Source organism: Natrix helvetica (genome assembly GCF_964273705.1).
Source record: "Natrix helvetica genome assembly, chromosome: Z".
Classification (NCBI taxonomy): Eukaryota; Metazoa; Chordata; class Lepidosauria; order Squamata; family Natricidae; genus Natrix; species Natrix helvetica.
Window position 1 is genome coordinate 65742855 of NC_138554.1, and position 72089 is coordinate 65814943.

General features: G+C 40.8%; 1 long non-coding RNA gene across 1 annotated transcript; it reads right to left on the reverse strand.

Moving 5' to 3' along the window:
* Positions 1-51559: 51559 nt before the first annotated feature.
* Positions 51560-52105, reverse strand: LOC309381864. Its single transcript, XR_014173584.1, has 3 exons — positions 51907-52105; positions 51756-51807; positions 51560-51661 (listed from the first exon to the last, which is right to left on the reverse strand). It is a non-coding gene; the product is annotated as an uncharacterized lncRNA (long non-coding RNA).
* Positions 52106-72089: the final 19984 nt, after the last annotated feature.

Here is a 72089-nt window from a genome sequence, read left to right on the forward strand (position 1 = left end):
TTCCGACCGAGGTCAGTGATACTCCCTTCTGATTATGCATGCTCCCAAATATCTCTCAGAGATTATGCAACGCTCGATGCTTGGCCAAAATTTTCGCCGGCACAGCAAATTCACTCCCAAGCAGAAAGAGAAACTTATGAATCTCCCCAGACTTCTGAGCAAGATATGGAAAGCTATTGTAATAAAACAGATTTTTTTGAAAATGAGCTTCTGCAAGCCAAAAGAGCTTTTTCCATGCTCAAGTCAGAGAAGAGAGACTCCCATGTTTTTCAAATTTCTGAAAATGCCATATTGCCTTCTTCTCCAAAGCCTAAAACACCCCCCCTGGTGGATACTGTGTCAGGCAAACAAGATGTTCAAATGTATATTCCTCAACAGGCATTTTCTCCTTTGAATGGTGAGTCAAAATTAAAAATGTCAGGACAGAATTATAAAGCCTGGGTCAGTGAGGTTGCACTCTTGCTTCGCAGAGAAGGTACCCATTGTATGGTGTTTAATCCTCCTGCCCAACCATGGACTCCTGCAATAAGAGACCTAGAAACTTGGGCTTGCACAACATTATTGATGTCCATGGATACTGAATTGCAGGTTACTTTCCCGCCTGATGCAACAGCCCAACAAATTTGGGCCATTTTGGAAGATTGCTACAGGCCCATTTCAATTGAATCTTCATGTTTGCTCATGTCTGAGTTCCATGTGAACAAATTGGTGGACATTTGACCAAACTGAAATGAGAAGTGAATTGAGAGAAAGAGGATATGTTATTGATGATATCCAAATGATCAGCATTATCATTAACTCATTGAATTATGAATGGAAAGATGCCATTGCAAAGATTAACCATGTGCCTATTGCTCAACGCACTGTTAATAATGTATGCAGACTTTTAATTGAGGAGGAAGCTATTAAATTAGCCACACCACATTTGCAATGGCCGTCAGCGTCAAGAACTCCAGCTAGATGTCCCTTCCGAGGAAGAGTCTATGCTTCAAGGATGCCAAGATGCTACATCTGCAACCGTATGGGACATGACACCCGGGATTGTCCCCAACGAGTTCCAGTTCCTGTCACATACTAGCCTAGAGGAACAGACTCCAGAGGCAGAGGTAGAGGCGGAAGACAAGGTCGTCGTGGTCCAAGGCGTGATCCACAAGCTCCACTCGCAACATTGGCCATAACCAACGTTCCACAACCTGATCCAGAGTACGACAGAAGTCTTTTGTGGACTTGGACAGTGGCGCAGCTTTACACATTACCTACAGAAAGGAACTTTTCACAGAGATGAGTGAGCCGAAACCTGAATATCGAGAAATGTACTACTTCTCCAACCACCCTTGTAAGGTCATGGGAAAGGTCATGGGAAAAGGAACTGTTTACATTGAAGAGCTTGATACATTCATCCCTGATGTTTATTACATACCTTCAGCAACCAGTAATTTGCTTAGTCAAAGTCACTTGTCTAGAGAGTTAAAGTTCCAGGTTCACCACCTCGAGAAAGCAAGTTACATAGTTAAAAATGGAGATATTGTTGCTGAAACCATGCTAATTGGTGGTGTTTATTACTTAAAGCCAAGAGCACAGGCAAGTATGCAAACTCCAAAAAGGGACAGCACGGGCCCAGAGAGTGTTGGTTCAGAGAGAGAACCCGTTGCTACTCCAAAGGCTCCTAAAGCCAACAAACAGAGAATAAGGAAGCAGGTTGCTCAGAGCAAGCCTGAAGTTCCTCATGAAACTGTTATTTTTTCAAAAAAATGTATTGGTTTTTACACATATATGGGGAAAGGTAAAGGGGTATACAAAAAATTTTGGCAGCTCCCACACTGGTGTTAGTAACCCATCCAGCACTCACAGTTTTTACAATCTTAAAAACAAAATACAAAAGATAAGCAGAAAACAAGATCTTATTCTATAATGTTAACCATGTGTTCATTCATTTTTCTTTGTCACTTTCTAGAGTATCACCAATTGCTATTTATTTCAAATACTTTTATTTTTGTGATCTGAGCCTTTTCGATATTGCTTCTTCCTCCCTGTCCCCAGAGGAGCCTTCAGCCCCCCTCCTTCTTATCCTGCACCATGCTGCCCCTCCCACTACCTTCACTATGTTCGTCCTCTAGGAGGAGATAATTCTTTTTGGTGAAGGCTTCTGCCTCCTGCACTGTATTGATTCTAATCCTATTTCTCTCCCAAAAGATCAACATTCTTTCTGGCAATAACCATTTAAACCAGACTCCTTTATTATATAATTTCTTTGATAAGGAGGAATACTCCTTCTTTCTTTTATCTTTTTTGGAATCTGCTTAAGAATGGTGATTTCTTCATCTTTATATTTCAGTGGTCTCTCCCTTTGGGTCCCAAGTACCTCATACCTTGTGGTCCTCCTGAGAAATTTAACATGTACCTCCCTTGGAACATTATGACTTCTAGCATATGCTGAATTTATCCTATAGACTAGATCCTTATCCCACCACAGCTGATTTTTGTCTCTCTTAATATAGTCTGCTAAGATTGTACTCATGATATCCTTAAGGTCTTCATTTTCTGTCTCTGGTAGGTTCTGGAATCTAAGAAAAAAGGATATTCTTTCAAATTCTATTTTTGCCAAAAAGTTTTCCAAGTCTACATTTCCCTTCCGGATTGTTTTAATTTCTTCCCCCAGCCCAGCCGCTCCCTCCTCTAACACCAAAATCCTTTGTTTATTTTCTGCGATATGATGTTTAATGTCTCTGAGTTCTTCTTTGAGCTCTGTCATTCCTTTTTTCAAGTCATTCTGCCCCCTCATCAGTTCTTGAAACATTTATGTAACAGATAGTTCTTTTGATCCCTCTCCCGACCCCTCTTGCTGTAACAATGATGTGATCTTTGTCTGTTGCATACTGGGACTGGAGGAGGCAGATGCACGGGCTGAAAGTGACTTGCCCGTCGGTGGCTTCTTTGGCCCCATTTGTTTAAAGTTCAGAGATGTCAGTCTTTTTCCAAAGAAATGGCGTCCGAGGATTGCGCAGCTGTGCCGGTCCCCAAAATACAAAACTAAGCCGAAAGCGGCCTTCACAGTTCACAGTTCCAAGGCACCGAGGCAAACCAAATGTAGAGTATCTGATAAGCAAAATGCAGTAGAACCACATTTCGGGGAGGGGTCTTGGTTTCCCTCAGAGAGAGTAATAAGGCTGAAGGTGGTTTCAAAGGGCAGGCTTCATTTATGATTAAACAAAGAAGGGTGGGTGCCATCTTAGCTCCTCTTTCCACCGGGAGAAAGAAAACAGAAATCTCTATCCAGGTTTTTAAAGGAGAAACGGCTCCACAGTCATTCCTGGCAATCGTGATAAGATCTTTCACCATTCGCTAGCTTAAGTGACAGCTCAGCCTTTGTTGTCTCTCTTTTAAGGGAGATCGTTCAAATGCCACTCATTCTGAGGGGGGGTTAGAGGAAAGAAACACCCACCTCTAATATCCATTCAAATAGGATGAACACAAAACTTACAGAAGTCTGCTGCTTTTCCTTTAATCAATCAGAGAGTTCAGGATGGGTCCCCCACCACCAGGATCCTACCGCACTTCTCCAAGTACATTCTCTCCTCCGGGTCCATTTGGCAAAAGGGCGGGCAGCGCAGTGCTGTCCCTTGGCCCCCCTCCGCTCCCTGGCTCCGAGGCGAAGCTGAAAAGCACCCCCGCCGGCTGCCACCCTTTGTGGGGCTTCAGCAAGTGGCCTTTTGGCAGGGTACCCCTTCAGGGCCCCCTGTGCTCCTAACAGAGCCAGCCGGGGAAACGAGCGGCAGACAACACGTCCGTCGCCTTCAGGAACCGGAAGTCATCTCCTCATGAAACTGTTAACGTTGAAAATTCACTAACTGGTAAATCTTTGCATTCCAGGTGTATCCACAAGTGGCATAGAAGATTGGGGCATGCCAGTTTCCGTGTTCTTAGAAAAATGCCGGAGTTCGCAAAAGGTTTGGATCTAAAGGGGTGTAAGGTGTTTTTGGATTGTGCAGTTTGCAGGAAAGCTAATTCCAAAGCAGCTGCCATTCCCAAACACGCTACACACCTGTCAACACGCATTTTTTATTTGATACACACTGACATAGTGGGTCCTTTCCCACCAACAATTGGTGGTAGAAAGTATTTTCTAACAATTGTAGATAATCATTCTAGATATGGATTTGTATATCCTATGAGAGAGAAATCTGAGACCTTTCAGATCTTTAAAGACTTTGCAGCATTTGTTTCTACCCAATATCAAGTTCGCATCGCCAGAATCCAGAGAGACCATGGTGCCGAATTCATGTCTCAGCGTTTCCAGGACTGGATGCGTAAGAATGGAATTCTTCATCAGACATCCGCTCCATATACACCGGCTCATAACAGAGTCATAGAAAGAAGACAAGGGGTCCTACAAACCATGATGCATTGTCTCCTAGAAGATGCCAATCTCGGTAGCATATACTGGGGTGAAGCTCTCAAATATGCAAATTACATTGTCAACCGTACTTGGAGCAGTGTAATAACTCAAACTCCTTTCTACATAATGTATGGCTACAAGCCTGATCTCAAGAACTTCCACATTTTTGGTTCATACACTATGGTGAACATTCCCTTAGCTCAAAGAAGAAAAGGAGGTCCAGCAGCAAAGAGACTGAGATTTATGGGTATTGATGATAATTCAAAATGGAGCAAATTTATTGACCCTAAACATGTAACTGTCATTTCACAATCTGCTAATTTTGAGGAAGACATTGACTGGTCCAGGATTCATTCCAATGATCCTGGAGTTTATTTTCTTAGAGATGATGTTGCAGATGCCACGCAGCCTGATGACCAAGATTCACAGGCAGATATTCCTTCTACCAGTTCTTCGCAACCTGATGTTCCATCTTCGCAAGCCACAGATGCTGATGCTAGCGACGAATGTAAGGACGAGGACAAAGAAGAAGAAGAAGAATGGACTGTTGTTCTGAGACGTTCCAAGAGGGTTACAAAAGGGATCCCTCCACAACGATATTCGTGGCAACTGACAAAAACACCATTGCCTTTGATTTGCAATGTTACATTTCCTCCTGATACATTCACACAAATCAAACAGCTTCCTGATTCAGAGCAAGACAAATGGTATAATGCAATGCAGGATGAAAGGGACAGTTTAAAGAAACTTAATGTATTTATACCTGCAAAACTTCCAGCAAACAAAAAAGTCATTGGCACTCGATGGGTCTACAGAATCAAGAAGAAACCGAATGGTGAGTCATTGTACAAAGCCAGACTTGTAGCTCAGGGTTTCGCTCAACGTTATCCTGAGGACTACACAAACACTTACTCACCAACAGTCAGAGCTGAGAGTGTAAAAATTGCTTTAACCACTGCAACTATTCTTGGTTTAGAAGTTTTCCAGTTTGATGTGGACATGGCCTATCTACATGCAGATCTAAATGAAGAGATGTACGTGAGAGGACCTCCAGGATTCTGACAGCAAGAAGGGGATACCTGGTTCCTGAACAAAAGTCTTTATGGTCTGAAACAGTCAGGTTTAATGTGGTGCTTATGTCTTACTGACAAACTAAATTCAATGGGCTTTATTAAGTCCGAAACTGATGAATGCATGTTCACAAAAAGATCTAACAATGCATATGAGATAATTATTGTTTATGTTGATGATATTGTTTATATTGGTCAAAATAAGAAAATGAGTGAGATTTTTGCTAAAAGTTTGAGAGATACTTCACATTGAAATCTTTAGGTCACATTAGCACTTATTTAGGTGTTCAAATTGAAAAAACACAGAAGGGGTTTAGTCTTTCACAAGAGGAGAAAATTGACCAAATTCTGCATCATTGCAACATGAAAGATGCTAACACAACAAAGATACCCATGCAAACAGATTTTCACAACTTAACACATGAACCAAGTCCTGAATTCGAAGACCAAACACTTTATCGTTCAGTCATTGGGTCACTGTTGTACATTAGCAGTTGGACCAGACCCGACATTGCACTTGTTAATCTCTTATCACGACATGTAGGTGGGGCAACACAGTTTCATTGGACATGCGTTAAGAAGTTATTGAAATACCTGAAGCACACTAGACACGTGAAGTTATTGCTAGAACCAACACATACTGATTATGCGGAGTTGTGTTGTTGTGCAGATTCTGATTGGGCAAGTGATAAGAAATCATGCAAAAGTACTTCAGGTTACATGATGTTCCTGAATAGATGTCCTGTTTATTGGCAAGTGAGAAAACAGAGTTTTGTTTTGTGTTCACCTACTGAAGCTGAGTATGCTTGTGTTTCGGATGCATGTAGTTCTCTAGCATGGTTTGATGCTTTGATCACAGATATCTGGACACGTCCGATTCGACCAATCACCATGATGGAAAATAATGAATCAGTGGTTTATATTTCTGAGTCACATTTTACAGGTTCTAGGTCCAGACACATTGACATTCGTTATCAAAACACAAAGCAATTAGTTAAGCAAGGTTTTGTTAAATTGCAATATGTATCTACACATGATCAAATTGCTGACATGCTCAACAAACCACTTCCAGCAGCTCAACACGAGTATCTGTGAAAGAAGATGTGCCTTATTTGATGATTTGATGATATCAGCCCAAGTGACAAAAGAAGGGGTGTCACTGCGTTAATTGGTTTGTCAACTTGTGCTTATATTCTGAGTTATACAGTAGAATGGATTGTTTCTTATCTGACAATGATTAATGCGCATGTCTCATAATACGTCACACATTCTTTCCTTTCCTTCTGATCTTCCGTTCGCCTGCCGAAGGAGGTGGGCAACATAGCTCTTGCCAAAATGTAAGATTTAGATAGTAAGATTTGTATTATTATTTTATTTTATATTAAAGTTGTTTATTAGAACATGCCCCGGGTTTTATTTTTGTGCTTATTCAGAAATATGCAACAAGGAATGCCAAGATCCAATACCTCATTAATTCAGGGGGGGGAACTCCCCCTCCTTCACATCCCCAGCAGGCAGATGAGGGAGGGAGTGAAACATTCTGAGACTGGCTAGAAAACTATCACAGAACATTGAAAATGAACATCACAGAACTACAGCAGCAGCAGCAGGAATCAGTAGCATTGAAGCATCCACAATTTCCTCAAATTTTATTCCCTCGGGAATCAATACTTAAAAGTTATAATGGCCTCAGAAAAAGTGATTTATAGTTATGACTGTCATGTGATTGCAGTTCAGGCATCTGGCAACGGGCTGACATTTGCAATGGTTGCAGTCACATGATTATGATTTCTCAACTGGCTTCAAACTAGCAATGTCAATTTGGGAAGTCAGATTTACTTAACAACAGTTTGATTCAGTTAATGGCTGTACTAAAATGGTCATAAAACAGGTACAGTTACATGATGAATCTCTTAATGATTGAGTTACTGCTTAGTTATCAAAATTCCTGTCCCAATTGCAGTTATAAGTATAGGGGTACCTGTACTTCTTTTAAAACATAAAAAATCGATTACAAGATCAAGTCTAATACTCTATTCAAGAATGAGCTCCCAATGATTCCCTCAGGTTTTGGTAACGATATTGTAAATGTATTATTATCAAATTAAGTGAATTATATTAGAGAAAATTGCCCGCAAGAAAAGACATATAAATTTATGTATATTTCAAGAAATATATACCTTATTGCAAAATTTCATACATTTTTGTAGCAATAAACTGATGTAGAAATGCAAACAAAGTTGAAATGGGAAAACAAGGGAAAAAAACTGAGTGAAATGAAGGTTTACAGATTTGTGAAGGATAGTCTGTACCTATTGCTATGACTTCTTTTCAGAGCCCCAGTTATTTGTTCTGTTAGCAACTGCCACCACGTTCTTTGCTTGGACTATGTGCACAAGCTAAATATAATTTAACATGATAATCTATTCCAGACTCTCATTTTTCTCATGCCTTTCTGTATTTATAAAGACCCAAGAGCTTTTGTGACTTTTATCTTGTAGTAGAAATTCTAATTAATTCTCCTTATCCTGTTCAGAAGCCAGATATCTCATGAAAATTCCTACCTACCAAAATTTACTCAGTTATCTACCATTCCTCCTCATCTTCATATGTATAGAAAAATTCTTCATATGAATAAAAAATGCAGGCTTGTAATTTCTAAAAACCAGGACAAACAGTGCTGGGGGAAATGTAACAACTGATTATGGGCTCTTGGAACATCCTGAATATTTGAGAGTAGAAGCTTTCAGATGCAATGTTTTTAGGACCAGGACTGCCTCTGCAAAATTCTAACTTATTTGCACAGCAGGTTGTGGAGGCATATAAAGGAAATAATTTGACTGTATTGCACCGTTCTGGTCTGGGCTGCGTTCAATTATCTACATTCTAAGACCTTTTCTAGTTGTTTTGTCCCAAAGACAGTGTCAGAGACTCAATGCCTGTGCAAAATCAGACAGCCTACTCTCATTTCAATATCTGAACGTTAGTCACAAACAGAGGTCTTTATCATTGCACCAGAAAAGATTTCAGGGATGCTGTTACAAAATACATACCTTATCCCCCAAGCAATAGGAGTCTGGCACAACTTTTTCAGATGAATACGTTTTATTAAAATGCACCAGATTTTGCAAACAATACTTCGTTTCATAATATGCATGGAGTAGTTAAACTGGTTTAGGATTTCAATTAGGATGCGGCAGGCAACTAGACAAAGGAAAATTATTTGACAAGGCCAAAGAGTGCACAAAACATTAATAGGCATAAGTCTGTAATATATCAGGTACCAAAGAGCAGGCCCAAACATGAAGTTCAATTAAACTTTAGAATTGTTGCTAACCATGCTTAGGCACAAGAATCTTCTCCACTTACAATTTGTACTTCTTGGTGTTAGATAAGGGTCAATGGAATTCAAGGGAAGTTAGATTTAGTTCGCTTGTGGCTTTATAGAGGATTTTAGATTGATCCCTCTTTTAACTCCACCTCCAGATTCTCCCACTCCTTCCTATCAGTGCAGAAGATTCTCCAGCTTAAAATCAGTCAGATTTGCAAACACTTTGCTTGAAGCCGCATGAAAAAGGATTGAGACACAAAATGAAAGATGACAGGGAAAAGGAAAGATTAGAATTTACAACATAAAATATAATTGCATGAATTATACAACAGCAAGTGATAAAATGCTCCTAGTTCTGGCCAAAAATGAGTGGTTGATAAATATAAGAAAGCTTCTATACCTAAAAGAAAAAAGATTCTTGCACACTGAAAAATAGCATGTTGGAAACTTTGTTGAACCTCTATATATCTTAGATACATAAGTATAAATATAATCTTTATTGTCATTGTACTTAAATACAACGAAATTGGTTTTAACCTCACTGGTGCAAAATTATAACAGAAACAAAAAGAAAGAAAGAAAGAAAATCTAGCTTGTGCATGGAGTGATTTTGGTTGTATTTAAAAGTCTCACAGCCCAAGGATAGAAACTCTCTTTAAACCTGGTTGTTCATCTGGCTATACTTTGATGTCTTCTGCCTGATGGTAGAAGTGCAAAGAGCACTTCTCTTTGCACTTCTACCATCAGGCAGTGTGTGACCAGGGTGTGAATCATCTCTGACTGTCTTCCTTACTCTGCTAAAGCAGCGAGATCTGGCAATGTCATCTAGTGGTGTCAGAGGGAAATCAATGGTTTCTTGTGCCGAACTAATCTCTCTGTAGTGTCTTCCTGTCCGTAGCTGTTAAACTAGCATACCATACTGTAATACAATATGTGAGGACACTTTCTATGGTGGACCAATAGAAAGAGGTCATCAGCCATTGTTCCATCAGATTTTTTCACAGGACTCTAAGGAAATGAATTCTCTGTTGGGCCTTTCCAATCACCAGAGACGTGTTGTTTTTCTAGGTGAGATCTTGACTAATAAGCACTCCCAAGAATTTAAAAGAGGAAACCCTCGCCACACATCTCCCCTCAATATACAGTGGGACAGGTTCCACTGTGCTTCCAGAAATCTAGCATTATCTCCTTTGTCTTACTAGTATTTAGATGTAAGTTGTTTCTTGAGCACCATGCGGATACTTTCTGGACTTCTTCCCTGTATGCTGATTCATCCCCTCCAGTTATGAGACCCAGCACTGTAGTGTCATCTGCAAACTCTATTATGATGTTGGATGGATCAGAGGATATGCAGTCAATGTTCCCTCTAATTTTTTTTCAATGTGAGCAGAAAAGTATAGTGTTTGAGCGGCACATTTTCATGCCTGAGCACCTGAATTTTTTTCACAGATGTCACCTAAGACAACAACAAAATCAGTATTATTTGAAACTCAAAGTTATGTTTCTTCAAGGTACCCGCTTAATTCAAAGTGTTATATAATATCAGTATCACTTAACAATGCTCCTGCTTAACAACCAAAATGTTGGCTCAGAAACTCTGGCATTTGAATAATAATAATAATAATAATAATAATAATAATAATAATAATAATAATAATAATAATAATAATAATAATAATAATAATAATAATAATAATAATAAATTTGTATTTGTTAGTCGCACCCTCTCCCGAAGGACTCAGGGCGGCGTACAATAAAAACACATAAAATATACAAATGAACAATACATATACAGATAAAAATAAACACATAAACATACGTACACATATACATATACATGGAGGAGGTATCAAATATATAAAATAGAATTTAAAATTGACAATTTAAAACACCCTCAATTAAATTACAAGATTTAAAAAACCCGTCAGGAGCAAGTCTTAAAGCTGTCAAGTTACAAGACCCTTGCACCCCTAACCCTTTAGAAAAAAACCCAGGGGTCTTCAAACTTGGCAGCTTTAAGACTTGTGGACTTCAACTCCCAGAATTCCTCCTCCAGTCATGTTGGCTCAGGAACTCTGGCATTGAAGTGTGCAAGTCTTAAAGCTGTCAAGTTACAAGACCCTTGCACCCCTAACCCTTTAGGGAAAAAACGCAGGGGTCTTCAAACCTGGCAGCTTTAAGACTTGTAGACTTCAACTCCCAGAATTCCTCCTCCAGTCATGTTGCAGGGAAGTCATCTGCATGGATCTGCTCCATCTTTGGTTTCTTCATCGTGGGCAGGGCTGCCGCTGAAGATGCCGACGAGCCCCCGCTGCCACCAGAATAACTGCTGCCACCACCTCCTCCTCCAACAGCACCACCACATTTGCTGCCCGGCGCTGCAGCTGAGGTGAAGCCGGCAAAGCTCCCACTGGCACCCCCACCCATGGCAGCAGTGCCTCTCCCTCTGCTCGGAGCACCTGAGTTCAGCCCCGCGTTACCCCTGACCCATCCTCCTCCGCCGTGCTTTTGAGGAGCCATGATGCCTTTTTTCCCCTGCTCCCCCCCCAGGAGGGACACGGGTCCAATAAACATGTGGTGGCCCGCAGTCGCCCGCGTAACCTGTCCATATCCTCGGCGGCAACAGAGTCAAACTCCTCCCAGCATGGTACCTCAAGACTCTCCACCGGTGTCTCCCCGAGATCACTCAAGGAGACCCCCTCGCTCCGGATCCGATCGATTTTATCCTGCAGATATTCCCCAAATTCCTCTGCCCTACCCTGCAAAGGGGCTTCCTGCGGCCTCTATGAAAGGAGGGAGCGGGTCACCCGAAACAGGGCGGCAGGGCGGTTTTCTGCGGACGCAATAAGAGTGGCATAGTATCGACGTTTAGCCACCCTTAGTGCCACAAGGTAGGTCCGTAAATGGGCTCTTACCTGTGTTCGGTCGGATTCAGCGCGAGAGGATCTCCATCTGCTCTCTAGGCGTCTCTTGTGGCGCTTCATCACCCTCAACTCCTCGGTGAACCAAGGGGCCAGGGTGGTTCGCTGCCACCGGAGAGGCCGCAAGGGCGTAACCCGGTCCAAGGCCCCAGCCGCCGCACTATTCCATGCGACCACCAGGTCCTCCATCCGGGCATGGGTGAGGGTTACAGGCAGTGGCCCAAGCTCCATCTGGAACCTATCAGGTTCCATCAGTCGCCTGGGGCGGAACCATCTAAGATCTTCTGGTTCCGCCTCCCCGCAATGGGGGGTAGCGGAAGGGAAGTCGAGACGGAGAAGCGAGTGATCTGACCATGACAGGGGAGTAATAACCAATTCCTCTATTCCCAGATCACTCTTCCACCGACCAGAGATAAAAACAAGGTCCAGCGTGTGGCCTCCCTCGTGTGTGGGGCCCTGAATTATTTGGGTCAGGTCCAGGGCTGTCATGGAAGCCATGAACTCCCGAGCTACCTCGGATGATTCACCCGTCGATGGCAGGTTGAAGTCCCCCATAACTAATAGTCTGGGGGTCTCAACCGCCATCTCCGCAATCACCTCGAGGAGCTCTGGCAGGGCCGCTGATGCATAGCAAGGAGCCAAGTATGCAATCAGCAGGCCCGACTGACTCCCTGGGCCCCATCTCACACCTAGAGTCTCACACTTGGATATCTGAGGTATGGTGAATTCTCTCGGTGCCAGGCCTTCCCGTATAATTACTGCTACCCCGCCACCCTTACCCCGGGCACGAGGCTGATGGAATACACGGTATCCTGGTGGGCACATTTCCATGAGGGGTAAGCCCCTCTCGTGGCCCAACCAGGTTTCCGTGATCCCTGCAAGGTCCGGCTCCCCCTCAGAAACCAGATCGTAAATGAGGGGGGCGTTATTAACCACGGACGTTGCGTTACACAACATCAGCCTCATGCCCTGGTTCTGTAAACCCTGACCACCTAGAATGCGAGGGTTGGTACAAATGACCGGGTGTATCCAGCGCCCACGGTCTCCCAACCGACTACAAGATCTTCTTCTGTCCTCGCATCCACCCCTTCCTACGACCGTTGGAATGTAGGAACCCTCTAACGGAACGACATTCTCATTCCCCTCCCCCACTCCGCTCTCTTCCCCCCTAGTCCCACCTGTTCGCCTGGCCCTGCCCCCATTCCTGGTCTGGCTGCCCCCTCCCCCCACCCTGGATCCCCCTAAAACACTTAACAAACATTTAAACAAAAACCCCCTAAACCTCCTCTTCCTCCACCTCTCTGGATTAATGCATCCGTCCTCGAGGTGGGCCCTTGTAAGGGTGGAGGGCCATGCCTGCGAGAGGGGGGACTCCCGCAGTAAAATTAGGTCGAACCTCGAATACATGAAAATAAATACACCGGGCTAAAGATCGATTCTGAGTGCTAGAAGTGTTAAATGAATCTACCCGTTTAAAAAATCATGACAGAGTGGCAACCAAGATTACAAGATGAGAGAGGTGACTAAAGAAATAGGTGGAGGTGGCTAAAAAATAAGTAGAGCCTATAATCTACAGTTCCCCCCTTAGTAGGGGGTTAGGCAGTTCTTAAAAATCCAAGAGAGGGTGAGCGGATGATCCATAGCGGGCAGGGGGGGTTCAACAGCTCCCTGCAGTCCTTCCAAGCCCCAGGTGGTAAGGGGTTAAACTGATCTCAAAATCTATGCAAAATGGGCAGGGGGGGGCGACGGCAACAGCTCCCTGCAGTCCTTCCAAGCCCCAGGTGGTAAGGGGTTAAACCGATCTCCAAATCTATGCAAAATGGGCAGGGGGGGACGGCTCCCCGCAAACCTTCCCAAGCCCCAGCATCGCCTCCGTCGCCTCCGCGCCGTTTCAGCCGGCCTCTGTTCTTCACTCCACACCTTCCGCTGGCCTCCGGCGTCCTCCAATGACTCCGGTGATCTCCGATGTTTCAAGCCCAGCTTAAACCTCACATGACCTCCACTGGGCTTCTGGTAGGCTCGGGGCTCCCAGCGGGTCCAACGGGTCAGGGAACTGATGTTTAGAGCCCCCGATAATCTTCTGGGCCACCACCGCCTCCATTGTCTCCCTCCGCTTTCCCTCGTGTGGTACGCCATCGCACCCCAGTCACTAGCCGCTCAGGGCGTCGCTGCTCTCACCTCTGGCTGTCGTAGCTGTCGTGGCTTACAAGAACGCCCGCAAACAGATCTTGAATAGTTCATAACCGCCAAAATGCCAGCTCCAACAGCCGTCAACGCCTGCAGTCTCCCGGAGTAAGCCGGTGCGCGCGCAAGCTGACCACCATTTCCCGGCTCACTACAAGTTTTCCAAAACGCCGCTTTTCTTTCTTCCCCTCTCCTGTGCCATCCGGCCACCCTGGGGGACCACTAGGGTCCTGAAATAAGCCAGGGTGGTCATTGGGTAGGTTTCGTGGTCCTCCAGTTCGTTTAGAGGACCAGCAGCAACCCAGCCCGGTCAAAAAGAGCCCCATGAAAACACGGAGCTCAGAGGCTGACCGCCATCCTCCAGGAAGCTCCTCCTCCTCCCCTTAACACCCCACGTGGTGTTTTCTTGCCACGTGCGCAGTCGCGCAGCAGCGCACCTTAGAGGGAACATTGTATGCAGTCAAATGTATACAGTGAGTACAGCTAGAGGCTGAGCACACAGCCCTGAGGGGAGCCTGTGCTGAGCTTTAGCATGGAAGATGTAAAGGACCCAACCCTTACTGTTTGTGGACGATCTGTCAAGAAGTCTTTGATCCATTCACAAGTGAGGGGAGGGAAATTCAGGTCCGTCAACTTTTCAATGAGAATTCCTGATAAGATGATGTTAAAGGCTGAGCTATAGTCTATAAATGCATTCTCACATAATTCCCAGATTTCTCAAGGTGGCTCAGTGCAATATGTAGAGCAATGGTGATGGCGTCCCCTGTCGACCTGTTGCTTCTATAAGCTAACTGGTATTGATCAAAATTTGGTGGAAGACAGGACCTAAGGTGTTGTAGGACCAGTCTCTCAAAGCACTTCATCACTATAGACATCAATGCAATGGGTCTATAGTCATTCAAGCTTTTTATGGCTGCTTTCTTCAGAAGTGGGATAGTTGTGACTGCTTTCAAGCATGATGGGACTCTAGCTGTTGCAGGAAGAGGTTAAAAATCCTTGTCAGGACCCCTGTTAATTGGTCAGCACAGGTTTTTACCACTTTCCCCAACATCCCATCTGGACCTGCAGCTTTTTTGGGATTTACAGCCTTCAGCTCTCACTTGATGTTCATCCAGAGTGAGTGGCTGTACATGTAGATTTGTTGACTTTTGAGACACAGGATCATTCTTACACATTTCCTCCAAGTATAGTCTGATGTAATCCAGAATTAGATTTACCTTCAGACTGCTAAAAATAATTGGCTTTTTCAATTATTAAACAAGCTTTGTTCATTAAAATGGTGGTGGATGTGATTGCATAGGAAAAGATTTAAAATATTGACACACATGTATGTTTTTTTATTTCAAGTATTGCTAAAATTGTCAAATTCATTTTGAAATGTCATTCATATATATCACTTATCACCCCATTCCTCAGTTCCTACCCATCCTCATCTAATGATAAAGATTTTTAAAAAGCATGAAAGGCTCAGCAAGACTCTCATTAAATTAACATATTACTTGAATTTTCTATTGAGAGTCATTTTGTGCCAGAAAATTTGGAGTTTACTGTTTTCTATATCTCTCTATTCAATTGAAGAGGGGGACACACAATCCTGTGCTACCTGATACTAAATGACATTCCTATTTATGCCTGAAAATGGCTCATTCCCAAAACTTGCAATCAGCTGATTAGAGGCTAGGTCAAGCTTCATTCATTGGGGAAGAAATCTCTAAAACACAATCTTGTTTATTGATTATTTTATTTTAAGAATTTGTGTCACACACTTGAATCAGAAAGGATTCCAGAGTACCTTAGATCAATAAACAGAAATGAGTGTTGCCTTCAGCTTTACAATATAAAAAGACACAACAAAAAGAGTTGAATGAAAACAAAAACAAAAAGTATTAATATTTAATGTAAGGGATCATATTGTAATCAGATGTAAACTAGACATTATGACAATGCTGGAAATATTTTTCTCATAGCTATCTAGAATTGAAATACTTCAGACAAAAATATTCCTCGCTGAGTCAAAAGAATAAAGGAGAATATTTGTAGATCAAGGTTGAAATAGTTCTCTTTGAGCTTGGTTGTTTCATTATCCAAACTAGGTAACATCATCAATGGATAATGAAACATCTGAATGAAAACAACTAAGCTCAGAGAGAACAAGGACCCCTGAATCAAAATAAAGCTCTTTATTTATCCACAGAGACGTTTATTTGTGATTTCATCCTAGAATTGGCAGGAAATTGTGACATTGTGATGCTTCACTGTGATTGAATTGGTGAATTCATTGACTGAATTGATGAAGCATTGTGATGTTTCATTGGGGGTCTTCACAATGGCCAAGAACTGGACTCAATTTTAACATGGCATTCTAAGCACCATGACTGATGGTTCCCTTAGCTGAAATTCCAGGCTAATCAGCCAAGAATTCCAAGCCAGAGTTTGAGAAAGGGATATTGCTGTGCAGATTGATTGATTAATTAATTAATGAGAAGAACCAAACCCTGCACCAGACAAAGTTCTATTAGGTCTATAACAGTGATGGCAAACCTTTTAGACACTGAGTGCCCAAACTGCATGTGTGCGCATGCCCAAACTGAAAGGTGCATGTGCGAGCAAATGCTCATGTGCACAAACATGTGCAGCAGAGACCCAAAGACCAGCTGGCTGGCAGGAGGCGCAACATCCAACACCAGCAGTGTGACAAGAGATAAGATCTTTTTCTTTCACAAGCTTGTTTCGTTGTTTGCAGGAAAACAGAAGCTCATGAAAAAATGCAATGGAAATCTGTCCTGGGGTGATAGCGCGCATGCCAGCAGAGAGGGCTCAGTATGTCACCTCTGACATACGTGCCATAAGTTCACTATCACGGCTCTATAAGAATGGCGGTGCAGTGCTTGTCAACAAACTCACTCAGTTTTCCAGTCTTTCTGGAATCAAGGATCCATTCCTCAGGAACTGAAAGATGTGTCCATTGTACACCTCTAAAAGAGGAAAAGAAATCGACATGTCTGTGATAATCATAGAGGAATATCAATGTTTTCCATTCCAGGCAAGATCCTTGCACAAGTATTGCTAAACTACCTGACTGACCACCTGGAACAAGGTTTATTACCCAAGACACAGTGTAGTTTCTGCAAAGAAAGTGGCACTGTGGACATGATCTTCACAGCCCGACAGCTCCAAGAGAAGTGTCAAGAGCAGAATCGGGAATTGTATACTACCTTTGTGGATTCCATTAAGGCTTTTGACACTGTCAGTCACGAAGGTCTGTGGCGCATCATGATGAAGTTTGGGTGCCTTGATAGAGTCATCCTGTGTTGTGGCCTGCCAGACTTGGATGAGGAGGAGGATGGGGAGGAATTTGGGCCAGTCCTGGAGTCTAGGGTAGGCTCTGATGGATGCTCTGCATCGGAAGCAGAAATAGAGCCAGTTTGAGGCCGCGAAATTGCCTTGCTTGAAACCTCCCATCAGCTTGTAAATACTATTCGTATCAAGAATGGAATGGTGCAAAAGGCATTTTTCAAGCTGATGGGAGGCTTCAAGCAAGGCGATTTTGCTGCCTCAAACTCTTGTTACCATGGAAAAGGCCTGTACTACTGTAGTGCAAGTTCAGTAGCACAAGCTATCACGCTACTGATCTCATGTGATCTTGTGTTACAGTACTGCATGAACTGCAGGGCATCAGTGCGTGTGCACAGTTGAAGAGGGTGCCTGCGGGGTTGAACAGTACTGCACAAACTGCAAGTACTGTTCAGAGTGTGTGAAATGGGAAGCCGCAGCAGGCAATGGGCAGACAGCAGTAGGCAGAGGCTTCCTCATTTTGACCTCTCTCTACTGCTATTGCCTGTGCGCCTGGACTTCAGCCTAAAACCAAACAGGTAGTTTGGCTTCTCCCCACTATGCCCCTTCTGTCAGGGTGTTTGGACATGGGTTCAGCTCCAAACAGCCACTTAAGCTTTTCAAATGCCCTTTGGCATCCTATCATCCATTCGAAGGGCTGGCTGTGTTTAGGCTTACTTTCACCCTTCATTTTTAAACAATTGGCAATGGTCAATGCAATCTTAGCAAAAAAAAAGAGATGAATTGCTGTTAGAAGTTGGTAAAACCCAAAAAACTCTTGGTTGCTTCCTGGGAAGAAGGGACGCCCACTCTAACACTACATGCACCTTTTCAGGATCCATTTCTATTCCTTCATGGGAATTGCGATAGCCCAAATAGTCAGTTTTGTCATGGTGGAACTTGCATATAGCATATAGCTCAGCTGCCCTGAGTTTTTCCAGAATTGCATGCATCAATTTCACATGCTCCTCCATAGTCTCATTGTACATTGGAATGACATCTAATTATACCAAGATCCTTTTGAACAGATGTTCATACAATATTTCATTGATCAATTGCATGAAAACCGGGGGGGGGGGTTAACCCAAACAGAAGCACACAGAACTGGAACAACCCAAAGGGCACTTAGGCAGTTTTCCATTCATCTTCCTCCTTGATGCAAACTCTATAGTAAGTTTTGGAGCCCAAACATACCAGAAAACTGGTGAATACCACCTCTGACTGCCCCGCCTCCATCTATTCTCTGCCTCCCGAGTCCCAGATGATTGGGAGGAAATGGGGATTTTGCAGTAACCTTCCCCTGGAGTGGGGAGGGAATGGAGATTTTACAGTATCCTTCTGCTGCCATGCCCACTAAGCCACACCCACCAAGCCATGCTGACAGAACCAGTAATAAAAATTCTTGAATCCCACCACCAATTTATACCATAGAGTGGAATGTTTTCACAGGTTTCTTTCTCTCATACTCCTGACATACACAGATATGCCACTGACTAAAATGGGGGCAAAAATGCAGCAAGCATTTTACCACCAGTCTTGTGAAAGATAATGCTGTGTCACGAGGACACTGTTCCTGTAAAAAAAAAAAATGTTGCATTAATTTCTTCATATTTTATCTCTTGTTCCCCCAAAATCAACTCTTAGTCATCTGTCACCTTGATTATAAATTTTAGGTCAAGTACCACTAGATGGTATACATTAAATGCAATACCATGGCATGGAAATATGCAAAATAGTAAGAGAGCCAATCAGATGTGTAATACTGGCTATGCTGCTTCCATAAAAAAGCCATCAGAAGTTGTATTCTCAATTTTTCAATCTTTAAATTATGCATGTATTGTTTACTTATATATAGCACTGCTTTACAAAGCTTTTGAGATATAAAAGCTGGGTAATGGATTAATAATATCTTACTCAGAAAGATGTACCTCTCTGAAATCCAATAGGATATAAGCATTAAATATGCCCACAATTCCACTTTATAAAAGAGGATGTCTCAGCATTTTGGAAAATGCTATTCTGGATCCTATACTACACACATGCCTAAGTTAAACTTGAAAGAAAAATAGAAACCATAGTTATAGCTATCATCAATAATTGTTTTCATAACATTGGCTTAACTGTCTATATATTTAACTTTTGTGACCCACAGTGTTAGTGAATTTTGAGGTTTCTTCTTCTATTTTCTAAACCAATTTAAACTCAGAAGTCCTTCATAACTACTTTTGGGAATAAACCAAAGCAGTGTGATTCTATATTTTCAAAACCTCAGCTGAATAACTGAAAAATGCTGTCATCCAGGGCAATCCAATTGTTTATTTAGTCTTAAATTTTCATTGTGTTCCCTCTTTCATTTTTCCCCTCCGACACTGGTTGTATTTAAGTTCCAGAGGGAAAAAATTTTTCCACAAATAACGTCCTTTCCTTTCCTTTCCTTTCTTCAAACTAATTTTGTGGAATCTCTAATGATGATTTTTGTATAAAGGTTCCCCACAGTTTCATTGGGAAAAATAATAACAATGTTATAGTTCTAATTTTGATAAGGCATGTTCAATTATATTGAATAAATTAAGACTTATTTCTAAGTAAATATTCCTAGGATTACACTGTATATCTTTGGCTAATCTGCCAGTAAAACCTATTATCAGTAAAGAGGCACTCTTTCTTGCACAAACCCAGGCTATTAAAAAAAAATTAACTTTCCTGCATATTTAAATTAGACAACTCATTTTTAGCATCAGCACTCTTCCTATTTATGGAAGCAGCAACTAACTATGCTGTATCTAAGATACAGACAGGTGTCTGAAAACCATGGATAAATGGTGACATTTTAATGGCAGTTACTATAATTGTTCTGTAGTCAATCAAAAAATATTCCCCTCATCCAGTTTAGTAAACGGTTTATTAAAAATGCATCTATTTTCATATGAGAGTAATGATAGAATACCTGCAGAATATCTATAGATATTCTCAGTCATCCAAAGGTACTCTTTCAAAAGACAGCTGTGTTTTGTGAGTGTGAGAATGTTTTCCGCTTAAAAACATTTCACTTCTCATTCAAGAAGCATCATCAGTTCTGACTGGTCCGTTAGAGTTTCCATTATTTAGTCAGAACTGAAGATGGTTCTTAGATCAGAAGTGAAACATATTTGAGAGAGAGAGAGAGAGAGAGAGAGAGAGAAAGAGAGAGAGAGAGAGAGAGAGAGAGAGAGAGAGAGAGAGAGAGAGAGAGAGAGAGAGAGAGAGAGAGACGCCTTTTGAAAAAGCACCTTTGGCAAATACCTGCAGTAGCTTGAATAAATTAAATGAGCCTCTGTGAAACAGTACAGAAATGTTGTAGATTGGTCAGATTCCACATTGACAAGGTAGTTTTGATATATAAAGAAGATGTATGCAAAATACAATAAGATTTCAGTACTTAGGAACCAAAATATATTTGTATGGATAACACACAATCTGATGTTGCAAGACATCAGTCCAGGTACAAAAATGTCAAGATGGCCACAGAGAAGGTGAAAGATTTAGGATGGGAGCAGGCATTCTCCAGAAAAATTAAATGCATTGTTTCTTTATAATCTATTGTCATCTCTGGCTAGAATAAAACACCAAATAAAGTTTGGATTTATGCATAATTCTGACATAAGAGGTTACCTGATTCACAGAAAGAACAGTGCAAGAAATATTGTTATGTCATAATTTCCCAACTTTGGAAATTAATTTGCGAAACAGCAGGAGATTGTAATATTTAATCTCTTTGTCAGCCTCTACCTTGCATGCTTGCTATCGGCTGCCATAGTAACAGGGAGGGTGGGGGCTCATGGTATTTGGGAGGGGAAGAGTGCTGGTGGAGATATCTCAAGAAGAGAGTTTTGTTCTCTCCATGTTCTGCGCATGCTGATGGCTCGTGTTTGGGTTTGGTCAAGACCAACTGTCTCTGCATACCAACTGAATGAGGCCACTTGAAGATGCGCGCCACATGACACCTTTGGGAGTTGGAGATAGGACATTGGGTTGGGGTAACTGGGGGGGAGGGATTTGGGTAAATGTTGGATATGTACAAGTTCATGCTTTTTGCTTCAGATCTTGCTTCACTTTCACTGTTTTCATGTCCAGTAAAAAATACCTTTTCATTAATTAAATAGAGTTGGGGGTTTTCTTTCTTGAACATTGAATGAGGCATGCCTGACCTTCTTTCTTATTTACTTTCACTTGCCATTAAGAAACAAGTATATTCTATCACTGCATTTCTTTTGTCTCTCTTTTCTAGCCAAAGTAAAGTGTGGCATAATGTGAGAAATAAGAAATTTTGAGCACTGGCATTTAATGCATGTATAGTTGCATTAGAAAACTTCTCCATATACCTAATAAGATTATACAAAAAAATGCTCCTTATTCTTTAAGGACAGTTTATAGGCTAAGCCATTGTTAAATGAACCAGAATTTAATTAACTTAACGGTTTAGATTTGTATAACAGACTGGCTAACTTCCACTTTGTTTCATATTAGTCAATCATGCTTAGTATATATTGCGCAAATCTAGCCATATTCAGACCACAGACTTCTAAGTATTAATTTGGGATATCGATACATAGAGGAAGTAAAAGACCAGTCAATTTTAATATATTATTATTATAGTTTAAATTTCAAGATGAACTAAATTGGAACAGAAAACTGACAATATTTGAAATCTTAATGATGGTTATTGTATTGCACCATAATTCATTTGATTTGCAAGTCATGCTCTATGTGTCTTAGGAATTTTCCTTGCCTTCTATTCATCATGCACAATACCCATATATTTGAAACATCCTATTGTTTTTTCTGCGTCTCAGGGAGTCAATAATTTCAGTCAAACTTTACTCAGTCTAAGTGAGCCAATAGCTGAGTACAGAAAATAGCACCCCGCTAAGAACAATAGCCAGTTAGTATTTACTCTCCTTGCTACAACTGGTAAAAATTTATAGTCTGATCCCCAAGTTCCAGAACTGTTTTACAAGTATATATATTCAATGCAGATAAAAATATAAATGTCATGCCTCATTGATCCCACCCTGCAACTTGTCTGCAACTATATTTTTCCTTGACCTGTCTTTGCATTGTTATAATGAACCAAAGTCTGAACCAAAATTCAGGGCCTGTCTTCCCTCCTTCCTTATATAAAACAGGAACAAAAAAGAATTCTATTTGTAGAATCATCTCCTCTCTCACATACAGTCTGTGCATTTGTCCACCAGATATTATTTATTTGCTTGCAAAACATTCATGAATATATAATCTGTTATATGGGGAAATGCAACGAGTGGAATGCTTTTTGGAATGCTTAAAAATTCTGAGATGACAAAACAAGGCATATTTTCATGGCCCCATTCAGCATTCAGCATTGCCAGTGAAGTATACTCCATCAACAAATCCTGAGAGGGTTACATGATTGCTGACCTACTTCCCAACTTAATAGCATTTGAGACTTCTTCATGGGCTTGGCTAGAAGATATGTGAGCTATCTGATGTGAAAGCAAACAAACATAAACATTGCAACAAGTATTATTTCACAAGTTCTTGAAATGGCATGAAACATTTATGAATCTAATGGGAAGGGGTATTTTGTTGTTTTTTCAGTGTAATATAAACAAAATATTCTTGATACAATAACAAATGTCAGTATATAAAAGTATTTTTAATACAAAACAGTGAGAAAACAATCCTAGAATAATATTGGATTCACTGTATTTTATCAGCTTTTCAATATAAGATTATAATATGTAAATGTTTACCACATGTATTGGACATTCCCAAAAGCTGGTCTGATATTTGGTTAAAAAATATTAGATATTTCCTTTAATAGTGGATATAATGCTATTTTTATTGCATTCTACCAAGAACTTTCCAAAGAGTCTTTTGAAATAATTAGATATCTATAAATACGATTGAAGATTTGTTTTTTATGAGGTAGCATACATTTTAGAAAATATCAATCTTCCAATATTGGCAGCTTTTATGTTTTCCATCTTTTATATTTTAATCTATTGTTGCTCTCATGTTTATTTACTATTTACATAATTTCTTGCAGGTACTGTTAATAAATATTAAATAAAGAATATTTTGTGGAAATAAGAACACAAAACCTCAATGTGTTTTTGAAAAGTTTTGCATTTACAATACAATACAATAGTAGAGTTGGAAGGGACCTTGGAGGTCATCTAGTCCAACCCCCTGCCTAGGCAGGAAACCCTATTCCGTTTCAGACAAATAGCTATCCAACATCATCTTAAAGACTTCCAGTGTTGGGGCATTCACAACTTCTGGAGGCAAGCTGTTCCACTGATTAATTGTTCTCACTGTCAGGAAATTCCTCCTCAGTTCTAAATTGCTTCTCTCCTTGATTAGTTTCCACCCATTGCTTCTTGTTCTACCCTCAGGTGCTTTGGAGAATAGTTTGACTCCCTTTGAATACTATGAATATATACTCTGTATATTACGCATGTGCTTTTATACTGGTGTGATAAATGATCCTTGGGAGAGAAAGAAGACACTAATAAACTATGCATGAAGTTGTCTTTGTCCCATCCCCACCCTTTTTGAGATGTAATTCTTTGGAAAAAATCAAGTAAAACAGTAGCTTTTATCCTATCAGCAAAGAGGCATTTTTAACTCTCCCTAAAGACTAAAGGTGAATTGTTTCCATATCCTTTGAAATGGAGCAAAAAGGTGCTGCATGAGGACAATGTATATTGATACAAATAATGTATCAGAATACAGTCCTGATGATCGAAGAAATGAAATTTTGTGCTGGACAGTAACCAATATGGAGAATTTGCAATACCTCCATAACAAGGAATGTGGCAACAGAGGCTGAAAGCAGGCAGCTGACAGAAGTTCAGAAGAGGATATTTAATCTGAATGTGTTTGGTCAGTCTTTTTAACTCATAGTCAATTCCTAGAAAATAGATTTTATGAAAATAGTTAGGTTCTGGTTACAATTGGTTAATAAAAATTGTGTACAACTCTAGTTGAATTTGGTATTTATTTATTTATTTTTCAGTATAATGCCCTCAGGTCTTCTTGAATTTATCAGCAGTATTTTACAAGAATATTGTTACACAAATATAGACTGCAACCCTGATCTTGTGTGAACTGCTTGGACACTTGGAAAACTTATAGTTGCTGACCATATCATTTATATAAGAAAGCTTATTCTGTAAAGTAAAAGGCTTATTGCAAATGTACTGTGCACTGAGGGTGAACAGAAGTGCTAAATTTTTCACAAGGTACATAAATAATTAGTGCCATGTGTGTGCATTAGTGTGTCTTTCTGTCTTTTTCTCTCCTACACATCAAACTAAAACAATTATTTTATTATTTTTTTATGTCTGTAATCTGTATGCATTTCCTTCAAATACACATGAAATTACAGGGAATGTGTAGATAGGAGATTTATTACTGCTCATCATTCACAGAAAGAAAGAAAAAGTAAGATTCCACAAAGAACTGGAGACAGCCATAACCCATCTCATGTAACAGAAATCTAGTGTGTTAGTTCAAAGACTTAGTCACGTCTATCATTTGTTTTTACAAGTAGAACAGATTCTATGTCATCTCTAAGACATTCCTTTCTCTCAGCCTCATTCTACCAAGTACCATGTTTCCCCGAAAATATGACCTATCCCAAAAGTAAGCCCTAGCTTGAATTTTACATATGCCCCCCAAATAAGCCTTAGTTAAGACCTGACCCATTCCAGGGTACACAGGGTAAGCGAGGTACATGGGTAAAAATTAAGCTACATTGGGGATGGCAATGTGGAGCTGCCCTACTTACCAGGCCTTGCACTCCCTGACAGGTGTTGCCTTGCTGGACCACTTCTTCTGCAGCTGCTTGCTGCCATTTGCACGTGTTGCTCCTGGCCTCCATTTCACTGTCCAGAGGCCCCTTCAGGAAAGGCCTCTGCAGCTGAAAACAGAGCTCCGGATCAGTTCAGAGTCAAAGAAGCTCAAAAGTTAACACTGGGACAACATCTCATAGTAAAAGTCCCACACAGGGTTTAGAAGATTATTCATTCTTGCCCTAGGTGCATACTGAATTGCATCACAATTGCATACAGGTGGTGGATTCAGTCTATGTCAGTAGACCTGATCTTAGTGATCAGCCTATCCCAAATGCGAATGGTTTAGTTTTATAGTAGAAGGCCAGAGAAATGCAGGATATGCAGTGGTCACATCATGGGAAGTTGTAGAAGCCAATTCATTACCATAAACATTTCTGCCCAACTGGCTGAACTGGTAACTTTAATTAAACTCTTACAGCCAGCTGAGGGGCTAACAGTAACAGCAAATATGCCTTTGGAGTCTTGCACACCCATGTAGCCTTATGGAAGGAAAGAGGTTTATTAAACGAGGATCAACTGTTAAATATGGCTCACAAATTTTAAAATTATTGGTAACTAAAATGATTGTTTGGCAACCAAAACAAGTAGTAATCATACATGCCAAGGCATTCCAGGACAACCCTTACACAAAAGGGAATTGGGCTGCAGATAGGGCTGCTAAGGAAGCCACCCTATGACACTCAGAATTAACACCCACTCTAATTCCGATTTCTCCACACCCACTTCTCCACCCAATTATGCACTCAAAGAAAGGTCAAGAGCCATATCAGTTAGAGGTAGAAAGGGGAATGATGGATGGTGGAGGGTAGATTCTGCCAAATATACCCCTAAGGATTCTTTTATCACAAATACATACTAGCACACATGGGAGGGGGAACCCTGGTAGACTTTATGAATTGCTATGGCAGGGGTCTCTATTCTGCTGCCTACCAAGCTGAAGCAGTTTGCCTGATCTATGCTAGAAATAATACAAAAGTGGCCAAGTGATCACCCCTAGGAGTCCAACTTAAAGGGGGCATTTGGGAAATAGACTTCATTGAATTAAGTATATTTTGATACTAGTATGTACCTTCACAGGATGCCTGAGGCTTTTGTTTGTATGATTAATAAAGCCCTATTATTCTCCACAGAAGGTCGTAGAGAATAATAGAGCTAAGAATCTTTGGGAGTTCCAGATTCGGATGTACAGACAGAGATTAGATAATCAACCAGACACTGTAGTAGTAGACAAATTAACAGTCAAAGACCAGAAGATCTTGGGAGGCCAAGCGAATATGAGGGACATCGAGTTGGCCACACCCTCCCAGTCACATGACCATCCAGCCACAACTACCAAGCTGGTCATTAGGGCAGTGAACTGGTATTAAATTATTTTAAACTCATTGCTGCCCATAATCTGCCACTCCTGATTCTTGGACTGTGTAGTCTGTGACTTCCTCTGAAGAAGAACTAAGATGTAAGTTACTGTTTGGGAAACAAAAGCCTATGGGACCATAATTACATGGCAGGAGAACTAACACTTCCCATATTTGTTCCCTCAATTAGAAATTTTCCTCAAAAGGTATTAGTAGCTACCCACACTAGGATTAGGAGAATTACCCAAATTATTATCACTAGAAGATTGGGAGATAAAAGCTAAGATATTAAAAGAAATAGATTTATCAACTGTCAAGATAAGACTATATGACTTGTTATGTAGCAGTGCTCCTCCCAGCCACCTGTATTACACCCACTTTACCTGAAGGGAAGATTAGAAACCACAGGGCCCTTGAAGATTCCAGAAAGTACCCAAAGGACTACCAATCCTTTACCTGGTACGGTGAGCTTTAGTTGCTCAATAACACCATGTATACAGACAGTGGTGAAAATCCTAGCTATTGAGACTGGGGAGCTTTTTATTGCTGCAGGAAAAGAACAAAAAGCCATATGACAAATAACAGTTCAGACTAGAATGGCTCTAGATATGGTATTGACATCCAAAGGAAGTGTGTGTGTGTTAATTGAACAACAGTGCTGATGTGTATTCCAGACAAATCAGAAGAATTCCAAAATTGAGCTGAACACATAGCAAAGATAGCTGCAACTCCCCCTCCCCATGAAAGAATGGGAGGGCTGACAGGATGGTTAGCTGATTTCAGTTGGTTAAGAACCCTAATAACCCTGACAGGTATAGTCATTGTTCTCTTAATCACCTGATGTGGATTACAATGCCTTCCACTTTGCCTTTCTGCCTGTAAGTAAACTATGGATATTGATGTTGGATTAATCTTGGAAAATTAAATCATTTTCAGATTCAAAGCAAGGCCTACACTTGAAAGGAGACCAAGAACCCTGTAATTGTGGTGTAATTGTGGAGCAAAGAATGTTTATTCACAGGGAATATGCACTTGTAAAGTGTTAGATACTTGTACTAATTGCAGTGGTTTCCACCAAGGTCCTATTGGTCGAAGAATCTGACAGCTCCCTATAAAAGGGCTGCTGTCAGACAAAATCTTTGCTGGATTATTCTCACTTGTTGTGTTATGATAAACAGCTGTTGTTACCGTTAAGCCTGTGTGTGCCTTTCCATTACCCAATCTAACACTGGCGATGAAGGTGGGATTGGAAGGCAACTAGGCGAACTGAAAAGAGCATAGCAATCCAGCAAGTACATCCAGCCCGGAGCTCAGCGTGGCTTTGAGTAGCCATTTTTTAGCGGCAAACTCAAAATGCCCTCTGAACACAAAATGGCCAGGCACGCCCCACCGACTCCGTATGACCCAGTCACCGAGCACTGGGACTCGTACATGCTACAATTTGATTGTTTCCTCGAGGAAAACGGCCTCATGGGCATTTCGGAAGGCCGCAAGAAGAACGTGTTCCTTGGGTACTGTGGCCGGGAAGTGTTTGAGATGGCGAAAGGCTCCAATCAGTCGCCTGGTCCGTGCTCCAGCAGATGTTTAGGACTCATTACGTGCCTAAGCCATCCAAGCACGTTCGCCGGCATGAATTCAACATCAGAAATCAAAAGGAGGGTGAGTTGATTAATGAGTACATTGCTGCGCTCTGCAAGGCCGCCGCGTACTGCGAATTCCGAGACTTAGACGAGCTGATTCAGAACCGCATAATTTGCGGTGTATGGGACATTAACTTACAGAGGAGGTTACTCGCTAAATCCAACCTCACTCTGCAGATTGCTTTGGATGAAGCCAGGGCATCAGAATCCACACCTCTCAATCAAACTGAACTACAGGCGTTCCTCGGGCTCCTTAATTTCTACAGTGTCTTTCTTAAACAGAAAGCCACCATTGCTGAGCCCCTACACTGTATCCTGGCTAAGAACGCAAAGTGGTCCTGGGAAAAAGCCGAGGCTGCCGCATTTACCGCAGTAAAACAACTCCTGTCGGCGGATTTTACTTCGTTCAGTACAGCCTGACCCTGCTGTTGGTGCTGACCTGCGGCGCTTCACCATTTGGCATCGGTGCTGTCCTCAGCCACCGCATGCCCAATGGAACCTAAGCACCTATTGCATTTTACTCCAGGACCTTGTCCGCTGCAAAGCGGAACTACAGCCAGCTGGACCATGAGGCTTTGGCTGCAGTGGCTGGAGTAAAAAGGTTCAATGAGTACCTTTATGGATGGGCCTTCGAACTGATTACAGACCACAAGCCGTGTTGGGCTTACTGGCTTGGGATCCACCTACCTCAGTGTCTTTATCACCCCACATGACCAGATGGACCATTTTCCTTGCTGCCTACTCCTACTGCCTCATCCACCAACCAGGCTCCACTTTGGGGCACGCTGACGCTCTCAGTTGCTGCCCGCTGCCTGAACCTCTTGCTGACCCTACCCACAAGACACCAGTCCTCCTCATTGACTGCCTAGAGACTGGGCCTGTCTCGTCCAGTGATGTTGTCACTCTGCAAAGAACTCCACCATCAAGCAAATTTTGAACTGGATGTGGTGGGGGTGGCCCAAGGTGCCTGTTGGGGCTGATTTTAAAATGTATTTTAGTAAACACGATGAGTTATCGGTGGTAAATGGCTGTCTACTGTGGGGGGACCAGGTTGTTGTTCCACCCAAACTGCATTGCAGTATTAGAGGCTTTACATGTAGGGCATCCTGAAATTGTCAGGATGAAGTCTTTAGCTAGGAGTTATGTGTGATGGCCCAACATGGACAGGGAGATCAAAGAATGGGTGGCTACCTGCACACCTTGCCAGGAGTCCAGACCAGCTCCCCCAGAGGCGCCCGGTAAGGAGTGGGAGCGACCTCAAGCACCATGGTCTAGGGTGCACATTGACTTTGCTGGCCCAGTTCATGGCCAGACATTCTTAGTAGTTGTGGACGCTTACTCGAAGTGGTTAGAAGTAGTCCTGATGACCTCCACAATGGCAGAAGCGGTCATCAAGGTGCTATGGAGACTTTTCTACATGCACGGCCTGCCTGACGTCTTGGTCTCTGACAACGGACCCCAATTCACGGTCATGCAATTTGAGACCTTCCTAGCAGCTCAGGGAATCAGGCATGCCCTGGTTGTGCCATTCCATCCGACTCTAATGGTCAGGCAGAGAGAATGGTGAGATCTGCAAAAGAGGCCCTCTCTAGGATGGGCCCGGGAGATTGGCAAACACAGGTTTACCACTATTTGCTAATTTAGCACATCACGCCCAGTGCCACTACTGGGAAAAGCCCCTCTGAGCTTCTCATGGCTCGCCAGCTAAGATCTCATTTAGACTGGCTACACCCCAATTATTCTGCCTCATCGCCCCCCCAGACTCCACAAGCAAGATTTGGACTTTTAGCATAGGGGATTTGATATACACCCACAACTATGCTGGGGGAACTCTGTGGATTCCTGCCACAGTGATAGGCATCACCAGCTGTCGCTCTCACCTCCTAGAGCTTGAGGACGGTAGGAATTGGAGAAGGCATATTGACCAACTCCGTGGCCACCTCTCCAACTCCACTCTTAGACAACCAGAGGTAACTCCTGCATGAGTTAGCCAAAACCCTCCCCAAACGGAGCAACGCCTACTCCTTCTGTTAGATAGGGCAGTGAGAGAACAGACTCAGGTTCAAGGCAACAACAGCTCTTTATTCAACAGACAAGTATGTACAATCCAGCAACTGTTAGGTCTGACAGCTCTCCTTTTATTGGGAGCTGTCAGACCTCTCAACCAATCAGATTGAACCTCTGTTCCTGCCTAAACAGAGGACTGGAGTGGAAACCACAGCAGCTTGTGTGGATATCTAACACCCCTCCCCTCTTAGTTGGAGTGTTCCAATTAGTGATGTAGTCTTTTAGGTAGGCGGGTCTTTGCTTTACCCTGGCAGACCTGCGCAGTTCATTTTGAACCGGTTCTTCGAGCAGGTCGGATGGACCTGTGTGCTCTTCAGCTCCTCTTGGTGGAAGCTGCTGGAACTTACTCCAGGCGGTGGCTGGAGTCCTTTGAGTTTGTTCACTCGTGGCTCGTTGTGGGCTTGCAACAAACTCAGGTAAGTCTGCCGGATCTTTCGGGATTGAAAAGTCTGTGGAAGGAGTGAATGTTTGCTCCTTTTGGGTAGGGCCTTGGTCATTTGGCGTCAGAGTTTTGTCTGGTGCTCTAAGATTGGAGTGGGAGAGGCGACCACGGAGTTGGTCAATGTGCCTCCTCCAATTTCTACCATCCTCCAGCTCTAATAAGTAAGAGCGAGGTCTGGTGATGCCTATCACCATAGCAGGAATCCACAGAGTCCCCCCTGCATAGTTGTGGGCGTATACTGAATCCCCTATGCTAAAGTTCCAAATCTTGCTGGTGGAGTTTGGGGACGATGTGGCAGAGTAGTTTGGGTGAAGCCGGTCTAGGTGGGACCTTAGACGGAGACCCATGAGAAGCTCGGCGGGGCTTCTCCCGGTGGTGGCGCTAGGAGTAATATGTTGGATCAGTAAATAGTGATCAACCCGTGTTTGCCAATCACCCGGGCCCATTCTGGCAAGGGCCTCTTTTGCAGATCGCACCATTCTCTCTGCCTGACCATTGGAAGCCGGGTGGAATGGCCCGACCAGGGCATGCCGAATTCCCTGGCTAGCTAGCTAGGTCTCAAATTGCATGGCCATAAATTGGCCCCGTTGTCAGAGACCAAGACGTCAGGCAGGCCGTGCGTGGAGAAAAGTCTCCGTAGCACCTTGATGACCACCTCTGCCGTGGTAGAGGTCAAAAGGGTTACCTCTAACCATTTCAAAAATGCTTCCACAACTATTAGGAACGTTTAGCCATAACCGGGGCCTGCAAAATCTATGTGCACCCTAGACCAGGGTGCCTGGGGGCGCTCCCACTCCTTAGCAGGCGCCTCCAGGGGAGCTGGTCTGGATTCCTGACACAGAGCGCAAGTGGCCACCCACTCTTCTATCTCCCTGTACATGTTAGGCCACCAGACGTAGCTCCTAGCCAATGCCTTCATCCTGACGATGCCAGGATGCCCCACATGCAATGCATCTAATACTGCTTGTCACAGTTTGCTTGGAACAACCACCCGGTCCCCCCACAGTAAACATCCCTTAAGAACTGACAGTTCGTCACGCTTTGCATAAAACATTTTAAATTCGGCCCCAGCAGGCCTCTTGGGCCACCCCTTCCATACCCAGTTAAGCACCTGCTTAATAACATTGTCCTTCGCAGAAAAACAGGCAACATCAGCAGAGGAGACAGGTCCAGAGTCCAAACGGTCTATCAATAGGACCGGTGTCTCAGGAGTGGGATCGGCCAACAGTTCAGGTAGGGGACAGTGGCTCAAGGTGTCAGTGTGTCCCAACGTGGAGCTTGGGCGGTGTACGAGTTTGTACGTGTAGGCAGCCAGGAAAACAGTCCACCTGGCCATGCGTGGAGAAAGGGACACCGGGGTGGGTCGGTCCCCAGCCTGCAGCCCCAGCAACGGCTTGTGGTCCATCACAAGTTCGAAATCGCGGTCGTAGAGGTACTTGTGGAAATGCTTGACTCCTGCTACAGCAGCCAAAGCTTCTCTGTCCAGTTGGCTATAGTTCCGTTCAGCAGGAGACAAGGTTCTCGAGTAGAAGGTGATAGGGGCTTCAGCGCCGTTGGGCATGCAGTGGCTGAGGACGGCGCTGACGGCGAAAGGTGAAGCACCGCACATCAAGACCAGCGGCAGGGTTTGGCTGTACTGGATCAGCAGGGAGTCGGCTGTGAGCAGGCATTTTACTCTGGCGAATGCGGCGGCCTCGGCTCGTCCCCAGGTCCATTTGGCATTTTTGGCTAGTAGTCGATCAAGGGCTCAGCGACGGTTGCTTTCTGCCTGAGAAAGACGCTGTAGAAGTTAAGGAGCCCAAGGAAAGCTTGCAACTTGGTCTGATTGCGAGGTATAGAGGCGTCCTGAATTGCTTTAATTTTTTGGGATGTCGGGTGGATCCCCGAACCATCAATCATGTGCCCTAGGAATTCTACCCTGGGCACATTAATTTTACATTTTTCTTTTTTGAGGGGGAGGTCTTTTCCCCAAATTCTGGTCAAAACAGCCCTAACACATTTTAAAAGTTGCGCCTGATTTGCAGCTGATACCAAGATGTCGTCAAAATAGGGGACGACTCCTGGTATCCCCTGCAAAAGCCGTTCCATGATGCTTTGGAACAATCCAGGGGCGATACTAACTCCAAATTGTAGGCGATGGCATTTGAATGCACCCCTATGCGTCACAATGGTTGGGGCCTCTGCTGTGGTGATGCCATCTACAGGCAACTGTTGATATGCCTGCGCCATATCTAATTTCGCAAAAAAAATTCCTGGGCCTAGCGAATGTAGTAGGTGCTGTACAATGGGCACAGGGTAGGTGCTTTGTTGTAGCACGTAGTTTATTGTACATTTATAGTCCGTGCAGATGCGGACTGACCCGTCCGGCTTGACCAGGTCACTATAGGGGCCTCCCAGCGAGCATGGTCGACTGGTTCTAGGATCCCCTGGCTCACCAGTTTGTCAATTTCCCTATCAATTTTAGGGCAGAGGGCAAAAGGCACTCTCCTGGGCTTAAGCCTGATAGGCGTGACGTTTGGGTCCAAATTAAATGATATTGGTGCCCCCACATACTTACCAAGGCCGGAGCTGAAGACGTCCTCGAACTCCTTAAATATTGCCTCAGCACCGTCGTTCGCGATGGCATTGATGCCGGTGATTTCCAAGCCCAGGGCTTCGAACCAGTCTAGCCCCAGGAGGCTTTGCAGCAGTGCGCTGGCCACGGTCATTGGAAGGTTGGTGGTGATGTCCTTGAACTGGACTCGGAAGGTGCTCTGGCCAATGATGGGGACTTGGTTCCCCTGGCAGTCACGCAGCATGATGTCTGGCGTGCGAAGCTGCCACTTCTTGAGGTTTGGGATAGCCTGTTTTAGGGTTGACCAGGATATGATCGTGAGTGACGATTCAGTGTTGACTTCAAGCTCACAGGGAGCGTCCTCGATCAGGACCGTGACTTTCAGCTTTTTTGGCCGCCTTGTGCGGAATTGACCTATCATGGTTTGATAGGTTATCAACGGTTCTCTCTGAGTGTACTCACTCTGGGTGTACTCTCTCTGGGCTCTCTCCCTTGGTTATCTCTCTGGGCACCCCTGGTTCTTTTGCCAGGCCCCTGAGACAGGCCTTTGTTGGCGGTATGCATCTGGCTGCCAAGTGATGGCAGGGACTTCGCTCCGGCACACTTTTGCGATGTGCCCTTTCTTATTGCAATGCTGGCAGGTTGCGTCCCGGAATCTGCAGGTAGACCGGGGATGGTTCCCTCCACAGCTTGCGCAGGGCGGCAAACGGGAGTCGAATTTTCACATCGGCTTTGTGCGGCTACTGTGCATGCGGTAGCTGTCATCGCACTCGCTGTCATCGGTTTCCTGGTCTGTAGCCTCGTGGTGGACGCGCGCCTGCTTAAGGACGGATTGAGGTGCGGCGTGCTGGCGCTGGAGGGCTTCCGTGGACCTGTCGGCTGACTCTGATGCTCTGGCCTCGTCAAATGCAATCTGCAGAGACATGTTGGATTTAGCCAGCAGGCGTTTCTGCAGATGAATATCCCGCACTCCACAGATCAGAGGATCCAAGATTTGGTTGTCCAGGTCACGGAAGTCGCAATACATTGCTGCTTTCTGCAAGGTTGCAACATATTGATAGATGGATTCTCCTTCCTTCTGATTCCACACGTTAAACTTGTGGCGACGGACATGTCTTGAAGGCTTGGGCACGTAGTATGTCCATAGAGTCTGCTGCAGGGCCGTCCATGTTACTGCCTGGATTGGAGTTGGCTCTGATAGGTCTTTGGCCATCTCGAAGACCTCTTGGCCGCAATAGCCCAGGAACAGGTTCTTTTCTGGGAGTCCGGAACCCCCATGAGGGGTGAGATGCCTCGAGGAAGCATTCGAACCTCAGCATGTAGGAATCCCAGTGTTTGGCCACTGGATCGTACGGAGTTGGAGGAGAGTGCATGGCCATTTTGTTCTGTGCGGTTTGAATTTGCCGCTTTAAAATGGCTGCTCGATGCTGCGCCAATGCTCCAGGCTGGATTCACTTGCTGGATTGTCTGGTTGTTCGTTCTTCACCTTATCTGCCTCCCAATCCCATCCTCGTCGCCAATGTTAGATAGGGCAGTGAGAGAACAGACTCAGGTTCAAGGCAACCACAGCTCTTTATTCAACAGGCAAGTATGTACAATCCAGCAACTGTTAAGTCTGACAGCTCTCCTTTTATAGGGAGCTGTCAGACCTCTCAACCAATCAGATTGAACCTTTGTTCCCACCTAAACAGAGGATTGGAGTGGAAACCACAGCAGCTTGTGTGGATATCTAACAATCTTCCATGGCCAGCTCAAGCCCGAGGGTACCAGGAAACTTATCTGGTTTTGTTGCAGGCCTGCAGGGAGCTCCGAGTGAACCAGCTCCAGAAGCTCCAGCTGCGGCCTGTGAAAGGTTCCAGGAGCTTCCACCAAGTGGAGCTGCGGAGCAAACAGGTCTGGCCAACCTGTCCAAGGAAACCCCTCCTACTGAACTGCGCGGGTCAGGCAGAGCTACCCAAAAGCCCACCTACCTGCGTGACTACGTTATCAGTAGGATTGTTCCATCTAAGAGGGGAGGGGTGTTAGATACTTGTACTAACTGCAATAATTTCCACCAAAGTCCTCTCTTCCGGTGGGAACAGAGGTTTAATCCTATTGGTCAAAGGGTCTGACAGCTCCCTATAAAATGGCTGATGTCAGACTCAACCTTTGCTGGATTATTCTCACTTGTTGTGTTATAATAAGGAGCTGTTGTTATCGTTAAGCCTGTGTGTGCCTTTCCATTACCCAATCTAACATAAAGCTTGTAACAATTCTGGATTAGAAAGCTGATAAAAATGACAAAAAGTTAGGCATCTTGCAGACCTCAGCTAAAAGTTAGAAATAGAGATGGCCTGGAGCGAACAGAATGTGTATTAGATAACTCCTGAAGCAGGGGTCCCCAAACTTGGCAACTTTAAGACTTTGGACTTCAACTCCCATAATTCGGGGAGTTGAAATCCACAAGTCTTAAAGTTGTCAAGTTTGAAGACCTTTGTCCTGATGCATTCCTTAGCCAAGGCTTAGGAATTGGGGGGGGGGGGGGTGGTAGAGACCAATAGAATAATTGTTAGATGATTGCTAAAATGTTTATTAGATTATATTGGTTATATATCCTGTCTCATCCTGCCTTCTGATTTAGTGATAATGTATAAAGTTTTCTTAATTCTATTGTTCAAGGTTCCTTGGCATTTTGGCCAGGACCCTTTTCTTGGAGTGCTTCAAGAAAGGGAAACATTTTTCATTGACCTTGGCATCAGGCTCAGACCCAAATTGGGAACAACACTAAATAGGTAGGCAGACAAATCATCTCTGCAATTTTAATTTTTGTTCTGGTTATAAAAATTGATTTCTAGTAGGACAGCTGGCAGTGTCGTGAGACTCTAAGAAAAATGCAGCAGTTTAGTAAAGAAAATGTTTTTCAGAATATCATTCCATGACAAGCACCTCATAAAAATGGATCTAGAAGAAGTATATTAAGCATTTTAAATTTTAAATCTTATTTTTAAACTTTGTTATATTTCTCATTGTGAATCTTTCATTTTTCAACAGAAGTATTTGAAGTATGGCAAAGGCACAAACCATTATAAATATGGTTTATGCCTTGGGAAGATATTTACATTTTATTAATTTAATTTAAACCAATAAAACTAGTTATGTATTTGCCAATGTTATATAGCCTCCTAGTTCTCACACAAAATGACTCTAAGCAGAATACAATAAAAATAACAATTAAAACATTTTATAAAACCATTTAAAAACAATTCATATTGACTTTAGACCAGTCACTGTCTCTCTCATAGGGTTATTGTTATGGAGAAAATAGGAAACAAAAGTATAGATATGATCACCACTTTGAGGTGACCAAAATTTTAAAAAGTGGGATAAAATAATGATAATATGCATGTATTCATAATCTGTATGTATTCATCAATTCCTTTATAAAGAAATACTTCATTCAGATTGTGATAGCTTGGTCCCCTTTTTAAGATTCACCTGGAATATCTATATCAATATTTCTTCTTAGAAAAGGATATCACAATCTGATTGAAGTAAGTCTTTTACAACAGAATTGAGGGATACATGCAGACTTTTGCCTCCTTTTTTCTCCATAACAATAATCCTGTGAAATGTGTTAGACTGAGGGAGATTGACTAGCCCAGTGATGGTGAACCTATGGCACGTGTGCCACAGGTGGCACGCGAAGCCATTTGTCAGGGCACGCGAGGTGCTGCCTTGTCAGCTGGCCAGCGCGCATGCGCACGCTGGCCAGCTGAGTTCACCATTTTTAAAAGCCATTTCTTCACTCTCCCCAGGCTCCAGAGGCTTTATAGGAGCCTGTGGAGGATGAAAAGAGCCTCCCCAGCCCCCCGGAGGCCCTCCAGAGGGTTCAGGGACTGTCCGGAGGCTTCCCTGATGCCTTCAGAACATTTAAAATGACCCTCCGAGCAAACCAGAAATGACTTATCCTATAAAGTCTCTGGAGCCTGGGGAGGGTGAAAAAAGCATGTAAAAATGGGGGGGGTCGCACCTGTTGTGCACGCATGGGCACTGGGGGGTCGTGCATTGCATTATGGGTGCGGCACGCCCACACACGACCCCCCCTGCACTCCCCCCACTTATGGCACGCGAGCCAAAAAAGGTTCGCCATCGCTGAACTAGCCTAAAGTCACCCTGCCATATTTTATATCTAAACTCATAGTATCCTAGTTTCTAGACTAGCACATTAACTCCTACACAAAACTGACTTCCATGAATAAAAGTGTAAGTTTAATAATGAATGAAAAGCTGAAATGTATGTCAGAAGTTGTGAATTGGTATCATTTGATTGGTGGGGATTTTTTTTTAAAGGAATTAATAGATTGGAGATGTTATGCACCAGTGAATGGTAACAACAAAAGAACCAGATCTGAGTTTTTTTTTTGGGGGGGGGGAATAGAACATATTATCTAAGGGGAGCAGTTATTTTTAAATATAATATGAATGAGTGATAGAAATAACATGTTATGATTAGCATATTATCTATGTATATGACACACATACACATAATATATACATAAAAACCCACTTGTATTTTTAGGCTAAGAATTTTAATTTTTAATTTTTAGCTACAGCTGCTAGGTCTATGCGTGTAAAGGGGCAAGAGAGGCCAGTATGTGAAATCCAGAATGATTGGAGCATGGGTCAATTAAACATGACAACCTCAGCACAAATACAATCACTGGTGGGTAAAATAACTGAGATGCCATTAGAAGTTAAAATTTCTAGAGGAATGCATCCAGGCATGAAGGTTTTGAAGTGGAAGGGAAATTGATTCATCATAGTAGTGCTACCTAAGTTTAGGTTCAGTTTGTCATTTGGATGATAGCTTATTTAGTACAGACTATACCATGATGTTCATAGACCAAACACAAAAATTAAAAGGACATGTCACAAGATGTTCATTAAAAGCATATTCATATTCATGTTGTTGTTGTTGTTACCAAAAGGTAAAATTCAAAACATAAAAACAAAACAAAACAAAGGCATTCATTCAGCACCAAAACAATAACAAAACAAAAAATGGTGTACAAAAAAGGGAAAAAAGGATCTAAATACCAAATAAATTTTCTTATTCATATGTGAACAAATTAAGTTAAACATTACATCAAATCCCTCTATTAATCATCTGTTGTTGTATTTAATGTGCAGAAAGTCCACGAATGGTTTCCAGTCTCTCATAAAGCTGTCTAGTCCATTATCTCTAATCAAAACAGTTAATTTCACCATCTCTGCTAATTCAGGCAATTGCAAAATCCATTCTTTAACCGTTGGCATCTCTTTTTCTTTTCATTGTTTCGCAAGTACAATCATCACAGCCATCACCATGTGAAGGAATAGCACCCCAAATTGTTTTCGAATTGACTTATCCATCATTCCTGGGGGGAAAAAGCTTCAGGTTTCATTAGTATTTGTATCTTAAATATTAACAGCATTTAAATGAAGCCTATTCATTCTTAACTAAACATGCCTGATAAAGCAATCCGATCCAAAAAAATTGTTGATACTTCTAGAAACTTCCTAATCCTGGTTGTTTAGTCAAAGTCAGCCCAACTGACATTTAATTATCAGGCTAGAAAATCAACCTTACCAGAAGGCTAAAATTAGTTTAATTGAGATTAGCTATAATAATAGAATCATGCAAATGTGATTGAGCTGTTCTCCAATGTTGGTGGACATAGCATCCATGCATGAGTTATACTCCTATACTATCCAATGGGACTGAGTCTGCAATCTTTAAGTCCCACCTCCTCCTGTAGCTCCACCCAGCTTTGTGACTCAGTACATCGAAACTAAATGTGTGATACAATTCTCCCTAAAAAATTCTTACCTCTCAATTGGATTCTTAACTAAATTTTCCTAAATTCTTTTTCCTTTGCAGGATTAGAACTGTTTCTCTTTAAAAGGCTTTTAGGCTTCCTAGAGGCTTTAGAAAGCCATGGGGAAGCGCTGCATGGCGCCAGCTGGCACAGTGCAGCTTTGGAGCAGCTCCAGCAGCTGGATCATTCTCCAAGACCTCCATGAGTTGATTCTTGCCAGGGGGGCTGCACGAGCGGTGGAGAGGGCACAGGGACCAGGCGATTGGGCTCAGGACCAATTTGCTTTAGCAGGTGCCATTTTGGAGGCTCGAAGAAGGCAGCTGCCATTTTGTCTACAACACGAGACAGCTGCCATTTTGGAAATCCCCAAATTGAGGTTTTTTTCTCTGCTGGACAGACCCAGGCGTGCTCTCAGGGCATAGTGAGAGCCCTCTCTCCACCCTCTCACTGCATCCCTTCTGATGGCGTTATTGTGGAGGGGCTGAGGAGTGCTTCCTCAGAGCATTCTATTAGCAGACCAGGCCCAGGTGAGCCTAGCTTCCCCTTTAGACCACGAAGGCTCTAATTTAGTTCAGGCCCAGGAGTGCCTACTCCAGTTGGGCAGCCCTTAGTTTATCTCGCCCCCATGTTCTTTGGCAGGTCCCAACTCTGAGGTGCGAGTTTGTATAGGATGAATGGAAGCAGAGATGGATCTGCCCTCCCCTCTATCAGATGATCCACTTGAGGGTACCTCTGGAGTAAGGACCACCAGGCAGAGAGCTAATCCAAAAAAGGGGGGAAATCCAAGGGAAAGTCCAAGACGTCTAAGAAAGATGAGGACAGATGCCAGAGGGCCTTGGACAAGCAATTTGACAAGGCCCAGACAGAGGCTGCCAAGAGGACAACTAGGCAACTTCAGCAAGCCACAGCAAGCCCTCAGGGTGCTCCTGGACCCATCCAGAAGGCGGACCCTCTCCCAGTGGAAGATCTGTCCCCAGATAGCAAGGGATCTGTGGCAGAAGTAGAGGAGAATGATCCAAGGCCCAGGGCTTCCTTGTCACCCATGACCTCTGTTAACTATCTGACACAAGTTCCACAGACACCTGACATGGCATCCTTTATCACAGAGGCAATTTGGTAGGGCATTGCTGCTGGCCTCCAGCAACAGAGGTCCCCTGCATCCTCTGGCCGAAGCAGGTGATATAGGTGCAGGGAAGGCAGACATTCTACAGGGGCTCCGGACACTTCAGGCAAGCAGCCTTCTAGGTCTCCCAGCAATTCATCTGAGGATGGGGTAATGTACAGAGATTCAGAGCTCTCTGAAGATGAAGGTCCTGAAGTGGATCAGTCTGCCATGTGGGTCTGTTTCATCCCTCAATGTTTAGATCTCCTACTGAAGGCACAGAAAGTAGCTGAGATGGAGTCAGCTCAGCTTCCCAATTGGGCTTCCTCTCTCCTTCTCCTCTCTCCCCTTTCCATTCCTCCTTTCTCTCCTCCTCTTCCCTCCTCCCTCTCTCCTATCCCTCTCTTCTTCCCTTACCTCTCTCCTCTACTTCACACTCTTCATCTCATTTACTTGGTATATTTCAGCTTCTGAGTGAGCTCTATTTTGTGTTGATGGTATTTATAATTCTTTTTCAGTATGCATATTTAATTTTAACATATATCTTCCTCCTTTTTAAAAAAAAGAAAACAAAAAGGTATGCATATATAGTCATTATACTTTTTTTAAAAAACCCTGCCTAATTTTGGCTGAGATGTAGACCTGGTTACAATTCCCAGCTATTCTCATCATTATGTTTATATAATTATACATCCATATACACCCCCATTTTGTAGTTCTGTCTTTAAATCTCAATAGTTTCCCATTGTAAGTATATTTCATGTTCCCACTCCACTTTTCCATATCTCGGTTTAGATTACCCTTAATTGTCTATAAATGGCAATCCTTACTGTTCAATGTTCATTACAATTCCCTTAATCTACTATATAGAATAACAAGCAGTACACATCTCACTTTGTTCATCATCTTAAAAGTTATATATATATGTCCATGTTTCATATATTTTAATCCATGCTTAATTGTCCTTCTATTGTCATATTCAATTAATTAGCAACTCAGTTTAATTATCATGTATTTACAATCTCCCCATATCAGTTTCATATTCCATATGTTTTAACCTTTATTTAATTATCTTTCCATTATCATATTCAGTCAGTTAGCAACTCCACTTTATTATCATATTAAGGAATAAACCCCTTATCTTAGCTTTATATTTTCCCATATAACAATTTCAAGTTGTCTGATTTTTTCCTAGTAAGTCGTTTGTCCCACTTCTCTATTCCTGCCTTCTCCCTTTTCTTTACTTTGGTGTGCCCACCCTCCTCAATTTTCCCCAAGCCTCCGTCAAAAAGATCTTTTATATTTCCCTTTGTTGGGGTGTAACCTCCTATTTTAATTTTCCTTATGCCACTGTCAACCTCCAAAAGATCTTTTGTCTGCTTTTTATTCCCTTTTGTTGGGACAGATCCCCCTTTACAATTTTCCCTATACCACTGCCAATCCCTATGGAGTTTTTTGTCTGTTTTTTATTTCCCACCATTTCTACCCCTTAATTGTCTCCCCCCCCACTTCCTTCCCTTCTTCCTTAAATACCTGCTTCTCTGAATTCAGAATTCTATATAGGCTTAATTTTAATTATTTATGCATATTTTTTATAATTTCATGTAGTCCTTCAAATTCCCATCTTTCTATAATGTCCAGTCCCAAAGTTACAATTAGTTATACAATTCTTATTTCAGACTTCTAGTCCATCTTAAATTTATCTACTTTAGCTGCTGTGGGAAAGAGCCATCTTGGTCTTTTGTTTTTCCTTAATGTCCAGTTCCAAAATTGCAGTTAGTTATACCAATCTTATTTCAAAATAGTGGTCCACCTTAAATTTAGTTAATTCAACTACTGTGAAAATGGAAGAGGAGTTGGAGCCATCTTGATCTTTTGCAGAAAAAAAAGAAAAAAAAGACTTTGTATTTCCCCAGTTCTTAATTTTGTTATTATTTTTTCCTTTGTACTTTCAATTTTTCGTTGATTATAATTGCTCAAAATATATTAATTGGAACAAACTTGCATACAGCCAAATTCAGGTATGTTTCTCTTCCCTCCTGCTTTTCCAAGTTCTGATTTATGGCAGTTGGTTAATTAAAATTTCCCACACAGGCAAGATTAGGTTATCAGTTGTCAGTAAGGTGATGGTGCTTTTTTCTTGATTTGTCAATCTATCGAACTAGAAGCACTTCTGATTCTTTTTTTTTTATTATTAAAAGAGTTTTGTACAAACAAATTTTCCCCCTTTTCACCCCCCCTCCATACAATATAAATCTCATACAAATGCTATACCCCCCCAACCCCCCCGCAAAAATTTACATTCAAATATTATACCAAACACTTTACCCCCTCCCCTCCCCCCATCTTAAAATAGATTACTCATAACCCCTCTCGTCCCAACAAACACTATATAAATTTCTCTTAAATTAATAATAACACATTGATCATTTTCTAAGCTAATTTAGCATCTATAACTCTTAATATAAATTTCTCCTAGCCTAACAATGTTTCATGGTGCTTTTTTCTTGATCTTTCCCCCTTGTTGCATTCCAGTTCTCATTAATTGGAGTTGCTTAAGAGATGTTAGTTAAAAGACACTTGGACGAAGCAAATCTTCACGCTCCTAGACTCCTTTAAAAACAAAAACTTTTCAAGTCCAAAAGCAAAATTAGAGTTTGTGTTTAAGTGGGTTGTGTTTAAGTGTGTTTGTCACTTCTCTTCCTTCTCCTTTCTATTCAAATTATTTCAAGTGAATGGCTCTCTTTGGGGCTAGTGATTCAACCCTCCATTTCCCCCCTTCTTTCTTTTCGCAAAAATTCTGATCTGTCCATCAATATTATTTATGCTCTCAAGGTTCTTTACTTTTTCCAAATTCTGATTTATAACTGTGAATTAATAGATCTTACCAGGCTTTCATTTTGCCTCTGCATGCTCCTGTTCAGCTGTTGTGGCCTGGAGCCAGCTCTTGTGCATCCAGGTTGCCAAGCTGCCGCCCAGGCTCCGATTCAGAGGGCAAATATCTGACCTACAAGGGACCTGTTGCACTCCCTCTGGGTCTGATGAGATGCTGCCCCTTCTTCACACACCCCCAGGGGGGTTCTGATCCAAAACTGAATCGACCTGAAGCTGGACAGACGTGGGGGATGTGAGCTCTGAAGAGTTTCATATGAACCCTGTCTGACAAACAATCTCCAATCTGCCCATGGTTCTCCAGGCACTCACAGCCCCCCCCCCCTTGAGCCTCTGAGGGATACATCACTCTACTATCTATCCTTTAAGGTAGCCATCAACTCGGCCAGGTGGGTATTGGAGTTGGCGGTCTTGTCCATCTGACAGGACTTGTGAGTTTTTCACATAAATAAGGTCATCCTGAGGCTTGATATATCATTCATCCCAAAGATGAAATCCATCTTTCACCATTCTCAGGACATGGTGCTACCCAATTTTTGCCTGGATCCCTCCCACTACCGAGCAGGTGGCATACTATTGATGTGAAACAGGCCCTTTGCATCTACATACATCGAACTTCATCCTTTAAATGCACAGAGGCGCTATTCACCTCATTTCAACCTGACTCTCTAAGATGCAAGACATCATCATCATTTTTGGGGCATTGGATCCGGGCGTCTATTATGAAAGCGTATATCTTGCAATCTCAAGTGCCTCCGGACTATATCACTGCCCACTCTACTCAGAGCACAGCAGCTTCAATGGCCTGGGAAACCCAGGCTTCTCTTGAGGAGGTGTGCAGAGCTGCCACATGGACTTCACTATCTCCCTTTATTCATCATTATAAAATTGACCAATATGCATCGACCAAGGTGACTTTTGGCAGGCGAGTGTTACAGCAAGTTGCAGCGAGTCAGCGCATTCCGGCTCAGACAATGACCCATTTGTAATCAGGAGACAGCTTTGGTATGTCCCATGCATGGATGCTATCTCCACCAACATTGGAGAATGGGTGTTGGTCTTACCTGAGACACCTGTTCTCTGAGAAGTTGGAGAGAGCATCCAGCCCCTCCCTGCATATCTGGTCTGGTGTCAGTGGGGAGAGATTGTCTCATGTGTCACACATCAGACTGTGTTATCGCCTTCATCAAAAAACTGGATGGAGCTACAGGAGGAGGCGGGACTTAAAGATTGCAGACTCAGTCCTATTGGATAGTATATGAGTATAACCCATGCATTGATGCTAGGTAAGACCAACACCCATTCTCCCCTCCTTCTTATACTTCAGTGAATTAAGGAATGTATTCCTAAGAAGCTTCAAAAATACTACATCCCTGTGAACTTTGAAATGCTATAGCCTATTTTATCTAGGTTTGGTTCCTGCATATCTCTGTTCCTTACCCTCTACATCACATACCACGGAGTATCACATAGTTCTCATATGAAGTGATTTAGATCATTCATAATTAGCTACTCTCAAAGACCTGTAGACAAAAAGAGTTCAGAAATCTATTCACTGGTGTTTAATGCATAAATATTTTGAATAAGAATACCATTAAATATGCAGTAAATCAAGATCTAAACTATCTGCTTGAGCTCACTTCATATTTCATCCAAGTCTAGCACAGATACATACTGGAAGGTGAGTTCACATTGGGCTAGATTCACCAGTATTTGCTTCTTCTATGGAACCAGAATCTATGTAAAAATTAGCTGGAATAAAGATTCCTTTCCCCACCCCCATGATTTTATGATATTTTAGATAAGAATTATGTATACAAGCCAAGTTCGCATGATAACAAAAGGTTATCTAATAAATTATTTGATTTTAGCATATCTACCCCCATTTTTATTTATATTTTCTTATGAGATATTTTAATTTTTATCTAACAAATTATAGAATAAATTATTTTTAAATGTTATTTTTAATGTCCAGAACTGAATGATAGTATGAGTGACAATGATTTCAAGAAAAATGCTGGCAATTTTTAGATCTCTGAATATTTATAACCTCATTAAAGATTCATTTTTCTTACTATGTTTTATAACTGAAAAAGCAGTTCAGACTTCCTATAGAAAGTAGGACTGAAGGAATTTCAATGGAAAAAATATTAACAAATATTAGAAGTGCAATATTATAGCTTTCAGTGATTCAAGAGACTTTTTGTTCTTCAAATGTTTTGAGCTCTCTTTGAACTCACCTACATTTATAATGAAGTTGTAATTTAGGTAGGAGAATTTCAGAGTGTATTAATTCTGCCAATAGATAAGGGTTACTTTTTAAAATGTATGATTATACAATCTCTTCCTTCCTGGTACCTATCTCTTCCCACTTATGACTATAACCATGTTGCTTGTGTCTTTAAAATTTATATTGTTTTATTTGTTTCCTAGTATAATTTGATTGCTTATTAGTAACCTATGATCTATTATGCACACGTACAGTATAGGTGGTACCTTCCTCAATAGTAGTAACTGTGAGATGGATCTTTGAGTGCTAGTGGACAACCATTTAAATATGAACCAGCAGTGTGCAGCAGCTGCCAAAAAAGCCAACACAGTTCTAGGCTACATAAACAGAGGGATAGAATCAAGATCATGTGAAGTGTTAATATCACTTTATAATGCCTTGGTAAGGCCACACTTGGAATACTGCATTCAGTTTTGGTCGTCACGATGTAGAAAAGATGTGGAGACTCTAGAAAGAGTGCAGAGAAGAGGAACAAAGATGATTAGGGGACTGGAGACTAAAACATATGAGGAAAGGTTGCAGGAAGTGGGTATGTCTTGTTTAATGAAAAGAAGGACTAGGGGAGACATGATAGCAGTGTTCCAATATCTCAGGGGTTGCCACAAAGAAGAGGAAGTCAAATTATTATCCAAGGCACCTGAGTGTAGAACAAGAAGCAATGGGTGGAAACTAATCAAGGAGAAAAGCAATTTAGAACTGAGGAGAAATTTCCTGACAGTTAGAACAATTAATCAGTGGAACAGCTTGCCTCCAGAAGTTGTGAATGCCCCAACACTGGAAGTCTTTAAGAAGATGTTGGATAGCCATTTGTCTAAAACGGTATAGGATTTCCTGCCTAGGGAGGGGGTTGGACTACAAGACCTCCAAGGTCCCTTCCAACTCTGCTATTGTTTAGTATTGTATCAACCTATCATTAAGTGTTGTATGTTATGATTCTTGATGAATGTATTCTATTTTATTTTATTTTTATGTACACTGCTAGCATATGCACCAAAGACAAATTCCTTGTGTGTCCAATCATACTTGGCCAATAAATAATTATATTCCTGCTATTCTCTGATTGCCGGAAAACAAATTGGTAAATAACATCTAGATCTAGAATATATTTTCTTTTGGAAAAATAAATTTTTAATTTCTTATTTATGTTTTTATTTTACAAAACTCTATTTTATAACAAGAAGCATTTTGTTTCTTTGCCTCATTTATTTTTATTGAATAACAGTTGGCTAGAAGTGAGCAAATGTTAGTGATTTTAATCATCAAATTTTAAAGTGAATTTTGATATGCAGGTATATTATGTTTTTACTTTCTCTATTATTCTTTGGGGTAAACAATGTTATTATATAATCTAAACACAATGCTTATAAGACACTCTGAAGATGATTTCTTCTTGTTTTGTTTGTGAAGCTGTGTCTATATGATAGAAGTAAATAAAAAAAATTTCAAAATTTAAAATTGTAAGATAAATTAAATCTTCCTTAAATTGAAGGCAAACGAGGTCCAGGCAGAAAAGGAACATCATGGCTTCAAAACCTAAGGGACTGGTTTGGACAAAACTCAGCAGCACTTTTTCATGCGGCTGTTGACAAAAATAGGATTGCCAACATGATCGCCAATGTCCAATGATGGATATGGCAGGAGGAGGAGGAGGAATTAATTGTAGGAGGAATTAGCTGTAAGAGGAAGTAGCTGCAAGAGGAAATAGCTAGCTTAGAGGTAAAATAAAATAAATTGAAAAAACAGGGAAACTAAACCTAACTGGGAAAAAACAGGAACACTAAAACTAATTGAATAACAGAAAAGGAACTATTATTTTAAGAATCCATAAAATAAGAACTTGAAAATAAGAAGTTAAAAGAGCATGCTAATATGTCATTGAATATTATCTGACACACCTTGCATATATTGTTTGCTCATTTAAATGCACATGCATTTAAATGAGCAGACAATGTTTGGGGAGGATAAGAAATATGTAGAAGATGGCCAGAGATAATGTAACCTCATAGTAACTCAGCCAATGGGAAATGAGGAGGCTGGGTGATCAGTGTAGGGAATGTATAAAAATGTTGATGAGATAATGAACTTTGGAGAGAACTAAGCTTTGATACCTTCTCCCCATTTATTGCAATAAATGAAACAAAAGGTTTTCACTGTATATTGGCTGGTTATTGGTCAGGCAAGTTTACCATGGGCTGTGGAGGAAAGTAGCTAGGAGCACATAACACATATTTTTCACTTTTTACTCTAACCAAGAGCTATTAGAAATACTGTAATATTAACTTTCACTCTTAATTCATTCTTTCCCCATTTTTTTCACATTTCTCTGTGTTTTTATTATTGCCCCCAAAGTAATTATTCACATAGTATTGCTAAAGCTACTCCAGTAGAAATAGATATTTCTATGCTAATTTTATTAGAAAAAGAGTAATGTAAAGCACAAGCCTTACCTATGCATTTTTCTTTTTTCTATGTTTAGAATTAGGAGATGGTAGAAAAGGCCTACAATCAGGTTTTCTTGTCTAATACATACCCATCATCAGTATCTTCCATGTACTGAGCTGTGAAAATTTGCAGAAGAGCTGTATATAGGAGAGGCCAGTTATGAAGATACAGTCCAATATGCAGGGGTATCTGCTTCATGCTAGCATTACCTTCATACATTTCTAATCATCTGAATTATAATAGGACTGCAATTGTTGCATTAAGATACACAAATAGTGAAATTTCTATACATTTATTTATTTAAATTATGAGATCTCTAGTGAGGTACAGATTGATTTTGCTAATATCAATTCATTTATTCAGATGTTTTGTTTGAAATTAAGTATATGTTGGATAAACTTTTAAACTGCATTTATTATACTTTAATGAAGACAATTTGTACTTATTATGCCTTTTTAAAGCATTGTATATTTTAGAATAACCTAGCCTTTAGATTCCTGTAAAATTGGGTAGCTTTCTTTATCAAACTGAACACAAAGCTATAAATAAAGCTGATCAAAAAGGTTTTATCTTGTATATGTAATATTAATGACACACACACGTACACACTGCAACCTTAAAATATAGGTTCAGTGTTTAGATTAATCTTTATTATATTTCAGTTTTCTATTTTAAGTGTTATATTTCTCAATCCAATATGATCAACAGGCACTAAAATAGGGAAACTATATTATTTTGATATTTTGGTCTATGGACTACATTAGCTTAACTCCACTCCATGCTACCCTGAAGGCAGTGGGGGGGTCATTTTCACCCTCCCCAGGCTCCTAGAGAGCCTCTGGAGCCTGGGAAAGGCAAAAAAACAGACCTACCAGGCCCACCAGAAGTCAGAAAAAGGACCATTTCCAGCCTCTGGATGGCCTCTGGGGTCCCCATGCTCCAAGAAAGCCATGTGCACATGCATGGGGCAGCGGTTGAGGGGCGCATGCTCAGGGGGCATGGCGCAGGGGGACATTAAGTTATGGGGGTAGGCATGCAAGAGAGTGTAATAGTGCACATGCTTGTGCTTTTGGCACCCGAGGCTAAAAAGGGTCACCATCACTGGTATAGATAGTAAGATTAATGCCAATGAAGACTAAGAAACCAGTAGGTTGGAGCAACTTTTATTGTCAACATCTGTAATAACAGAATATTGCAAATCTTAATGTGCTTTCCCCTACCTTCTTTCATCTTTGTGTGAGGGGCTTCTCCGAGACATTTTCACAAGTTATTTTGTTGGCCTGGGATTAAACCCCACTTATTTGCTCATTGGTAACTTTTCCTACTGGCCTTTAAGGTTCTACATATATGGTTTTGTGTTATTTCTTTTGCTGGATATACATAGTCCTTTTTTCTTTACTGTTTTTTTTCTTTTACTGTTTAAAGTATAAGCTGCCCAGTGTTGTCTGCTTTTGGCAGCCACAAAATTTAATAAAAATAAATAAATGATAATTAATAGAACACTCACTCTTTCTTTATACTGCCAGCATACTGAAAATGGGGTCATTTTAAGAACACTAGCTTGGTTTTTTTTTATCACTATCAGATTTTTGCTTCCAAACATGAGTTAGAAAAGTTTTCCCGGGAGCCTTAAGCATTATTCTTCTTAAGAATTCTGAACTGGGGCAAGAAACCTCACAGGACTGCATTTCTTCAGAAAAAGTTTTATTTGAATACTGGGTTTCCCTGAACTATTGGCATAATGTGAGAAGATCTGGGGCAAGCTGGAAGCACTAAGGCTGTGGTTTTTTCCTAACAGCATTCCCCCTTTCATATAACATAATTCAATGCAGCACAGCCTTTTCTCATTTAGCTTGGAAAATATTGACAGATGCAATGTATGATTTGTTACTTATACCTTTCATATGATGATGTGCTATTTTTAAATACCAACATTATAAAAAAACAAATTATAATAAAACCCTTGCTTCTACTTCAAGAAAGCCAGCAAATTACAAATTAAACACTTAATAACTGTGCAATATAAACTGTGCTTCATATGGTATTAAGGGTTTAGAAGTGACACTTGCTAGATTTCTGCATAAAACATTGTTTATTTGAATTTCATGTCTTCCTGTATATTATTAGCAATATGGAGTTAGGGAATACAGTAGTAAGTAGATTCTAAAATAGTATATTTACACAAATTCTTGATTAAACTTGTTTAATTGTCATTAATTAAGAATCTCTGTGACTCGGGAAGTATTTCAAGTACCTTAACCTTTTGTTAAAATGCATTTCTGCTGTTTTGTGTTCAAAATGTTCATAGTTCTGAGGATTTTTTAGCTGGTTCATTAAATTTCCATTTACAGTTGTTTTCTTTTGTTCTTTTTCAATATTTGGATACTAGAAAGATCATATAGGAATTTTAAGGCATGTCAATTACTCTGCCAATAACTCTTTCATGTTATGGTATAGGATTTATAATCTTGCTGCTATGACCTTCAAAAATAGGGTGCAATTGTCCATGTGAACTTGTGCAACATATTATAGCTAAACAATGAATCAATTACACTTTGCCTATAGAATACCATAATAGATAGTATTTTGGTTTAACATGCACAATTTGAGCAGAACTCCTGAACAAATTCCTCCGCATTCCCATTTTGGCTCAAAACATAATTAAAAATCAATATAATTCACTCCTCCTAAGATGACTGCTGAACAGTAAGAAATGTTTTCTCTCTTGTCAAACGATCTACTGATTTCACTGCCAAAGCTGGTTCTCTGGCAGCTCTGCTCCCTGGATTTGAATGAAACAACTTAGGAATGACCAAAGATGGTTTTTGGATGGCTGTGGATCATTGGGGAAGAGGAGTCTTGAAAATTCCAGCTTTCTTTGGGAGTGGCCAGAAAGTTACTAGCCATTTATCTTCCTACCAGCAGTTTGTTTTCTTAAGCATGCCTTAGATTGAATTCTACTTTTTGAATTTTCATTCTGCTTTTTATCTTTAAAAATTAATTGCCTGTTTTATTGCTAAATATTTAACCTCTTACTAGACTCTAGCTGAAATCCCCCCCTTTTTTTTCCTTTTAATTCATATTGTTGCTTTGAATAATTTTCATTTTCCTATAAGGAAGCATGTCCTTGGATAACATTAATTTCATTTCATTTACATTAATATTGTATTCTCAGTGCAGGGTTGAAGGATTGCATTAAAAAAATATTTAAAATACTTTTTTATAAACATTTTTTTTATTTTTTGTTACATATTTAAAATTCTTTTGTAAACAGAGTGTTGTCTGGTTCCACCCCTTTAACATTTTCACATATACATAATTCATATTACAATATATTTCCATTTCCCATTTTAGCCATATTATTTTCTTCCCATATTTTCCAATTTTAAATCACACACACACACACACACACACACGTCATTTTTATCCTTTTAGAAAAAAAATCTTAATCAACATTTTACTTAATAATTTGCACAATTAATGATATTAGTATAGTTCAATCCAGTGGTGGGATTCAAAGTTTTTTGGAACCTCTTCTGTAAGTGTGGCCTGCTTTGTGGGAGTGGCTTGCCACCCATGTGACCGGGTGGGAGTGCTTGCTGCCCATGTGACTGGGAGTGGCCAAGATGATGTCACTGAATTCTTTGCCCCAATTGATAAACTACAATAAGATTAAAATAAGTACACAAAACAATAAAAGAGCTACTTACAGAAGGAAGATGACTGTCCTTGCCAGTCTTCAGTATCACTGACTCCAGTGGATGGCCTGCACAAAGAAGAGACACAGAAATGAACTCTTCCATTGCATGTACTGCATTAGGATGAAACAAGCACACAAAACAATAAAGACAGCTACTTACAGAGGGAAGATTACTGCCTTGCCAGTCTTCTGCACACCACCACCTCACCACCTTGCTCCAATAACCTGCACAAAGAAGAGACACAGAAAGGAGGACTTTAATTGCATGCAGTGCATTAGGATGAAACAAGTACACAAAATAATAGAAAAGGAAGATTACTGTCATTTTCTCCATCTTCTGCACCACCACCTCACCACCTTGCTCCAATAACCTGTGCAAAGAAGAGACACAGAAAGCAAGACTTTAATTGCTTGCACTTACTATATTAAGGATGAACCCAGCACACTCAGCAATAAAGACAGCTACTTACAGAGGGAAGATTACTGCTTTGCCGGTCTTCTGCACACCACCACCTTATCACATTGCTCCAATAACCTGCATAAAGAAGAAACACAGAAAGGAGTACTTTAATCGCATGCACTGCATTAGGATGAAACAAGCACACAAAATAATAGAAAAGGAAGGTTACTGTCCTTTTGTGTGTTGAAGTCACCCACTGACCACTTTGCTCCAATGAATGGCCTGCACAAAGAGATACAGAAAGGAAGACTTTAATTTCTTGCACTACTATATTAAGGATGAAACAAGCATACAAAGCAATAAAACAGCTACTTACATAGGAAAGATGACTGTCCTAACAGTCATACTCTGTTGCCTCTTCATCCTGTTAAATAATACTAACTGCAGAGGAAATAAAACAATATTGGACTCAATTGTGGTTGTAAGCTGAGGACTACACTACAGGTAACAGAAGAGACCTCTGTTTTCACCCAACAACGTACAGTCCTTTCAGGAGGATATCTCCCAACAAACAGGAAAGATATAGTTTTTCCTCCAAAAAGTTAGATCAAGAATGAATGTCATAGGTAGATTCACAGAGCAATACAGATTTCTTTTTCTGAAATTTAGTTCTCAGTTTTAAAAAAAAGAGGAATATATGAATTAGGTTCAATACTTAGGTCGGTCCAGTAGCTATTCAAGAGTTAGCAGTTAGAAGCAATGGTAAAGCAAGATATGGATTAAAACCAGAAATATTTTGTTGGCTATTTGAAAGGGAATACAATACATATTTAATTTTACACATGTTAGCAGCTGCTGGAATTGTGTTTGCACAACAGTGGAAAAACAGAGATATGAAAATGAATAAATATTAGAATGTGCAAGAATAAATAAATTGACAATTAAAATCAAGAAGGCTTTGAATACTTTTTCATGTGGGATTTGTTTTAGCAATTGCTAACAGAAAAGAAATTAGAAATCTAAAAGTATGAAAGAAAACACCAATTATGTAAGAAAAGGTCACTAAAATGTATAAGGAAATATTATTAGTACTCGATCATCATTAATGTGTAGATAACTGCGGGACATTACACACCCATAAACTATGACAGTACCAGGAAAACACCAAAAAATAACAATTTCCCCTCAAAAGACTGCAGATGAAACCAGTTTTTTCCCCTAACCCTAAGGACAGGAAAGACAAAGCCACTACAATAAAAACCATCAAGGCATTGTGGAAAATTATAAAGGACAATGCCAGGAAGCTCACAGAACCAGCAACCACCTCACAATTACCTAAACAACCAGGTATCACAAAGAAACACACAAAATCTGGCAAAGCTACCTTGCACCAACCTGGCCTGCGCATAGAAAAGCAGTCACTTTGAGACACATAAACCATGCACCAACCTGCACACTTAAAAACAATATATTGCATCACAAATAAACCATTTGCAAACAGGAATAACATTTCTTGTAATAAACATATTTTATAAACAAAAAATAAATAAAAATTCCTTAAATTTTTTTTAAAAAAATTCTATAAATAATAAAAAAAGTCCTTAAAAACCATTAAAAATATTCTATATACAATAAATTACAATAAAACCATTTAAAAATATTCTATCCACAATACTTTTAAAGGTATTGAGTATAGAATAATTTTAAATGGTTTATTTTAATTTATTGTTTACAGAATATTTTTTTAAAAAGTCTAACACAATTTTTAAAAAGTTTCCACATACAATAATTTAAAATGAAAGCATTTCAAAGTATTCCACAAACAATAATTTAAAATGAAACCATTAAAAATATTCTATACACAATAAATTACAATAAAACCATTTAAAAATATTCTGTACACAATACATTTAAAAGTATTGAGTATAGAATTTTTTTTAATGGTTTATTTTAATTTATTTTGATAGAATCTTTTTTTAAATAGTCTAAGACAATTTTTAAAAAGAATCTACACACAATAAATTGAAATAAATCATTTTTTAAAAAATTCTATACACAATACTTTTAAATAAAATGATTTTTAAAAATTCTATACACAATAAATAAAATATTTTTTTAAAAAAAAACATTAAAAGCATAAAAGAAAAAAAAACGGGTCATTTACCAGCAGGCAGAAGCAGCAGCTCTCCAATGCGATGGATGCAGAGGGAGCAGGCAGGCGACGAGGAAGCAGTTAAGCTGGACTGAAGGGGCAAGGGATAACCAGGTCAGCTAGGCCCACTGCCTGGCAGGCTTAGCCAGCCAGGTGAGGCTGGAGATGGGGGGCGCAGGGGGAAGGTAGCAGGAAACCCCCTTTTGGCCACATGGCATATGTCAGCTCACGGCTTTCGCGAGGCAAGGCCTGAAGGCCTTGCCTTGTGAAAGCCGCGAGCTGGCCTAAGCTAGCTTGCCGCCTGCAGCCACTGCCACCACACACCAGCTTGCCCCCTGCTGCTGCTGCCACACACCTCCTTTCGGCCACGCGGCATATGCCAGCTTGCGGCTTTTGCAAGGCAAGGCCTTAAGGCCTTCCCTTGTGAAAGCTGCAAGCTGGTGTAAACTAGCCTGCTGCTACCGCCACCACCGGTGCACGCCAGCCTGCCCCCACTGCCTCCACCACCACCGCACACAATCTCTCCCCCCGCTACTGCTGCTGCCACACACCAGCTCACCCCCTGCTGCCACCTCCACCAGCACACACCAGCTCGCCCTCTTCTGCCACTGCCACCCACCTCTTTTCGGCCACGTGGCATACTCCAGCTTGCAGCTTTCGCCAGGCAAGGCCTGAAGGCAAAGCGAAACAAAACAAAGAGAGGACCCACCACACTTTTAAACGGGTGTTAGAGGTGGGCGGGTCAATTCCAGCCCCCTCACTTATTGGCTGTACTCCAGCCAATCAGTGAGCGGTGGGCTGGGCTAGTTTAGTGCAGATGGGCGGGGGAGCAAGCGAGCTGCAATGGAATGGGCAGGGAGAGTGAGCAACAGGACCAGGGCTGGCGTTCTGGAACTTACGTCTGGATCCACCGGTGGAACCTCTTCTAACCGGTTCAGCAGATTTGACGAACCGGTTCTACTGAACCGGTGTGAACCGGTAGGAACCCACCTCTGGTTCAATCACATCTTAATTAGCTACATACCATTACCATAATTACCAATTTTATTTTACTAATCTCCTGTTCCTATTTCTTTTCTTTCTTTCCTCTTTTTCTTCTTTTTATATGTGTTATTTATTTTCTTCAGGATCTTCTCTCTCACTTTTCAATAGATTTTTTGGATAACCCTCTCCAGGATTTTTCTTTTTCACTTCCCATTATTTCTCTCTTTATTTTTAGCTAATTTCTTTTTTGGATACCATTTTCTTTTTTTCCTCTCTACTCTTTTTATGCCTCTGTAAGTCTCAATCATATTGTCTAACTGATTTTTATTTTTTGTTTCCTTCTCTACACTGTTAACTTCTTGTTTTTCATTTATATTCTTTGCCAGTTCCTATCCTAACTGCTGTTTTTCGTGCATCAACAATTTCTGGCTCTTTTTCTGGTTCTTTATTGCCTTTTAATGTTGCTCACATATCTTTTAGCATTTCAAGTAGTTCCTCAAACATCCCACCCTACATGTTCAAATTTAACATACTTTTAATATCTTTATCATTTTTTCCAGAATTAGTTAAATCCTTCTTCTTGTTTCCACCTCAATATCAGGTCCGAAATAGTCCAATCCACTTCAAAAAATTTTGCTTTCTTTCTCAGCTGTAGACTAAACAAAATCAGAGAATAGACAGGGACCACACCCTCCTTCAGCATTCTCAGTATATCTCTTTTGTGGTCAAGGTCACATTTTAATTGCAAGGCTTTGTTTCAAAATGTTACTGTACTTCTTCTCTCCAGTAGGTGGCTTTTAGAGTCCCTCTTTGCGTTCTCATCAATAATTTGTCAAAAATTACCACGAACCAAACCAAAATCTCTAAGTCCATACACAAATTTTTCATGTTTTTCCTTTTTTTGTTGTTGTTTTCAGTTCCTCTAAATCCAGTTTTATTAATCAAAATCCTCTTGGGCTTCATATTTAATCACCAATGGTTCCTCCCTTTTTTTTGCCTCCCTTCATGTTCCAGGAGACATTCAGCCAGAAAAAGGTTTTAAGCACCAAAATGAAATTCTTTTACCCTTGTTTCAGTCACTCTTTCTCTGGTCCCAGCTTTCCTTCCGTAACACCGCTCCTGCCCAACTTATTTCAGTTGTTCCAGCTCCAGAGCAGTCATTTGAGATGGCTCCACCCCCACCATCATTTGAAGAGCTTGCTTCCGACCTGCTGAGGAACTTTCCTCGCTTCTTGCAGTCATCCGAAGTGCCTCTTATTGTACCCCATCCCTTCAAGACGGTCCTGGTCCAAAGGACCTCTTGACAGCGGTTTGCTGGCTGGGTTTTCACTTAGCTCCTCTGAGTTCACTATTTCATCAGCTGTTCTCACCGCAATGCTTCTGAGTTCCTAAATTTGCAAAATACTTGATGTTCATTTTTTAAAAAAAAATTAATCTCAGATCAAAATATCCTGAAAATATGTTTTGGGGTTTTTTTGTTTTGTTTTTGTTTCAGCATTCATTGTTTCCTGGCTAAATTACATAGAACAATGTAGCTGATTACAAACAAGCAAGGGTGGCTGATATCCAGAAAAAAATCTTTTGGTAACATTCAATTTTTAGTTGAAGGCCTTTTTAAAAAGTTTGATGAAATGATAATGGCTCTTGAAAATATTCAGACGTAGCTCTGGATAAATTAAATTCACAAAAATTACATGGTTTGAAAGCTGCAGATCCATTGGAAAGTCTGGAAAGAGATATGGATTCTACAAAGAATCAATTGAGTCAATTGTATACCTCTCTCTGAAGTTCAGGTTTGCATTATTTTACAATAGCCAAAGCCTGTCTGAATGGAGAAATCATAAATTATGGTTTAAATTATGCATGACAGATGAAGATTAATTCCAAATGTATAATAGTACACAAGGCTCAGCAAAATCCTTACCACTACATGGATTGATCAGTTTATATCCCAGTTTCTATAGCTGGGATTCCTCTGAAAAGAAAATGAAATGCATGAAAAATGTTGTACAAAGAAATCATTTGATACACAATGGATTTATATGTCTAACACACTTCAAATGTCAATATCAATGCATGAAAAATGTTGTACAAAGAAATCTTTTGATATACAATGGATTTATATGTCTAACACACATCAAATATCAAGATATCCATTATTTTAAATTACTTATAAAACAAGAAATTTGTGACTTATACTTACACAAAAAATTTTACAGGAGAAATGTCAACCAGATTATGTGACAGATTAATGTTACTACTTTCCCATGATACTTATTTCCCCACTTACTAGTAATAATAAGTTTTCTGCAGCCCTAAACTTCAGTGCTTGTATATTTCAAAGTGTCTCAAAGAAAGGCTCTTCTCTCCAATTCCTATGACTCTTTCTCAAAGCATATGAAATGTCATAGCTATTTTGGAGGAAATAAAGAATTAATGGTATTTTAGCTCTTCCAAATGCAACAGATTCTTCAGTAGTTTACATTTTTACAAAATCCTATTTTTCAGAGGTTGCCGCAGAGAAGGCCATGAAAGCCATCAACATTATGGTTAAAGTGAATGACTAAAATGCCACTCCTTTTTATTTAGGTTCAACACATAAGCAAAAAGGCAGGACTTTGATCATGCAGTTGCAGACACCATTCTGATCCCCCTCATTCCCTCTGTGAATGTTCTTGCTATTTATAACAGAAGAAAGAGATATTGTCTGCAATAGATGTTCTGTCTGCCATATAAAATCCCTCTGAAACACAATTAGCCATATTGGCAGTCTTCTGGTTTCAGAATAGAATAGAAGATGTGCCATGTAACATAATAAGGCTTTAATGGCCAGGAAAAATAATCATATTTGAAATGCTTCTTGGAGTTTCAACAGATCAATTAAGGGCTACAATTTGCAGAAGTCAGGATAAAACATGTCAGTTGTTTTCACAAAAATAATAACCATGTACAGTATACATCTGTCCACAAGCTGGAGAAAGAAAAGTTCATGTTTCAATTGTTCACTTTTTTAAACTTTACATCTTTGAAAATCGTTAATGGGTCAGCTTGAAATATATCACAGTGCAGATCTTAATAATTAGATCATTTCAGACTATTAGAAAACATCAGTTTTATGAACAATGTATTTAGAAGGATAGTGTATTTTGATTTGTTTATTTATGTATGCACTGTTCTATACTTTATATTCTAGAATTGTTATCAAGGATCAATTTCCCCCCTAGCGTCTGTCTATCCTTTGACAGTGGAGATCTGTAAATGTATACCCATCTCATTTGGAAATTCTTGGAGAGAATTGGAGAGGACATAGTGGCATGGACTTAATTATAAAGTGTAGGAATAGTGGGGGTGGGGTGGGGGTTAGGTGTATCAGGTGTATGTATAAATATGAAGTACACTTCAGAGATTATGATCCTTATAAATATGCAGTACATAGTTGGAGAAAAAAACACCTATGTAAACATATTTGCACCAAATTTATTTTGCAATTATATTTTTGAAAGTATGCACAGTTAATGGTAAAATGAACTATGCTGTTAGTATTGATAAACCAAAAAGAGTACTGTTTATATAGTGAAAAGAAGAAATAATAAATGCTGAATTGCTATGATTTGTCTCCTCTTTCTTCAGCATAACAAAGGGGAAAGCTCCTCTTTCCAACAGAGTGCTGACAGCCACGCTACTCAGCTGAACTCACCAGAGTAAAACTTTGCATCTAAGTTTCCCACAAGTCTTCTCCTCTTTCCAAATCCAATTTTTAGATAATTTCTAAAGTGATACATTTAGATTGTGAGGAATTTGCTGCATGTGAAGACAGGTGGGTGCATATTCCAAAAGCAGATATATTACTCTCATATGTCATTATTAATTATTACTGTAATAATAAGTTTAATTAAGTGTTTAGTTAAATATATTAAATATATTTGCAATTATTCATTTTACTATATTGTGGTGCACAAATTTGTAATTGATTTGAAAAATCTCACAATTATTTTTTTCTCACAAGGGACATCAAAAATTAGAGGGAACATTTCAGGGAGTTGGCAGAGCAGTATGGTGGCCTAGTGGCAAAGACATTTGCTTCCCACTCAGAAGGTTGAGAGTTCAACTCTAGTAGTGGCAGATATTTCTCTCCTAGGGCGCAAAGAAAAAATATCTTCTGTGAACTCAATACGGCATCAGGAAAGGCATCTGGCACTACCCTTTTGTTTATATAGATAGCCTTGTGGGACATGACAATGTGATCTTTTTAAAATAATATTTTTATTTAATATTCAATTAAGAACCATACTCCAAAAGCAAAAGAACAGAAATAGATTCATTGTCTTGAACAGCCAACATTGCCTTGCTACTTGAGTAGAATCTAGCAAACAGCTCATCTTTCTTTTACAATTTAAGCTACAGATGTGCTGGCTGCAAAGAACAATTGCTTTGGAAAGACAACAAACATGCCAAAATAATGGATCTCATATCAAGGAATAGATGAGGCCAAATCAAGATTCATATGCAATTTTGTGGTCACAGTAGTTCCAGTTGATCCATTTGTTGCTCCAGAACCAAAAGTTTACAGTATTTCCTTTGATCCATCTCTACCAAATAATTGGTCCTGCTGCATTGCTTCAGACAGTACCAGGCTTGGTTTTAGCTGGGTTTGTCTGTCCTACCATAGTCCTGAAAATTTTCATAATGTTATAACTTTCCCATGGTAATAATGGAGCTGAAAGTCAGGTATTCAAGAACTGGTAAAACAGCTTCCAATAAAGCTTATGTTTCAGCCAGGAACCCCTCAGTGGCCTGGAGTAACTTGAAGTTGCAATTTCTAAAAGCATTTGATGACATCAATCACTACTTTCCTCTTGACCCCTTCTGATTTCACTACAATGTTTCCACTCCTACAGTCTAATTCTGCTTCACTACAATCTGTTTTCACAGTCTAATTATGATCATGCGGGCTAATTATGCAGTCTAATTTCCTAGCTATCACAAAGGTGATGGCAGGCTGTAGCCACTGGTTTTAGAAGCCTAATCAGACAGTCCTTGTGCTACAATCTTGCAGCTGGATAGTCTACGTCTAATAGAAATTGAAGGATCACTACAATAAGATCCATACCAGATGTTGGGGAACAGAACAATCTGATGATAAGCGAATCACAGGAACAAACTGTACATAGACAAGACAAGAGAACTTTGATTTGATGGAATGCTACTGCAATAGCAGACCTAATAAGAATGGATATATTAATATTAATATGATACATGAAATATATGAAACATATGAGGAATTATGGATGGATAGAAGATCTACAGCCACAATAACTGAGAAATAGTTGTTACCCAACACTTCACAGCCTGTGATAGATATTACATACCAGACTCAACAAGCATGGAAGAACAAATGGATGTGCAATCAATATCTGAAGAGGCATGGCCATGCCCTTCATTATGGAGCACAGCAGCTGATATCAAGCATAAAATTATGGCTAAATTACCTACAGTCAACCATTGAGCTGATTATCATAATATTGAAAAGTACCATTAGTATGCTAGGAGATTACAATAGAGCTCTCATTACAATCCCTACTACTACCATAATTCATACCAATGAACTGGTATGGATTACAGCTTGGGTACATCATCAAGAAGACAGCAATATTACCAACTACTACCAACATCCCCAGAAAATAAAGTTGGTGGTTAAGATCAAGGCAATTCACATAGATTAATTGATAATACAAAAGATGTAAAAAACAATAAGACACAGCTATTGAATATGTGTGTGCGCATGCGTGCACGCGTACACACGCGCAGACACAGAGTATATGCATGGCTTAGAGGCTAATACAAGTGCCTAACGTAAAAACAGCCCAGGTTCGAATCCTAGTAAGGATATGGCTAGCTGATGAGAGCTAAATAGCTTGAAATAGATCTATACTAGTTCCCCTTTATTTATTTATCAGCACAAATGCAACACAAAAATGGTTTTTTCCTGGAAGGCTCCTAGGGTGGAGCTGAAAGGCAAAAAGGAAGCAGTGTGATCCCCCCCACATTTGGGCATACCAGATGCTTTGACATTACACTTAATTATTTCCTTGGCTCAGCTGATAAGGGAGAAGAGCTTGTGGCTTAGAGGCTAATACAACTAATGTAAAAACAGCCCAGGTTCAAATCCCAGCAAGGGTATACACACACACACACATTCATACACACACATATACATACATGCACAAACACACACACAAACACACATATTTGACCCATCACAAGAACGTCACTTGACACAACCCACACCTGACCTATCACAAGACCCATCATAAAACCGCGACCTGATAATGTGACCTCACTATCGCAAGACCTACCATATGAAGCCCTTATAAGCAGTAGAACATTGACATTGGCATACCCTAACTTCCACTGAAGATGTTACCTAGCCTGGTAATGAAACATTTGGAAACCTACCCACAAGTTCAGAGAATGAACCTCCACCCTCAAAAATAATTATCTTTGTTGAGAGGAAGCACAATATCTTATCTAAATCAATTTAACAAGATGAAATATAGTTCTACTTCAGCAGGAATATTCATGATGCATTGAAGAAACGTGTGCAATTACTAAAGAAACTGAGTAAATTGAGAAGACTGGGAAGAAGCACAAAAATGACAGTTCAGTATCAACTGAATAAGTATCAACATTTATGTTAATAGATTTCAATCAATTGTTTTACGTGACTCCATCACAGTATGCAGTTAAAATGTTTATCTAGCCATGCCATGTCTTTTTAGGGACTACAGCTAAATCTGAGTCTACAAGCCTTGTCAAGTGAGGTCAACTGTTTGGGAAATATTGTGGAGTTGTTGTCAATGGACCTGGCAGCTGAGTCTCTCTCCTTCCCTCCCTCCCTCCCTCCCCCCCCCTCTCTCCAATTGCTTCTGAATACATATGATTATAAAAAAATGCACCTATACATTATAACCTGTTTTCTGTTATGTAACTTGTTCTTCCAAAAGCCTATTATAACTTCTATTATGTATTTCTATACATGCATGTATATTTGGAACTGCTCGAGTATATATTTGAATGTTCTTATATTGCTATTACAAAATTTTGTCAAAATTCCCAAGAAGCAATGGATGGAAATTAATCAAGGAGAGAAGCAACCTAGAACTGTCTAGATTCACTGCCTTTAGTTATTCATAAAAATAGTAAAGATGGGATATAAAAAAATAAAATAAAATAAAAATAGCTCCTGATCTGAGATTTCAAGAACCATAGCCCCATGCTTCTGGCTTCTTATTTCAATCATTATCTATAAAAATGATACACTTAACTTTTCTCTTCTGTACTTCTGCATTATTAACAGTTAACATATGGCCCAGATTATTGCACTAAGGCAAATATAGAACAAGCATTAGTCCTGGTAGGGTCTTAATTTAATTCATGAAATATCTGCTCCCTTATTGAGGTGCCATTTTCCAGGTGTGATTTGATTTCCCATTCAATTCACATCCATTTTGATCCTTATTCAATACCTAGCAACATATGCGGTTTCATATCAGAGCAATCACAGAATATTTTATTAACATCCGCAACTCTATCATACTGTTCTGTAGGGAGAACAAGACAGACAGGGACTGAGGCAAAGCAGGTTGAAGCTAACACAACCTTTATTAACAGTGACAAACAGCTCAAATGTAAGGCAAACCTTGAACCGGCAAACAGCAAGCAAATGACAGCTGACAGCTCTTTTATACTAGAGCTGTCAGACACTTAGCCAATCAGGTAGCTAGATTCTCCTGCCAGCAGGCTGCTCGTGTCTTAGCCAATCAGGAACCAGCAATGCAAGTCAATGGCAGGGACTTCAGTACCTAATACCCCTCTCCTCCCAGTTGGCACATGCGTAGTCCGCCAAGTACGCCGGCCGGCGTCGGCTCCGCCCTGATCGTCTCAGTTCAGGGGCGGTGGTCGAAGAAGGAGTCTCTGCCAGCTGGGCCTGCGGAACTGCTGGAGACTGGGCGGCCGAGACAGCAGGAAGAGTGACCTCCGCTGGACCAACTGGACTACCAAGTAGGGCAGGCAATGAGAATGTACCGGGGCAAGTTGCAGGAGCAGCTTCAGGTGGCGTTAGTTCACCAGGGGAGGATTGGGCCTGTCAGGGGAAAAATCACCCTGAAGAAAAATGAGGTCTATGGATCGGGCTGATTCCCAACAGCATATGCATTAAGATGTGAAGAAAAGAATTAAAGTCTTGAGAAGCATATTCTAATTAATAAACAAACTTTAATACGAAAATAATAAAAGTAAATAAAACAGAAGCTAACTAATTGTTACATTTTGATAAGAAAAGGTTCCGTCTGCCAGCTTGGCAGCCGGACAAAAGTTCAGCAGTAGCTTTCTCTTTCTCTCCTTCTCCATCTCTCTGGAATGTGTGAAGACATGCGCAATAAATCATTGTCAGATAAGAACTTTTATGACCTGCGCAATAACTCTTTCTCAGTTTAACTCTTTAGTGTCAGTTCATATCTAGCAAATTTTTTAACATCGTGACAGGGCCTGCCCTGGTTGGTGATCTGTAGCCCCGGTCGGTCTTCGGCGAAGCTGATTTATGTGCCGGCGCCACTCTCGTCCATCGTCGAGCTGACCCTATAAGAGTAGATTCCAGTTAGCTGTATTATTTGTCTGGGAAGCCACCTTGGTTTAGCCCCATAGTTTTGGGCATAGACCAGGTCTCCCAAGCTAAAGGCTTGAGTTGTGTTGCCTGTATTGGGACTTTTCTCTGCTGCATAGCTGGGGTGCAGCCGGTCCAGGGTTGTCTGGAGCTGGCGCCCCATAAGCTGTTCTGCTAGGCTTTGGTTGGTAACCAGGCACGGTGTTGTATGTTGCACCAGGAGGTATTGGGACAATTTGTCGTGCCAATTTCCTGGCCCCAAGTGGCCCAATGCCTCCTTAACCGATCAGATGGTTCGCTCTGCCAGGCTGTTGCCAGCTGGGTGAAACGGAGCCGTGTGTGTGTGTCTTATGCCTTGCTGGCCTAGAAACATTTGGAAGGGTGCCAACATGAACTGGGGCCCGTTGTCCATCACCATCACATCAGGCAGCCCATGTGTTGCAAAGAGCCTTCCCAACACCTTGATGACAGCCTCCAAAGTGGTGGATGGCATGAGTGCCAGCTCCACCCACTTCGAGTAGGTGTCTATAATAATTAAAAAGTTCTGCACTAGAAATGGGCCTGCAAAGTCCAAATGGACTCGTGCCCAGGGGTATGTCCCACTCCTTGATGGGCCCTGACGGGGGAGCCGGCCTCAACTGCTGGCACTGTTGACAGGTGGCTACCCAGTGCTCTATCTCCTGGTCCAATTTGGGCCACCACATGTAGCACCGGCCCAGTGCCTTCATGCGCACAATACCTGGGTGAACAGTGTGCAGGCAACTCAAAATTGGTGCCCTCAGTACTACTCAGTTTCCCCACAGCAGGCATCCATTGAGAACGGATAGCTCATGCTGCCATACGTAAAAAGGCTGGAGCTCCTGACCTACTGGCCTTTGCGGCCACACCCTGCGCACTCAGTCCAGCATCTTGGAGAGGACAGGGTCTGTAGCAGATAGCCTGGCAATATTCTGGGCAGAAATTGGCATGGCTAACTCCTCAAACAGGAGAACCGAGGCAGCGGGGACAGGGTCCACAACAGGCGCTGGCAGGGCATCAGCATGCCCCAAATTTTTCCCTGGCCTATAGAGAAGCTGGAAATTGTACGCTATCAGGAAAATGGTCCACCTGTTCATCCTAGGTGACAAAATCTGAGGGGTCTGGCGGTCACCCGCCAAGAGACCTAAGAAGGGTTTGTGGTCAGTAACTAATTGAAAGAAACTACCATAGACGTAGTCGTGAAAACGGTTAACCCCTGCCACAGCAGCTAGGGCCTCTTTGTCTAGCTGACTGTAGTTTCTCTCCGCTGCCGAGAGTGTGCGGGAATAATAGGCAACTGGGGCTTCTGAGCCATTAGGAAGGATGTGGCTCAGAACAGCCCCAATGCCATAAGGAGATGCATCGCACGCCAAAACCAAAGGGAGGCGATCACTGTATTGAACCAACAGTGACTGAGATGTGAGAACATCCTTAATCGCCCGGAAGGCGGTTTCCCTAGGCCCCCAATGCCAGGGCGCTTTAGAATCCAGGAGCCTGTGTAGAAGCTCCTCTAAAGAGACCTTATGGGGCAAAAATATGGCATAAAAGTTAAGTAGCCCGAGGAAAGCCAACAGTTCAGCCTTAGATGTGGGCGCTTTTTTGATGGCTTCTATCTTGGACGGGGTAGGATGGATGCCTTTGGCATCCATGAGGTACCCCAAAAATTCTACGCTGGGGACACCTATCCTGCATTTCTCCCAGCCTGACGAAAGCAGTTCAGGACCGCCCTTAACTTATCGATGAGTTCGGTTCATCATCAAAATAGGGTACTACCCCTGGCAGTCCTTGGAGCAGTCACTCTATTAGGGTTTGAAAAATGCCTGGGGCTACGCTAACCCCAAACTGCAACCTCTTGCACTTAAAGGCCCCCTGGTGGGTCACGATGGTCTGGGCCATGGCGGTGGCCTTGTCCACTGGGAGCTTCTGGTAGGCTTGTGCCAAGTCTAACTTGGCAAAGACATTTCCCCGCCCCAGGGAGTGGAGCAGGTGCTGCACTATGGGTACAGGTTAAGGGTTGGCTTGCAACCCTTTATTGATGGTCCATTTAAAATCTCCACAGATTCTAATGCTTCCATCTTGTTTGATGCGTATCACTATGGGAGTCTCCCAAGGAGAGTGGTCCACTGCCTCTAGTACCCCTTGTGTGATTAACTTGTCCAATTCAAGGTCTACTTTGGGCAGTAGGGCAAATGGCACTCTCCTAGGCTTAAGGCGTATTGGTGCCACCTTGGGGTCCAAATTAAACGAAATGGGTGTCCCCTTATATTTAATGAGCCGGTCGTCAAAAATATCTGCAAACTCGCTGGCCAGCGTGGCAAAACAGTCTTGAACCACGGAATTGATGCCGGAAACGTTGAGCCCCAACGCGAAGAACCAGTCCAGCCTTAGGAGGCTGGGCAGCTGGCCATCGATGATTATGAGGGGAAGAGGCCCCTGGAAATTGTGGCTGGCGACCTGGAATGTTCCACAACCCACAATAGGAATCTGCTGCCCTTGATAGTCTCTGAGGTGAATCGGGCACTGCTTAAGGGTAGCCTTAGTAAGGCTGGGCACTATCCGTTTGATAGTGGCCTAAGAGATAAGGGATTTGGAAGAGCCAGTGTCCACTTCCATTTTACAGAGCTCTCCCTCAATCTGGACAGTCAAGTAGATCTTGTGGGCTGGCTGTGCGAGGGATGCGTGACTAACGGCCCACTCAGAGTGCAGCTGGTCACCTGCGATGGCGAAACAGTCTTTGCGGTGCCTAGGAGCCCGTCTCATGGACTGACTTGGCAAGGCATGTTCAGGAGGCCAGTCAGCAACTGGCATAGCCACCCTGCACACCTTGGCCAAATATCCCTTCCTGTCACACCACTGGCAGATGGCGGTTTTGAACCTGCAAACTGACCTTGCATGGTTCCCGCCATAACTGAGGCATCCCAACTGAGGCAAAAAGTCTTTCTGAGTTCGTTTTTTCTGGGTTGTCAGGTTGAGGCGGCTGATTTCTTCTCGACGTCCGAGAAATCTTCTGCATTGACTTTGTTGTGGTGGACAGCATGGCCCCTGCTGGCATGGGTGGCCGGTGGCAGAAATTTTTGAATTTCTGTGGTAGACTTATCAGACATTTCATATGCTGTGGCTTCATCCACGGCTGCCTGAAGGGTCAGCTCTTTTCGCACCAGCAAACACCGCTGAAGTCTGAGGTCTCTAATACCACAGAGCAGCTGTTCCAACAGGGCATTGTCCAGCACAAGGAAGTTACAATGTAGGGTCGCTATCCTGAGGGAAGCCATGTAGTCCATCACGGATTCCCCTTCTCTCTAGATTCTTTGTCTAAATGCATAGCATCTCACTATATGTGAGGGAGTTGGAGAATAGTGGTTTCTTAGCTTCTCCAAAAGCATCTCCCAGGGCATTGAGTGCACTGACTGAGGGGCTGCTAATGCCGTGGCTGTGCCGAACATCTCGTGGCCGTAGGTGCTGAGGAAATAGCCTCTTTTAAGGCCACTAGACAAATCGGTGAAGTTGTTTGCCTCCAGGAAGCACTCAAACCATTTGAGGTAAGCGTCCCATGTTTCGATGGCCGGGCTGAATGCCAAAAATGCTGGTAGGGTCGCCATCCTGAGAAGGACGGATGGAAAAAATCAGTTTGGAGCGATGTCTCATCGCCTAGTGACTTAAAGTAGCTCTCACAGTGACTTCGCTTCTATCCTTTACCTCAGACCAATCCCACCTTCGTCACTAGTGTTCTGTAGGGAGAACGAGGCAGTCATGGACTGAGGCAAGGCAGGTTGAAGCTAACACAACGTTTATTAACAGTGACAAACCGCTCAAATGTAAGGCAAACCTCGAACCGGCAAACAGCAAGCAAATGACATCTGGCAGCTCTTTTATACTAGAGCTGTCAGACGCTTAGCCAATCAGGTAGCTAGATTTTCCCACCAGCAGGCTGCTCGCGTCTTAGCCAATCAGAAACCAGCAATGCAAGTCAATGGCAGGGACTTCAGTACATAACACATACATTTTCAGAAGTTGAATGCTAATAAAAAATACCGGATAACCTTTAGAAAAAATTAGACTGGATTAGCAGCTTGGTCAGATGGAGTGATATATATATATAAGGGAATATTGGATTTAAATAATGAACATTCCCTGCTCAATCATGCTTATGATTGATGCCTCCCAGTGAAACCTTTGGATCAGCAAAGATGAGATGCTAGGATCTGCTCTGTTTGTTGAAGGGAGAGAGGGAGAGAGGGAGAGAGAGGTGGCATATAATATGTTATATAATCATGCTTTTTGAGTGATTATGCGATGGCACTTTTTTCCAAGTAACCATGCTGATCAATTATCTTTTTCCAATGCATCATCTTCACTTCAATTCTTGATTGATTGAGTCATTCTTATTTTCTCCCCCTTTCTCTAGATCTTCACCTTCCCTTTCTACCATCATTTCATAATATATTTTAATCCTCTTTTTGGCCTCGAATTTGATATCTCAATAGTTTAATTCCTTCTCCCTTATTCAATCATTCATTATATTGATTATGCAAATTACAATGTAGCTTATACTTTGTCTCAGGTTTTTGTTTTATTAGTGCTTGTTTTTATGTTAATAACAATTTCTTTTTACATCCTTAATCTGCCTTACTAGTGGTATTTCAAGAATTGGAAAAAGTCTGGGTAAGTTTTTTCCAGACAGACAGAGGAAAGTCAGTCCGGTTTCTCTGATTTAATGCATCCTTGAAGCAAATTAAGTGATTCTTGCATAATTCTTCTCAAAAGCTTTGCATTAATTTCTATTGAATGTGGCCGTCTATTTCCCATACTAAATAATATGAAGACAGAACATATGACCTACAGTTGTTACAGGAAGTGCTGAATGAGTCATTTACAAAATTCTGGTTCAAACTCTTAAGTTAATTCTAGTACTTTCTAGTACCTTAATGTTGATGTCATTCCTTCAAGTTTGATTTTTTAATAGTATTTCTTTGATCTGTAACATTTACATATCAGAGGAATACTGATAAAGTGTGCAGCTTTGGTGTGATCATTAATTATAAAACATTGAGTGGAAATAAATCTCTTTTTAACTGAAACTAAGAATGACACTCATGATAACTATCATATCCTATTAATATTTACTATATTATGCAAAGCTTTGAAGTGATTATTTATTTCACTAAATCACTTCTTTCAATCAAATCAAGGTCTTATAACATCTTTATTAAATTTCAAAATAAAACAGTAAAATACAAACTGCCACAAAACAAATTCAGTGAGAGAAATACAATAAATTTATAATAAAGATGACCTCCAACTTTCTTTCAGTACAGAGAAAATAATTCAACAATCTTTTTCTAAAAAAACTAAAAAAAATTCTACAATATCCAAATTCATAAAATATTCTTGTCTTCATTTTACTCTAACAGATAAGAGATTATCAAATGTGAATAATGTTATATTTCAAAAGCTACAATATTTCTCTAATCTGGTCTAAGTCTCAAAGTCAAAAGTTGATCCTTTTTTCCTTGCCCTATAAGAAATTTAACATCTGCAGGTTGGATGAAATCAACTTATTGTCTCTAAGTAAAGCTGCCAATTTTGCCATCTCAGCCATTTCATTAGTTTCAAAATTCATTCTTCCATTGCAGATACATCCTTCTCTTTCCATCATATAATCAACCTTGTTGATTGTCATATATAAAAACAAAGCCCCATATTTTCTTTTCAATTGCTTATCTGTCCCTTAAAAGAAAAGCTCCAGGTTTAAATTTTGCATTCATTGTCAAAATTTTCTGAATTTTGAATAAGGTACTTTTAAATTATTTCAGAGAATTCAAGGCAATTCACAGATTCAGACATATTTACAGCACAACTTTTCTTCTGTAAGGGCATAAGATGAGAGATTTTGAGTGATGTGGTGAGTTCGGTTTGCCCATTAAAAGTTTTAACCTTTGCAAATGATTACCATTAGATCATTTGGAGAGATGTTTATATTGGATCACAAGTCATTTTTTTCCCTTTCCCATTAACAGAAAATAAATATATTTTTTCTTTCTGTTGCTTCCTTATCTGTTTTGTGTTTTATTGAATGACTCTTCACTATAAAAGTGAATCGGACATTACGTACTTGCTACTAACAATTGTAACTTAACAATATATTACACTTCTTAGGTTTTTTAAATTTAAGAAAAAATTATACAAGCACTATGCAGTACACAGTTCTCAAAAAAATCTAATCTTGTCATTGAACCCAAGCAAGGCTGCTGGCTCAGAAAAGTAGGTGGTCAATGGTGCAGATATCTCCCATCTTACTTTCATTTTAATAAAGCTCATTTTTCAAACTTTTTCCAAACTTTCCTTTTTAAGTTGGCGTGGTATATTGTCTGCCCTGGTTAACACAGCTTTCCAAGTTCTTCAGGTGACAATTTTGAAAATATTTTAAAAGTTTCAAATTCAAATCTAATCTTGTCATTTTTCAACTTCTAATTTTATTAGTTGCCACACATACTCTTATTTTTTCTGAAATATGATACATAGAAAAATGAAATTTTCTTCCAAGTATAAATTTGAGCATCACTCACAAATCAATACACCTGATAGTTTTTTTGTGTTCAGACTGCAAGGATTAATGATTGTTGAGGCATATGACAATCTGCTTCCATCTTTAACTATTTATCTAGTCTGAAATAAAAACTGAAAATTCTTCTACTTACATATCAGAAGAAATTCATGCTCAGTTTTTCCCCTTGCAGGAACTTATACAATAAATGTAGAAATTTTAATCACAACTGTAGACTTATGGTGTAAGCATTTTGAGTGCCATCTTGGCAAAATAACAGTTTACTATGCAGGCGTTCTATTTATTTTATCTATTCAATGAACCAACTATAGAATCCCAATCCCCCTTTTTCTTAGATATAAGAAATCACTACATACTAAATACAAATAAAAATATCTGCAGAAGGGGGATAATTGGCATAAAACTAGCTCTGCAAATATTGTTATTTTCTTTCAAAAGAAAATGTATATATATAAATTTGCATAAAAATTATATCAACAAATCTTTTATTTGTGGTTTTAGTTCTTTGTATTGTCACTGTGCAGCAGTTGCAGCATATGAGACATCTGTACCTAGTCACAAAATAGCATAAAATATAAAACATAAAATATAGCCTCTGTCCACCAAGCATGCCTCTGTAAATGAGGAGCAAGGGCTTATGACTACCAGAAAATAATATCCAAAACTTTATCTTGAAATGGAAATAAATTGCAGAAACCTGTAAGCATGAGATATGTATTAGATAATAGACTTTTCAAGAGGTCTATTATCTAATACATATCTCATGTTTACAGATTTCTTTCAAGACTTCTTCAAGACTCTTTCAAAAGAGTCTTTGGAAAAAGTACATCCAGTATTAGCAGCTTTAGAAAAAAAATAATTTGGATGGCTGTGCAAAAGGCAGAGAAATAATATGTAGTAAATTAGATATGTGCAGAATGTTTCAAATTCAAAACAGTTATTTGAAATGGAAAACAGAATGTTCCAACTCAGCGAGTTCCAAGTTTGAAACATTTCTTCCCCACAAGGTACTTCTAGAGTGGATGGAACAACCGATTTAAAACTCAAAATGAATTCAAAACTTTTGCACAGCCCTACAATAAATTTCACCCATTTAAGATTAGTCTGTCTTTGTGTTTTAGGTTCTTAAGAAAACTTCTAAGGATACAGTGAGGATCAACATACCAGGTGTTCAAAAAAGTCAAAAATGTGTATTTTTCATTATATGGTTACTCTCTGAATATATATATATATATATCAATTAAAATAGAATTGTTAGCTATCTCAATTTGAATTAGTATAATGATGCAAAGCACATAATGAAAGAAGTTATAGTCTATAAATGTGAGTTAAAGTAATCAAGAAAAAGGTAAACGTAAATAAGAGAAGCAAAATTCAAGGTACTATCTTTTGAAAATGACAACCAAATGACGTGTAGATTAAATTAATTGAATGACAAAATGACAAATAAGCAAATAAGCTCTCCCTAGTAAGTTATAATATAACAATACAGAAATGGTAGGTTGTTTCTGTTTCTGTTTTATTGTCCTCTTACCCACAGGACACCTATGGTGGCTAATTATTCTTCACTTCCAGTCCACCAAAGGCTACAAACACTTGGAAAATAGTACAGCACCTGAAATAGACTGCTCCATAGTAATTTCAAATGATTTACAATTAAATTACATCCATTCTTTGATTTTTCTTGAATTATGTTTTGTAATATCTCTGTGTGTGAGAGAGGTGGGGGGAGACTGCATGCCTTCAAGTCAATGTTGATTGATAACTGCCTGGAAGAGTCCTTGCAGAGTTCCTGTTTTGATGGTTTTTTTAAAAAAAAATGGGTTCCCTTTGCTTCCTTCCTAGGACCGAGAAACAGTGACTAGCTCAATA